This window comes from Mugil cephalus, chromosome 13 (assembly GCF_022458985.1).
Source record: "Mugil cephalus isolate CIBA_MC_2020 chromosome 13, CIBA_Mcephalus_1.1, whole genome shotgun sequence".
NCBI lineage: Eukaryota > Metazoa > Chordata > Actinopteri > Mugiliformes > Mugilidae > Mugil > Mugil cephalus.
In genome coordinates, this window is record NC_061782.1 from 1,424,735 (window position 1) to 1,496,823 (window position 72,089).

The 72,089-nt window shown below is 42.1% G+C and overlaps 2 protein-coding genes and 1 long non-coding RNA gene across 3 annotated transcripts; all 3 read left to right on the plus strand.

The window, feature by feature from the left end:
• Positions 1–6,861: 6,861 nt before the first annotated feature.
• LOC125018629 lies at positions 6,862–16,033 on the plus strand. The gene is made up of 3 exons (XR_007113976.1): positions 6,862–6,946; positions 15,777–15,860; positions 15,944–16,033. It is a non-coding gene; the product is annotated as an uncharacterized LOC125018629 (long non-coding RNA).
• A 239-nt stretch (positions 16,034–16,272) lies between these two features.
• LOC125018618 (asialoglycoprotein receptor 2-like) lies at positions 16,273–19,914 on the plus strand. Its single transcript, XM_047602649.1, has 4 exons — positions 16,273–16,627; positions 16,718–16,881; positions 18,053–18,165; positions 18,246–19,914. Exons 1-4 carry the CDS (start codon positions 16,273–16,275, stop codon positions 18,373–18,375), a joined length of 762 nt encoding a protein of 253 aa, XP_047458605.1. The 3' UTR covers positions 18,376–19,914.
• Positions 19,915–29,291: 9,377 nt separating this feature from the next.
• On the plus strand, positions 29,292–31,314 carry LOC125018592 (D(1)-like dopamine receptor). The gene has a single exon (XM_047602612.1). It carries the CDS (start codon positions 29,443–29,445, stop codon positions 30,955–30,957), a length of 1,515 nt encoding a protein of 504 aa, XP_047458568.1. The 5' UTR covers positions 29,292–29,442; the 3' UTR covers positions 30,958–31,314.
• The last annotated feature ends 40,775 nt before the right edge of the window (positions 31,315–72,089 follow it).

Genomic DNA, 72,089 nt, shown 5'->3' on the forward strand with positions numbered 1-72,089 from the left:
TGTTCTCAAGAGTGAAGTTCCTTCACACGGCAGACATGTTTAGTCGACGTAAAATTTGCTTCTTCTTCTTCTTCTTCTTCTTTTCTGATTTTTTGGCAGCTTTGAGGCTAACCATCAAACCAGAAGAAGAAGATGTTTTTTGACATTACAGGGACATGGGTTATAGCGATCAACTATTGCTGTAAAGACAGAAAAGGCCCAGATCAAACTTCAAGACGAACAAATAAGGTTTACCGCTAAAAACAACCCCTTTCACACTAACCCATGTGAGGGGGTGCCTTAGCCTTGATTTCAGAACAAAGATGTGAATTTAGAAACTTGGACCATGAGACCATCAGTAAAACGTCACATTTAAACCCTACAAGAACAGGAAAAGGTCAAATGTCCGACGGACTGAACCTAACCCTCCATTATGCGTCACGTTAGCTATTAGCTTCTCATCGGGGGTTTATTTTGTCCTGAGAGGGTGCAGAGAGGGCACCTCAGGGTCAGCTGGAGGTCGGAGATGAAGAGGGGGTTCCTGAGATTACAGTGATGAGGCCGTCCTTTCATGTGCCTGCTCAAAAAGATCTCTTCCCTTTGTGAATCTGTGGCGACCTCAAAAGATTTCACTGGCACGACAAATTTAGATGAAGTGAAATTCATTAGCAGAGAGACTCATGCCTGATCTGCTGCATCTCTCTCTGCCCCTCTGGGCTTTGAAAAGCTTTCCACTGCAGCGTTTCAGCCTCCTCGGCCTTCTCCTCCTCTTATTTGTGTGTTTTCTGGTTCAAAGGCAGTTCTTGGGCTCGATAAGCGACACCCATTTGCGAAATGAGGGGGAAAACGGGGTCAGATGGTGACTCGGATAGAGGGACCAATGGCCAACGTCAGCTCCTCAGCGGGACCAGAGTGCCAGTCTTTACCTCCAGCTCGTGTTTTCTTTAGGTTTATTTTAATCTCGCGCTTCTGTCACAAGAAAAAACCGCAACGCTGCAATCTCAGTGGCTTTTCTCTTTTTCCATGCTTGTAATTGAAAGTTTACATTGCTGTTTTTGTGCTGAGTCAGTCTAAGGGACCTTCAGGGACTCCATTGTGTGACTACGGGAATGAAAATGGACTGTAGTTGAACTCTGGCAGCTCCGGTGGAGTATCACCAGGAGTTCATGCACCCGGAGCCAGCGGGGACGTGTTGCCTCATACGTTCCCTGTCTTAGTTATTATGTAAAACTAAAATGCTCCGTCCTAGGTGAAGAATAATGAATATTAGATCGATATCTAAGCAAGCTCTTAAGTAAAACTTAATAAAATCCTGACAGTTTTGCAGAATCTTCAGGAAGAAATAGTTTATATCAACCTGAAAGACTCTGTCAGTTCAGTCCTTTAAATTTAAAGCAGCATTTTCTTTTTTTTTTAACGTTTGTCTATTTTTGTTGCAACGCAGTGACTTTCAGTCTTTAAGAAGAATTTATTTATCTACTTTTACAAAATTTAAATCTGCAACAGGAAACATTCACTTGAGTTAACTTGTTTGTTTTTTTTTGTTTTTTGTCCTACAGTCACGGTACAGAAACAAATTCCAGACAAATCCTCTCATGGTTTGGCTGCGTCTCCACACATCGCCTGTACCTGACCCCCCTCACCTCCCTGGACTCGTGGCGCTGGTGTTCTGCTCGAGAACAAAAGCCACGCATCAATAACGATTTCTCTAAATGGCTGTTTCAGGTCATTGAGAGAACACTTAATTATTATAATGAGGTAAAAGAGCGGTCTTTAGAGAAAAATTAACCAACAGGCCGGGGTCAGCGGCGCGATCTGCCAACCTAGACAAACAAAGTCAGGTCAGGTTTATTTATAACAAGCTTTCGAGAAACGTGCATCGCGAGAGAAAAGCTTTTTACGGAGCAGCGACGATGAGAGAGGGACACCATGCTCAGCTGAAAAAAAACGAGCGCTGATGAGTGTGATGAACACCAAACTAATTGAAAGCGCCTGAAAGAGCTTCTTACAGTAAACACTGTTATAAGGGGACGCTTACAACTATGATATGATTTATTCTGGTTCAGTGGGGAGAGAAAACAAAAGGCAGCAAAGTTCAAAAGTGCAAACTGGGAAAAAGTGGCACAGCACTCTTCATTCACACACACAATTACTGATCACACAAGAAGTTAACACGCTTTAGTTCCATGTCTCTTAGTGAGCTGTGGCCGAGGCTGCAGGCCCCTTTTATAGCAGTTAAAAATATTGGACTTCCTTCATTAAAAACTTTCCACTTCTGCATTCTTTTGAAGATAAAAAAAGAACCTTTCAAGAAAGCTGTTTGCATACGTTTTCACCAACATGAAAAGAAATAAAAGCTGCAGCAGATGCACGGTTCTTGACTCTTAAAAACTCTTGATGGAAAGTGTTGGGATAATCTCCTTTTCCCTCATGTTGAGATGAAAGTTCAGGAGTGAATGTTTGAAGGCGAGGCGAAGTAGCAACGGAGCAGCTGGAGGAAACGTAGATGGTGAACCAGTCTGAGGAGGCGGAGGAGGATGTGGAGTGCGAGGGAGGGAGGGGGAGAAGGAGCGGGTATGGACATACAGCCGTACAGCAGATAATTATTGGCTTTGTCAGACAACATCTGTTATGTCAGCATTCCAGCCGTCAGCCTGGAGGAGGACGAGTACAGAAAAAAAAAAAGAAGAAGAAGAAGAAGAACGCCTGCAGAGCTCAGGGTTTGTTCCGAGGGACAGACACAAAGACAAAGACAAAAGCTCCGTTTGGACAGGACGGGAGTTCAGCTTCATGTTTATGTGAGTCACAGCCTTCAGCCTCAGGGGTCACAAGTTCAAATCCCGTCTGGCCTGACGCAGTGTCCTTGACCAAGACCAGCTCCCCTCAGGCTGACCATGACCTCTGACTTTCCCAGAGACTCCTGGACATTTGTCCTGCAGCGATCAATAAAGGGAACTCCCTTTCCTCACTTACCCCAGACGATCCCCCCATTTATTTTGCAGCTTCTTCTGCTCATTTTTTACAGACACAACAACAGTGCAACAGTGCAACATTGTGTACCATTTGCACCATCACCACTTTGGTCATTTGAAGTTAAACCCGTGGTCCGTGTCTGGGCTCATTCTCCCTGCATGAGCAAATATCAGCAAAACACAAACACAAGCAGCCCCGACTACTTCTGGCTGTGTCTGTAATGTGCTACAGATGTCAAACACCGCAACACTGCATGATGCAGCAGGTGTGTTGCCCTCAAGGGGTTATAAAAAAGAATGAGGGGGAGGGAGGAGGGAGGAGGGAGGAGGGAGGAAGGGAACGAGGGTGAGAGCAGGAGATATATGAATAGAGGAAGGGACAACACACAGAAACCCAGCTGACAGATTTACCGGTTAGCTCCACAAACCAACTAAAGGACAGATGTCAGTCTGTGTTGAAGGATAGACAGAAACCATTTACACGGTTTTTCTAAAATATGTTTGAGGAATCCGGAGAGAGGCTGTGCCTTGGCTTACTTTTACTGAAATGTGTGGTGTGTCATTTATATACCACTGATGAACGTGTGTTTCTAGGGTTCTTCATTGTCTTGATGACATCAACTATTTGCAGATTTCAGATCAGACTGGGATTTAAATGTGTCCTAATGAAATTATATTTTAGCAAAGAACAAGTTGGAATGGTTTATTTCCAGTGCACCGTGAGCTAAAACTATCAATGCATTAAGAGTAAGTTTACGCTTAAAAAAACACCACTTTAAATTATTTCAACCTTTTTCGAAGAAATCCCATTTGGTGAGGCAGACATTTCTGTGCATGTGAAACCCGTCAAAGCCATGAATCAGGGCGGGAATGAGGAATTATAGCACGTTACTGTGAGCTGATCATCACTGAGACCACACACTGAGTTTGCTCCTTTATTCTGAAAAATAAAATTCCTCACCCTGAAGCCACGGTGGCCAATCAGAAGTCTGGAAAACAAATTGGAGATAATTCCTTTTTGGCTACCAACAAAAAGCGCTGTTATGCTAAAGGCAGGTGCCTAATGGTGGTGCATTCACATTAGCCTGGAAGCCTAAACTTTGCACAACATGCAAACATCACACAGCAGAAAGCTGGTCTGGAGTCTCTCTGTCGTAGAACGTACAGATAGTTGTAACTAAATGTTCAGTTAATGACTAATCACTTCTTAAAAACTGCAGCCTGACCTGCAGTCAACCTCAGCCTTACTATATTAGTATGTGGGAAAAGAATCAAATAAAGTCTGACACTAGTTGCCGTTTGGTGGTTTGGTGCAGATAACAAAATAATAATCTTGGCCGATTTTAAGCAGGTTTTCTAATCGTGCTCTGTAATGAAATCCAATTGAAACCACATTACCAGACTTGAGTTACTGCTACAACAAACTAGTTGACCTAGTTGGTCTTTAAACTTTTGCAACGCTACTGGACTGCTTTGATCCCGTTCTCAAAGTACTCCATGGAATTCTGTTGGGTCAAAGGAAAAATGCTTTTTTTTTTCAGGCCTGTGATGAATTCAAAAGTTGCAGTAATGCAATGTGGCCACTATGTCAAATGGCCTGCATAGCTTATTTTAGCAGCTTCTGGATGATGGCCAATCATAAAAACCCAGAGGTGGAAGATAAGGTGAATGAGGAGTTCACCTGCAGAGGCCCAGATTAAAAACCTGGAAATGTGCTCGAGTCTCCTTTAAGAGCGAGCGTTTTGTCTGACTGATTGTCTGCCTGCCACATACCAGAGTACAGTTCAAGAGTTCAGTTAATTCATGAACTCTGTCAGGGCACCACACCCAGCCAGCGGCACAGTAAAGAGTGCGTTTGTGTTTGTGCCGCCGTGTCCTCATGCATTAGCGACTCCACAGTATGCGTGGAAGTAAGTTTAAGTTTGTCTGTACATGACTCTGGGGCTGAAGCTGCCGCATGGCTCACGCACACAGGTGCTTTCACTTATTCTGCTTGATTAGACGTCTATGTGGGCGTGGACGGGTCCTGACTGACAGTTCTGAGGCTCTTCGGTTAATTACGTCGTACTTTTCAAATAAAAGCGTTTCAACGTTTTCACCGACAGCAGCTGTCACGCTAAGGGTTTCCACACGGATCAAACTCACACTGGAAGAATTTAAGAGGAGCATCTTCAGGCTGAATCTTTTTCTGCATGCGTATTGCTTCGGAGTGTCATGCTGTGCAGTTCACTGAAAAATCCCCAGATATTGGTAAACGTTTTGTCTACTACCACTGGTGTACTTCCAGAACGCAACGAGGCGAAGTATAAGGAGATGTTTTTAACAGAGGAACTTTAAGCCGTGGCAGACTTTCACACTTAAGAGCAAACACTGTCAACTCAACACCACATTCATTAACTCTACTTGTGTAGCACGTAGCTATACACCAGCACTGCACAGTTGAATGATACGAAAAACAGAAACTAAGGATAAAATGAGGGCTTGTAGGATGAAGCTGGTACAAAACCTTGTCGCTCTGCTCCAGATGCTTTGAAACCTCTTCCCACTCTCACTGACCTCTCGTCTGAGATTCTGCAGCTGCCAAACCAGGCAGAGGTGCAGTTTGTCAACATGCTATCTATAATACTTGTGTAGAAGGTGGTGAGCATGGAACGAGATCAGACTTTTGATCATCTGCACTCATATGGACCCAAGTTCCCCCCTCTCATATGTTTTTATAACACAAACACAGCAAAAAGAACACATCTCCCCCACCCTGGCCTCCCTTCACAGGCCACCACAGGATTCTCTTGCTCTAAATCAATGAAAGGTCTGGCTCTGACATATCTTTCTGGTCTCTTGTCACTCAGACTGTTCCGGTTGCGTCCCAGGTTAAAGCTCACGGGAGATTGTTCTTTCTCTGTTGCAGCCCCCCCAAACTCTGTGAATAAATGTTCCAAGATGCCTTTAGATGCAGAATAGAAGGGGACCAAGGACTGAACCTTGGGGGACGCCTCAGGAGATGAAGGCTAAGTAGAAAGAGGAGTAAGATAGATGCATAGTTAAAATATTGTGGAAGAAGGATCAAGTGGAAACATGGAGTGGTGCAAAGTACAGTGCCATTAAACGAGAGTTTCCAAAAAAAAAAAAAAAAGCTAAGACAACGGGACAAGTTGGATTTTTTAAAAAAGATTGAAAACTCATGAGACTCAGCCTAGTTTTGTTGACCGAGAAGAGTTTTTCAATTCACTGAAACTAAATTTGAATGCTATAGCCTTTGATAATATTTTAGATGGACTGGAAAGCTCCAAGCATTTTGTCTCATAACCTTTCAATGCGTTTCCTGCTTTCACACCTGCGCCGCCGTTTCTTTTTGAAGTTTTTATTACAGAAATTGGAAAAGGGATTGAATTAGCTGTTACATAAAGATAATATTCACTCTTCTGCACAATTTCTCAATAGTTTATATTATGTCTTCCTGATTTCCATCTTCTTTCTGTTTTAGTCACAAATTATTGATAATTGATGCTGACATATCTGTGATTATACTGTCTCGCCACTATAATATTAGTAGATATATAAAACCAGATATATAGAAGCAAAAATGGAGAATACAGTGAATGCATGGTAGGACATACTCCACTGCCTAAATGACACTTACCAGAGTACATGCATGGATGATATTTCTAATCATGAATAAATGTTTTCTAATAGTTTTCGAGGAAAACACATTTAATCTTCACATAAACGGTTACCGAGTTGTGAAACACAGAGCACAGAACATACTTAATAAACTGCGATGAAACATGCTGTCACATTGCAGAACCTAGAAATTAACCGCTGCAACCTCAAAAGCAGAAGTACAGCTTGAAGATTTCAACTAAAGATTCAGCGTTTTCCTCGTTAGCTGCAGTCCTCATTTAAGACAGCTGGTGGATGGTCTGTTTTGTGCAGGATGAAGAGAGAATCCAGAGAACTTGGGTTTATTCGTAATCCCAATGTATATACATCTCCAGGTAAGATTTGAGGGCACCTAATTACTTGTAAGATTTACAGTCGCCTCCAAAGGTATTGGAACTAGGCAAACTCCCTTGTTTGTGTTGTTCACTGAAGACATTTGGGTTTAAGATCAAAAGATGAGTATGAGGCAAGAGTTCAGAATGTCAGCTTTTATTTCCTGGTATTTACATCTTGATGTGTTAAACAACTTAGGATATGGCACCGTTTGTATTACACCACAGCATTTTTAGGTGAGCAAAAGTAATGGAACAAATAATCTTAAAGTAAATAACATTTAATATTTGGTGGTATAACCCTTGATGCAGTGACGGCCTCCAGCCTGAGACCCATCGACACCAAACTGTTGCATTCTTCATGTGTGAACTATTCCAGGGTTTTTACTGCATCTTCTTTCAGTTCTTGTTTGTTTCGGGATGTTTCTCCCTCCAGTCTCCTCTTCAGGAGGTGAAATGCTGCTCAGTTTGGTTAAGGTAAGGTGACTGACTTGTCCAGTCTAAAACCTTCCACTTTGTTCCCTGATGAAGTCCTTTGTTTTGTTGGCAGTTTGCTTTGGGTCATTGTCCTGCTGCGTGATAAAATTCCTCCCCATTAGTTTGGATGCATTTCTCCATAAACTGACAAAATGATTCTGTTCACTTCAGAATTCATTCTGCTGTTACCATCATCAGTTACATCATCAGTAAATATTAATGAGCCTGTTCCATCACGCCCAGGCCATCACATGACCTCCACCAGGCTTCACAGATGAGCTCGTATGCTTCGGCTCATGAGTAGTTCCTTTCTTTCTCCACACTTTGGCCTTTCCATCACTTTGGTAGAGATTAATCTTGGTCTCATCAGTCCAGGAGATTGTGTTGCAGAACTTTTGCGGCTCATCTCTGGACTTTCAGTCTGTTCTTCTGATTCGTCCTACTTATGTGGTTTGCATCTTTTGGTGTGGCCTCTATGTTTCTGCTCTGAGTTTCCTCTAACAGTGGACTGTGATACCTTCACCCCTGCACTGTGGAGGTTGTTGGTTGTCAGGTTCAACAACCTAAACATTCATAAACATTGCACAAAGAAGAGAAAGACAAGAGTTCCTTTTTACTCGCGAGGAGAACGGACAGAGATACATTCAGTTACAATCTCCTACCGCTCTGAAGCGTACCTTGCCGTACCCTCTCGTTATTTCCTTAGGGAGGTCCCTGGTTGCAGCAGAAGTTGCAGCGCTAAAACTTCTCAAACGATACAAGCACTATCTTCCTGGTACATGTTTACTTGCTTCGACCTTGTCCTCGGGACTGTATGCTCTGTCTTCAGCCGATTTTCTGCGGCGAAGACGCACTTCCTGCATGTCACTGATTGCTCTGGGACGACTCAGCACAAATCGCGGCTCTGGGACGACTCAGCAGAAATCGTGTCCCCCTACTTCTCCTTCCTGCACAGCAACTCTACAGACATATACTGTTGCACATTGGCATACTTGGAGATTAATAGATAGATAAACACTCAGAGTAAATATGTACAATAATTCCAACATTTCCCTCCTGTTTATCACATATTTGCTCAAATTCTCAATTCGCTTCTGAACAGTCACTTCAGTTAGATTTTCAGCTGTAAGGTCATTTTTATGAGCACAAATACATTTACACTCAGAGGTACTTAACAGTCTGAGTCGTATTCAGCAGGCTCGGGGTACAGGTCAGGCAAGGAAAAGGTTGGCTCCTTTTCATTATCACTGTCCCTCTCATCACTCTGAGGATCGCTGCCGAGCAGGGGATGCATTTGCGCCATTTTGTTTTTCATGGGTGAGATAGCTGTGGTGATGAGACGGTCAAGCAAGGCACGCAGACAGCGCACGCAACAACATCCCCAAAAGGTTAGAATTGCAGCAAATACTGCTATGGAAACCAGAACAGAGGACACAAGAGCTCTATACTTCCCAAAGGCATCCATCCAGGAGTCCCACATCCAGAGTGTTCTTTCATCTTTCCGTTGAGTGTTCGGAGCCCCTCTATGGCCTTGGTGAGACTGCCATCAGCGGCAGTGTTATTAGGGATAAATGTGCAACACTGTTCACCAAACATAGCACAAACACCTCCCCTTTCGGCCAATAGCATGTCCAGGGCTATTCGATTCTGGAAAGCCATGAGGGAAGTTGCAGCCAGCTGATCGTGGACTGCCTCGAAACCACTCTGTGTCCAATTTCCCAGTTTTTGTATGTTGTAGTGGACGTAATCCTGCTGCTACCTGATCAGTCAATTTGTATTCGTCTGGAACACCACGTGGAATCCCGATGGCGTCAATGTATGTCGGATTGCCTGCTCCCTGCCAGGCTAGAGACCTTTTCTTATGTTGCCATTGTTGTGGCATAATGCTGGATAAGGTAGATTTGCCTCATCATCCGTTTCCCATTGATTTTTAAATTGAGGTAATCTGTACAGTCTTCCAAACAGCGTTTCATATGGCGTCAGACCTGAGGTGCATGTAATGTTGATATATATTTTCACTAAGTCCAAACATTGTGTCCATGGTCTACCTATCTCTTCAATACATTATTTCAGTCTATTTTTAATTGTTCCATTCATCCTTTCTACTAAACCAGCGCTTTGAGGGTGGTAAGCACAGTGGTTTTTCAGATCAATGTGGAACATTATACCAATCTTCTTCACAATTTGATTTACAAAATGAGTTACATTGTCACTGTATATTTTCTCAGGTATTCCATACCTGGGGATTATATCTTTACAGAGTGCTTTTGCCACGTCAGAGCATCTGGATGTTTAGTCGGTAAGAGCTCAATCCACTTTGAGAATGCATCTATTATGACTAGACAGTACTTTTTCCCTTCACTCTGGTTTAGTTGTATAAAATCCATATGGATGATTTGGAATGGATATTAAGGTGTAGGGAACCGTCCTCTACGAGGTCTCAGGTTTCCTTGTGAGTTGTGTCTAGCACACGTTAAGCATGCTCTACAAAAATGTTTTGAATAAGAGTTAAGTGGTATAACATTGATGTACCTGTCCTACCATCCCTCCTGTTGAGACATGCGTAGAACCATGGCTCAATATAGCCGCCCATTTATACATGTTTTTTGGTAGGATAGGTTTGTTGTCTGGTCATACATATACGTCAGATTGTAATGTTGCCCCATTCTTTATCCAGGTGTCTTTTTCAGACTGCGGGCTTTGTTGTTGCATGTCTTTTAAAGTAGTGTGATCCAGGGTTGTACTTTTTTCTACTGTTAAAATGCTGATCTGGCCTGTTGCTGCTGCCTTTGCTGTTTCATCTGCGAAGGCGTTTCCTAGAAAAACGGTATCTGTGCCAGACATATGCACCGCACACTTACATATAGCTAATGCTTTAGGTTATTGTACTGCTTGCAGTAAATCTGTTAAGAGTTCGGCATGTGTCACTGGCTTCCCCGTTGACGTAATCATGCCTCTGTTTTTCCAGTACTGCACAAAGGTATGAACTGTAGTATACGCATACTGGCTGTCAGTGTAGATTGTTACTTCTTTGTTTTTCATTATTTTACACGCTTCTGTTAATGCTACTACCTCTGCTGCTTGCGCTGAGTATTGTGAGGGCAGCTGTTCTGCTTTTAACATGTTTTTTTGGGTCACGACTGCATATCCTGTTAGGGTTTTTCTTAGTTCATTCTTTTTAGAAGAACCATCTACAAACAGCACCTCTCCTTTTTTCAGTGGCTGATCTCTCAGATCGGTTCTGCTTTTGGCCGTTTGTTCCGCTATCTCTTGACAATCGTGTTGCGTATGATAAATGTCTTGCTGGTGACAAGAATGTCATATTTTTTCGTAAGAGTAGTACAGAAACAGCATGTGGTACTTTCAGAATCAGAGGGTGGAACAACACTATATTGGCACTCATTTCTACTGCCAGAGAGGCTGCCATCACTGCTCTAACACAGTGAGGCAGTGCACATGCCACACTGTCTAACTTAGATGAGAAGTACGCTATAGGTTTCATTTTGTCTCCATGCTGTCGAGGCAATACTGAGGTCATAAAATGACCTTTGCAGCCTATCATTTGAACAAAAGTTTTGCTATAATTTGGCAACGCTAATGCTGTGCTGGACACTAAGACTTGTTTTATGTTGCAGAATGCTTCTTCAGCTTCTGTGGTCCAGCTCAGAGGGGAACTGTCATATTGACGGTTTCTTCATATTAATTTGTATTTGTTTTTTTACCTTCTTTATGTCTATCTGCTTTCTGATATTAGGCACCCAGTTTCATGTTTTGTAGGCTCAGACTGCATATCTGTTATTTTCTTGTTCTTCTTTTGAGGAAAACCATCTACATATAGCAACATCTTTATAGGGGTGTCCTCGACGGGTCTTCTTTTCCGTTTGTACCCATCAAGACACGTGTTATTTATGGAGACCCCAACAATAATGGGGGAGTCCACGTAGACCTCTATTGTGAGCTAGATTTGATCGTGCATAGACATATGCAAATCTTTGGCTCACAAGTGCATATTGTTGTAGGTAACAGAACACATGTGAAGCTCTATGGACTGTTATAACACAGTCAAGGAGTGCACACACTGTACCCTGAAAGAAAGTACCGTGTTCATGTTGTCTCCATGCTGTTCACATTGCATCCCACCAATTGAACCAAGGTTTGTATAATTGGAATGCTAATAGGGCTGGACACCTAATTGTTGCTCGAGAAGCCTCACCTTACCCCAGAACAATTTGAGTTTTTCATACATCTTGTCGTGCCACATTCTACATATTGCAGTTCTCAAATGCAGAGGTTTTGCAGCCATTGATCGTGGCTGTGCCGTTGTGGTCCCCATGTTGTCGACAAATCTGTGCACCATCTCTTACATGGAGGAAGTAGAGATCAGAGCTCTGGACACCTTTGCAGGTTCCACTCCCACCCACTGGTACAGATATGTGGACGACACCTGGGTTAAAATCAAGACAGAGGAGGGAATCCTTCACTAAACACATCAATGCAGTGGACAGCAACATCAAGTTCACTAGGGAGGACATCAGCAGGGACTGTCTGGCCTTTTTCGACTGTTTGGTATGTGTTGAAGAAGACCGAAGCCTCAACATAGAAGACTATAGGAAACCCACACACACAGACCAGCACTTGTTATTTGATTCACACCACCCTCTGGAACACAAACTAGGACTCATCAGAACCCTCCAGCACCGAGAACAGACTGTTCCCACTAGACAGGAGGGCAAGGATAAGGAGGGACAACAGATCAAACAAACCCTCAAAATATGTGGATATCCCAACTGGGCCTTTGTCAAAGGCTCAAAAAGATATCCCAGGAAGGACAGGGAAGAGGACCACAACAAAAGGAAGAACATCACCATCCCCTACATAGCTGGTGTATCAGAGAAACTGAGGAGAATTTTTGGTAAACACCGCATCCCAGTTTATTTAAAACCTGGAAACAGAAAAAGACAGAAACTGGTCCACCCCAAAGACAAAACACCTAGACAAAAACAGAGTAATGTAGTGTATGCTCTTCAGTGTAGTGAGGAATGTACAGACTTGTACATTGGGGACACATGGCCCAACACAGGAGAGCCAGCTCATCAGGGGACGACTCAGCAGTCCACCTCCACCTGAAGGACAAAGGACACTCCTTTGAGGACACCAACGTCAAAGTCCTGGCCAGAGAGGACAGATGGTTTGAGAGAGGAGTAAAGGAAGCCATCTATGTCAAAGTCGAAAACCTTCTCTAAACAGAGGAGGTGGACTGAGATTTAATTTACCAACTATTTATAATTCAGTTTTGACTTCTGTCCCCAAGAAGTTTCAACAACATTCACACATTGAGCCTCCAGACTCCTACTGACAATAGCCTCATTAGAGCTGTATTCATAGGGTAAGTTAGCCTAGGTACCCCCCCCCCCTCTTCCAGCACCACCCCCAGTAGGCCCTTTAGACCATAATTTGTCTGGAACATCTTTTAACAGCTGTTCCTCAGCCTCAGTTAACATGACCTATCATTGAGCTCTTTTGTTTTAATCGAGGTGTAAACCAGCCGGTACTTGGACTGGCCAGAATAAGGCTTTCTTTGTTAGACCTGTGCTACAGCTATACAATGTTTACTGATGTCTCTGCCCAATCAGTCACATTTTATCCCATCTGCACTATCTTGCTCAAATCCTTCCACTGTTGTTTTTTTTGCTTTGTATAGGGATATGTGGGGAGGGGTCCACATCCTATACAGCTTGGTGATTTCGTCAGGCAATGTCACTCCAGCTACTACTGCACTCTCCACATCTCCATACAGATAATTTATAGTAACCTTGGTAGGAGTGACTTTCTTTAGCTTATCTTCGTAATCTTCATCTGGGCCAGGTGTTGATTTGTACCAGAGAGTGATATGTAGGTCGCTCTCCGTCATCTGATCCTGTGGTTTTGGGATTGCATTTCTCCCTTCAGCCATTAAGGCGGATGCTGTATTATAGGGAGGTTTGTTAGGCACGTCGAGGGTGTAGTAGTAATGTGGCTGTCCTGTCCCTTGGAGTACAAAGAAATCTCCTTTCTTCAATTCAGTTTTTCTTTTTACCGCAATCTGTCCCTCAAGTGAAGGTATTAGTGCTAAGCCCAATAACAGCAAACCGTCTCGGCCTAGGAGGTTGACGGGACACTCTGGAAACATTAAGATTGACAATTGGCACGATTGTCCAGCTGGACCTGGGTCCCTAATCCATACTGGTTCTGTTTCTTCCACCTGAGTCAGTTTCCCACTTGCAGACCTTACAGTGACACATGCTCGACTGGGTCTAAAACCTGGTATTCACTCTCTGCAGGTAGTCCTGCATGCACCAGTGTCACACAGAAAGGTGACAGGTTTACCGTTCACATACAGAGTGACTTCTGGTTTGGCACTGTCCATTGAGAGCAAGTCCTGGAAGTTTAACAGGACTAAGTTCATGTCTTTATCTAGTTTGGTCTCTGTTTCTACCTTTTGTGTTAACCCTCGCTTCAACCCTTTCGAGTGGAGAGTTCTTGCCTTTGCATCCACAAGAGGCTCGCTACTCATAATCCTACTGTTTTGGTATGAGATAAAATACCTAGTGGTATTTTAATCTCCAATTGCACACACAATCACTCACCTTTTTAACACATAATTTAAGCGTACGTACTGCAGGACTCCGTCATCCTATCACTCATTCTGCGGAATTTAACTGCGCTAGAGGACTCCGCCGTCCTTTTTCGCGGAATTTCTCGGACTCCGCTGTCCTTCAGTACTTGCTAGTGCCTAGGTTTTCCAGGGTTTTTCTACGTGCAATGACCCTCAGTCATTTGCCACTTTTTAATTGAAATTCCACTCACCACTGTTGTCTCTCCCCTTCATGGACTACCGTCAGGCGTCGGATCCCAGCTGGCAGACTGATCTCCAGTCCCGGAAAGGGTCTGAGAAACTCTCTCTAACAGAGTTCTGCCGTGGCCACGGTCTTTCCTGGATTTCACCGCACCTGCTGAAATTGCACAAAGAAGAGAAAGACAAGAGTTCCTTTTTACTCACAAGGAGAACGGACAGAGATACGTTCAGTTACAATCTCCTACCGCTCTGAAGCGTACCTTGCCGTACCCTCTCTTTATTTCCTTAGGGAGGTCCCTGGTTGCAGCAGAAGTTGCAGTGCTAATGCGGAGGGGGAGCACATAGCTGCAACTTCTAAAATGATACAAGCGCTATCTTCTTGGTACATGTTTACTCGCTTTGACCTTGTCCTCAGGACTGTATGCTCCGTCTTCAGCCGTATTTCTGCGACGAAGACGCATATCACTGATTGCTCTGGGACGACTCAGCAGAAATCGCGGCTCTGGGATGACTCAGCAGAAATTGCGTCCCCCTACTTCTCCTTCCTGCAAAGCAACTCTACAGACATATACTGTTGCACATTGGCATACTAGGAGATTAATAGATACATAAACAGTCAGAGTAAATATGTTGAGATTAATATATACATAAGCACTCAGAGTAAATATGGGATAACTTATGTACAATCATTACAACATTGGTGATGTCACTTACTGATGTTTCGGGGTTTTTCTTCACAACTCTCACAGTATTTCTGTCATCAACTTTTTTCCTTGGCTGACCTGTTTGACGTCTGTTGCTCAGTTCACCAGTTGTTTCATTCTTATTCAGGACGTTCCACATTGTTGTGCTTGCTATACCCAATGTTTGTCCAATGGCTCTGACTGATTTTCCTTCTTTTCTCAGCTTGAAAATGGCTTGTTTTTCTCCCATAGACAGCCCTCTGGTCTTCATGTTAGGTTTCAACCCAGGCCAAAAAGCAGACCAGACATGCAGAGCTATTTAATGTTTGAACAATCAACCTTAAAGGCAACACCTGGTCAACAAGAAACACCTGTCAGTCACATGTTCCAATAGTTTTGCTCACTTGAAAAATGGCTGGGTTAAAAAAAAAAAAGGTGTTATGTCCCGAGTTGTTTAACACATCAAGATGTAAATACCAGGAAATAAAAGCCGACATTCTGAACTCTTGTCTCACACTCATGTTTTGATCTTAAACCCAAATGTCTTCAGTGAACAACAAAAACAAGGGAATTTGCCTTGCTGTTCCAATACTTTAGGAGGGGACTGTATTTTAGACTTATTCCTAAAAACTTATTCTTTGGAGGTGGATGATTTTCTTGTATCATGCTGAAGTTAAAGGAAAGGTTTTGTGTGTCCAACAGGGTTGGGGCTCAAATGTTTGCAAAAGTCAAACATTGCTTTATATTTTCCCCAAACTGTTTAAACCTGTTGGACCAAATAGATGCTCCAATCTATGTAGAACCTTGTTTCTATCTCAATGCATCTCTGCTCTTACAGAGGAAGTCACAGAAGAGGATGAATATGTAAATTATACAGTTCCTGCTGTTGGGACAGATCCTTCAGAGACCCACTGCAAATATGGTAGACAGCAGAGAAATTATTTACACGATTGACCGTTACATATCATCAGCAGCATTTTAAATCAAGTCTCGTTTCCCTCTCAGGTATGAAGGTTCCTGCTGTCGTCCAGCGTTTTTCACCAGTAGCCGTGTGTTGGGTGATACTGGTAATAATCCTGGCCCTCCGCATCCACTGTGAGTAAGACTAAACAGTCATAAAGGATAGTTCAAGAAGACAAATTCCAGCTGTTTTATTGTCAGTTCACATAATTCTGATTCCTTTAAAAGAAAACTAATTCCTACAGATCAACACTGTCCTGTTTCATTTGTTTTACATTCCAGTCACTTCGGTCATTGCTGGCAGGCTGGAGGCTGAGATGAAATTATCAGACATATTCGTGGAACATTGCAGTCAGCTAATCGACAAAAACAGTATGGATCTTCAGGCTAAGAGTGCTGAAATCCAGCAGCTCAAGGCAGAAAATGAGAAGATCAAGGCAGAAAATGAGAAGATCAAGGCAGAAAATGAGAATATAACAGTAGAAAATGAGAAGATCAAGGCTGAAAATGAGAATATAACAGCAGAAAATGAGAAGATCAAGGCAGAAAATGAGAAGATCAAGGCTGAAAATGAGAATATAACAGCAGAAAATGAGATGATCAAGGCTGAAAACCATCAGCTGAAGGGAACCTACCTGAATGCTACTGCAGACCCCAGAACATTCACTTCAGACCCAATGCACAACACATCAAGTTGGACTAGTGGTTACCTGAGTTACCACAGACAAAGTATGCTCTTTCTTCATCTCTAAGCATAATTCACTAATTCTGTGCCAGTACAGTAACCTGGTGCAATGGTTGATGTCTTATCACCTTCAGAGAGACAGAGTGAACCCTGCCAGACAGGGTGGCTCCACTTCCAGTCCAGGTGCTATACGGTCGGAGGCCGTGACTCTTCTGATCAGAGGAGCTGGGGAGGAGCTCGAGATGACTGCTGGGGGAGGGATGCAGACTTGGTTCTTATAGAAAGCTCTGAGGAGCAGGTAAGACCTAAGACCTGGAGCGTGAATGACAATACCTGTTTGGGATGTCTTGGTCAAATTTTTTTGCCCCTGCTATTCGCTACCAATCATTTAGCATCAACAGATCCAAGTTCAGATTTGGTCTTACATGTGATAGAGTTGGTCCCCCGTGGCTACATAAAGTCTTTCCCCATCTTTCTTGTCTTAGAGTCGTCTGGATTCAGTCAGAGTTAATATAGTGTGGAGAGGGGAGCTCATACCTTGAGTTCTCTATTCCAGAAATGTTCTGGTCCTCCAACGCTGCCATAAACTCCCTAACCCTCTCTGGAAGACTAGTCTCCAGGAAACTTTTCTCTTCTTTTAAACTCCCTACGTTCAGTGTTTGTTGTTATTTGGCTGCAGCTCCAAACATGAATTCTGTTTAGTGGTTTTATTGTAACTGTTGAATCAAGGTTTTGAATTTTTGAATGTTTATTGAATGATGATCTCTAACTTTTTTTTTCTTCTTCTGGGATTGTCAATGCTAGCAGAAGAAGTTTTTTATGGCAGGCCTAGAATAAATAACTACACAAGATCGGCTTTGGCTCTAAAGTCCAATCCGATCATTTAAACAAAGGCCTGGATCATCCGAGTGGCACATTCCCTAACACCTGCAAAATACATAACCCTGACAAACCTACTCCACATACACATTTATTCAGATCATCGAAGCCCATTGTTTCACGCTACAGAACGACGTACCTGCAAACATTATATTGCTGCTTGCACTTGGATGTGTAGGAACTGGTGGTTAAATGGTAGGAAGTAGTGCTTTGCAACAATGACATCTATATTTTTGCCCTGAATACACATGCTGAGTAGGATGCTTAAGGTTTCACCTGATTTGACATAGTGCAAATGCTTAAAGAATGAAAACATGCACACTTTGTCCAAAAATGGTGCCTTTTTATTTGTAAGGCATTTTGTGGCGTGCAACAGAATATTATTTTAAATTATATAAATATAAATAAGACTAAAAAATAAATTAACAAATCCACAACAAGCTGTAAAGACAAAGCAACAAATGGAGCAGATTTCAAAAAACGTGCTGCTGGACTCTTGACCTTTCCTACATGCAAGTCACACCAGAACAACAACGTTTTCATTTTTTTGTGTGTGTCTGTCCTCTCTCAACTCTTCCTGTGATTATCAGGACTTCATCTTCAACAGCAGCCTGGTTGGATCAGGAGCCGGTGACCGCTGGATCGGCCTCACATTTGAAGGTGGAGCCTGGAAGTGGCTGAACGGGAGTGATCTGACTGAGAAGTACGAGATACTTTCCTAAACGTTATGAATTTATTCATGAACCCATTTGTCATAACTGAACCGTCCTGTTCTTCTTTCAGCTACTGGACACAACCCCCGGCAGACGGACACCGCTGTGTGGTTTCTGATGGCCAGAGCGGAGGATGGAAAGCTGTCAGCTGTGACGAAAAAAATGAGTGGATCTGCGAGAAGAACGCACTGCCTGGTTAAAAACTGATTCTAGTGGCTGATCGATTCCTTGTAAGATAACAGAAACAGGCTTTCAAATATTGAGTTTAAAGGTCCCATATTATACATTTTTTGAACAACTTCATACAGGTGTCAGAGGTCCAACATCACTGTTTTCAGAGTGTAATTCCCCCAAATTCAGCCTTGGTCCTAAACTTCAAACAGTCAAAGATTTGCTCTAGTGAGCTCCACCGAGAACAGGCTGCTTCTGTGTCTGTACCTTTAAATGTTAATGAGGTGCGTCTGGCCACGCCTACTCCACGCCCTTCTCGGGGAGAGGATACCATGCCCTAGCACTATGAACTAGAATGTGACTCAGAAGAAGAGGTTCCTGAAGAAGATCGGTTTCTGCAGCAGGACGTTTCTGAATGGTTAATTAAAAATATTCGTGTGTTGTGACAGCTACTACCATCTAGCTAACGCTAGCTTCCTTTAACTGTAAGGGTAATTGTTGTGGTAAGAACGAACCATACATTTTCTTAGTTTTTAAATTCACACATGCAAAATATTTGGGAAGTTTTGTTGATACATTTCCAGCAAAAGTAAAATGGACCCACTGGGTCTTCAGAGTAAAAATAGACTTCTGTGCTGGTCAGTGCAGCCAGCAACAGAGCAATGGCCGCGCTTTACTCGTACCGTTGCTACATGTGTTTGCGAGGAGAAAAAATGGCGCTCTCTTGGTAATTTTAAAGGGCGGGCTCATCTATCCAGTGGGCGGGTCAGTGGTGGAGGGAGTGGTTATTGCCCTTAGAGTTTTTCACTTCCGGAAGTTAATACACATTTCTCAGTGCGTTTACATGCAGAGCTTAATCGAGCTATGATCGAAATTTGACTTTCTGAATACAGTCCTTGTCCCAGTTTACATGCAGCAGAAAAAACTGAATAACTGTTCTCTTCTATATGTCTTTCCAGCGGGTTAATACCACGTTAATACGGCTTGCTTTCCGGTTGACCTATTACGTGATATAATAAACAAGAGTTGTTCATGTGCCAGACCAGCGTTTCAAACAACAACCAGACGGATTATGCTAATTTTTTATCTCCTATATAATGTTTGCGGTACTTATGGTGCAGATAAGATGGAGTTATCCCTCAGACGGTTCTTCTACTGGCTCTGTTTATCTTCTTCTTCTTCTGTGATCGATTTTCTTGGATGTTTTTGTCCTTGGTCACACGCCAGCGCAGCGGTTGTGGAGCATGTGCACACGTATTATCCGATTGAAAAGTGCAATTCACTGTATACATGGCGGAGAAAATCCTCTTTTTTTTCACATGCATGTAAATGCACTGTTAGAAAAGCTTTATGAAGTGAATTTTGTATAATATGGGACCTTTAAATACAAACATATATGTGAATGGTCTGTAATACAATTTAAAATGCTACCGTCGCTTGTAACACCTCCCTTTAACACTTTCATACGTGACTGATATTTTCATTAGGCTGTGGATGTTCTATGTGCTGTAGAACTGTCTCTTGTGTTTCCTGGGCTTGTTCAAATAAATATCCACTGCTCGTTGTCATCTCCTTTTAAATATCTGTGGGTGAACGTTTGAGCTGAGTCACGAACAGTGCAGTTGTTATCTTGCGTCGTCTTCGGTTTGGTTTGCGTGTTTGAACTTGGCGCACCCTGTGTTGTGTCGTAGATGAATCCACCGATCAAAGAGGTTTAATGTCGGCCTTCAACCGCATGTTGAAGAGCAACAACAAAGTAGCACGGTCGACTTCTTATCCTTCACTTCAAGCTCATATACAAACAAACAGAACGAGATAATAGACGCTTTAAAGGCATTGTGGAGTTTAAGGGTGGATTGCATGCCTTTATAACGACGTGTGTGCAAATGTGTTAATAAAGGGAATTTATTGTGTTGCAGGATCAGTCGGTGTGTAGCGGAGGCAGTCAGAGTCATGTGTTTCAGAGAAAATCTTTTACAAAACACAGTGCGGGTCACTCTGGGGTCCACGGCCGAGTCAAACGGGCCGCGGCCACATTCCTGTACAGAGGTTTGTGTTGATACATGCATGGCAGCGCTGCGCGGCTGTCTGGACTCCCGGCCTGCGAATCCAAACACGGAGGGGTCAGGACCTCGCCGTATTTGTTTAACGGCGAGATAGGTGTCACCGCGGCGGGGTTTACAGCGAAGCAGCGCCAGGCATAACTGGCTCCGGAATGACAACAAACACAGCCGCCGTGTTGTTGTGGCTAATTTGCTGGTGTTTCCTCAAAGCTGGGGCTTAGCTGACAACACAGGCCGTTTAACTCGATCAGTGTTCCGCTTTTTTTATCCGTTTTATTTTTCACATAACGCGTTGTTGTGGTTGTTGCCTTCGCCGTGCCCTCGGTCCCGAGAACCCAGAAGCCAGACCCCGCCGAGGCCCGGCTTTGCCCCAGTTCTGTTTTAATGATCGGATTTAAATTGTCATGATTGGCTGGAATGTTTCGAACTTACCACCAATTAATTTCAATCAGTTTCTGTTATCTTGTCGGAATCAATATGAACACAAATGAAATAAAACTAGTTCAAGTCAGCCTATTATAACTGAAATGTTAATATTACACCGACCTGCCACAACATTATGACCACTGACAGGAGAAGTCTTGTGACAATCCAGCGTTCTGCTGGGAAACTTCTGGCATGGCCTGGCATTTATTCATGTGGATGTCACTTAGGGGACTTAGGGTGAACACACTCCAGAGGATCTGAGCTGTCTTTATTTCCAGTTGTTGTTCCTACACAAACTCATCTTGACAAAGACAAAAGTTCTGCCGCTGTTCTGGCTAGTGTCTTGAGAGTCGAGCATGTCTCGTATCTAACCACTCCACACTCACAGCTGCTTTAACCTGATTGGTTGAAGGAGTCAAACCAGAGATTCTCTTTTCGTCTGACCTGTTCTTCACCTACATGAATATGAGCTTTTTCTTTTTTTTTTTTTTCCACAGTGTATCCGTCTGTCCCCGCTGTAAAAGCAGAACGGGCTGTCTGTGTGTCTTTGTGCCAGTGTTGTTGCTGAGTGCAGTGACCTGGGGTTACACTCTCTCTGTTCCCGTTAGGGTAAATATCCCTCTATTAGCAACAAGTGGTCTGAAAGCTCTGATCCTCTCAGAGCTGCTGGAAGCTTTTAGAGAGAGAGAGCACCCTCATAGCTCAGAGGTATAGCTAACTCACAGGGTTTTAGATCTAGTTTGGTCCAGAGCAGAAGCACCAAGTTTCTACTCCGCGTCACGTTGATTCCTTCTGCTGAATAAACTACTGTTTTACCTCAAACTGATTTTATTTGACAAGGATCTGGTGAGAAAATGCCAAAAAATACAACCTCAAGACTTTATGATAAGTTTGACCTGATAATCCTGCTGCTGTCCGTTGAAAGCTAATTCAGATCTTCCATTAACGTCCTCCTGGTGGATGGGGACGCACCTGGTCCATCTCTAAGTCCCCGTGTTCACACCTGGGATTAATTAATTAAAATGTGTTTCTACATGTGTCCCCAAGAAAACAGCGCTGATTTCAGAGTTTACTGCACTTTTACCAGATACACACTCACCAGTACAAAGTAAAACTCAACAGGTTACATATCACAACAATGACTCTTATCATTCTTCTGAGCATTAAAAGGGACAATGTTCCTGACCTGTAGTATCCAGATATATCAAACAACCTCACTAACCTTCCTTCGTCCTACTCCGCAGTCCCTTAAAGCTGTGGTTCCTTGGAAAGAGAAAAAGGAGGAGAAAAAATAAGTTTGTTATTTTGGAAGGAGTCATTTCTCAGTTTGACAGCTCAGAGCTCATTTTTTCCCAAGTTGTCTTGAATGCAGCATGAGATGCAGCCCTAACCCTGACCACATTTCCCAAGACCCACCCTACCTCTGATTGGCTGTTAGTTTGGAGGGAAAGCTGTGTTACTCTCATTCCGTTGGTATATGAACTCAACTGACTACTTGAACCTGACAATATCCCACGCATCAACTTTTTTGCTATCAAACGCCACACGCCAAAGATCCTGCACGGTGCCAGAATACTTCAGATCCTGGATATTGTAGATGTAGGGAAACACAGCCGATAGTGGTCAAAAACTGGTGAAACAGGTGAAAACTGATAGTGAGCTCAGATCAGATAAGTTTTGCCCCCCCCAGGGTGGGCGCCATTGACTTAAAGCATTCAAGAGTCTGGGGGGATCCAAATGGACACAGTCAGGCTCCTCTTCATCACATCAGCATCATGTAACGAGCTAATCACTGAGCTAAATGGCCTCTGTCATATGCCAACATTTAGTGACGGTCACGCAGTTTAAATGGATGTCTAAATGCACCACAACATACACCAAATTATTCTTTTATTTGTATTTTTTACACAAGTAACGTAATCACAACAACGAGTAACTGTTAAATCCTGAATTTCTTTCTCATTGGTTCCTGCCAATGTGACGGCGTTGTTATTAACGGTGCAGGGTGAATCTTTTCCATAAATTAGGCCCTTAGTGGGTTTTTAATCTGACTCTGGGGAGAGTTAAAAGGCCCAAGACCGTTAAGACGTTCAAAAACTAATAAAAGAAACTTAAAACCCTGAAACGCACGGGGAGCCAATGCAGTGATTTTAAAAATGGTGTATTGTGCGCCTGCCTCAGAGTTTACAGACTCTACTGACCACATGGTGGCGCTGCTGCTAAGTGACACACACAGACTGAGATCAGATCTCCGGTTCTGGCTGGGGACGCATGTGGAGACGCATTTTAATTCATTAAGACCAGGTGTGAAGCACTGGGACTTCAGCGTGGTCGGTTGTGACTAGACCACCTGGGTCTGTGTTTTCCTTGGTGACCCTGCCGTGTGTTTGCTGTCAAGCAGCAGGATTTACGACCGGAGCTCTCTCTCCATCTGTCTTTTTCTCTCTGTGGGAATGACAGGCGAGACCAAAGTGTCCAAACACCATTACAAGTAAAAGTCAAACTATTCCTTAATAGTCTAAAACGTCAGGAGGGAGACACAAAATCCCCCCGTTGAGCTAAAAATATCCCGACGGTCAACACGACTTTTTGAAGCTCAGAGCCGACGGACCGATAAAAAACTATTAACTCCCAAACGCACGAACCCTGAAAACGAGGATAAGATCTAAAACAAGCAAGACTGCCACGATAAAACGTTCAACAACCTCTCACACACTTGTTCTCCAGGGTCATTATTCATTATTCCTTCACGGTTCAGCAGTCGGCCAGCAGCTCGGCTTTTCTTTTCCTTCTTCTGCCTTCACTTTGCACCAGTTTCATTTACTCAAGGTTTTACAGTTAGTCCTGCACCCTGAAAGCTCTGTGAGTGGACTGAATGTGAAATATAAGAGATGACGTGATTAAAATTCTTCTCGTCATCAAATCTTTGTCTTATGGCCTCACCGTCTTCACCCCTGCACAAAGTACTGAATATTCATATGTTGTTTAATTTGTATGAATCTCTCTCTACTTCAATCTAATCATTAGCAGCTCTTCTGATTTCCATGAAAGTTTTTCCCCATTAGTTCTTCTAATGTTCCACTCATCATCTATTTATCAGAACAAACTTTCATATCGTCTTGTAGTTGTTTGACCAAAGAAATGTGCACATCTAATGACGTCTTAGTTTATCACTTCTTAGTTTATTAGTAGCTGAACCTAGGATGGTGAACATGCATTAAACTCAACCACTTTACCAACACTATGTTACTGGGGGCATGTTAGACAGCTCTGTGTGGTAGCTCAATGACCCTCCTCATCAACATCTGAGCCGAGCCCAGCTGGTTAAAGAGGGTGGGGCAGTGTGAACACATGTTACCCATGGACCAATTCATTCATTCATTCATTATGTATAACCACTTGTCCTCTGGAGAGTCTCAGGTGCACTGGAGCACTCACAGTCACCAATGAACATAAGGAGCCAAATGTCTTTGGAGGGTGGAGGAAGCTGGAGAACCTGGACAGAACCTGGGAGAACCCACACAGACACAGGGAGAACATGCAAACTCACCAAGGAACTTAATCGCAAATGTAGATGTGAAAATACCCTCAGTTAAAGTGGTAGAAAGTGTTGCTCAATACACAGTTTACATGCACGTGAAAATAAATGAATTATTGTCTTAATCTGACTCTAACTGGACAATTTAAGCAGATGTAAACATGTTACTCAGACTAATACTGGATGAGATTGGAAATCGATTTTCTCCTGCATGTGTACGTCTTAACTGGATTTTAACTAGACAACGAATGTGTGCATGCTCCACCACCACTGCTGTGCTGGTGTTTGACCCCGCACCAAAAACCTCCAAGAGAGCCAGTCACAGAAGAAGAAGGTAAACCTGAGGGATAGCGCCATCTACCTGCACCATAAGTAATAGGTCAACCGGAAAGGGGGCCGTATTAACCCACTGAAAAGACACATATCGCCCCCAGTGTAGAGGAGGAGGACATGTTCCCATTAGTTATTGTATGTAAACTGGGACAAGGACCTCATTCAGAAAGTCGAATGTTGAGCATGGCTCAATTAAGCTCTGCATGTAAACCTGGGCCAAGTGTGACAAAAGTTTAAATATATTCACGTCACTTTTCATTTAATTTCACTTGCAGAGGTAAAACATTGGCTCCAACACATTTCAACTTCCAAACCAGCTTTTTTCCCATGAAGGTCAGAGGTCAGCCTAACTGAAATCAGTTTACGGCGTGTTGTTGATGTAAAATCAAAACAGGAGTTGACACATTTCCTTAGTAGTTTACACAGAATCAGTTTCTCTTTTGCTTCTTTTTAATTATCCAGACGAGCTCTCACGTGAGCCGCGCCCTCCGGCCTCAGCGCTGTGTTTATGTTAGACTCCTGCAGACGCTCACCTTCAGAAGAAGCTGCAACCGCCGAGTTCGCTGCACGACCCTGTGGGTTCACGCAAGTTCAGCTGTGCCACATATACAGCAGGCATGCACGCACATCTACGGTGCAGCATGTACAAGCTGGTTGGGAGGAGGCGGCGGAACGTTTCTGAAGAGTTGATGTAGTTAAAATAACAACAGAGCAAATTGGAGAACGGCTGTTTGTTCTTGGATATTAAACCGTCTACGGACAAAAAAGGAAATTCACACGTACACAAAAACAAAGACGACGCATGCAGAGTTACACAAACATCCCACACGCACTCAGTGAGCAGCCGCCTCCGCCTTTCAACGGTCGAACCAAAACAGTGATTAGAGTTTCAACTCTTCACCCCACCAACGAACAGCCGCCAGATCTGCCACCGGGCGTAATTACAGGTGAGGAGGAGACGGGCGTCGGTCCAGCACCGTCAGCCAGCCTGCGTCAGAGATGACTCTGCCTTAACCTCGAAGCCAACGTGCACGCAAACACACACACATGCACACATTCAACGAGCACGTCTAAAAACAAAGTGTACAGTAGCAACCGCAGAGCATTAAAGATGTGAAAACATCTCTGGAGGAGTTCGTGCAGAGATGCATTCAGACAAACACACTGACACACGGCGTAACCTCAACATCAGACACTTAGCCGAGGAATGGGAGGGTCACATGCTTTGCCCCAACCCTCAAGACCTGAGGACAACCTCGACTGTCAGGGGCTAAAAGTCTTTCTTGGCGTACAAACACTTAATGGTGTTTAAGGACGACCCAGCACGACAGCCACAGTGTAAAAAGTGATCAGTGAGTCTCTGCAGCTGAAAGATGGTGCTGGTGTCTTCCGTGGCTTAGGAGTCGTTACTTCAGTCCTCTCCAGCCACCTCCTCAGGTGTGACTGATTAAGACAATTAAACCAGCCACTGGTCAGACTAAACATCTGAAGAAAGACACAATCCAACAAAAAGTTGATTCGATTGCTTGAGATCCGGGTCTGGATCTAATCACCAATCAGGGGCGTCAAATAGGAAAGTTTTGACCTGAAGGTACAAATGCTAGAAAAGGCCTTGTAAAATGGTTTTACAGGGGCAGCAAAATTAACAATAATATAAGGAAAATGGACAGGTTTTGAAGCTCATTGTGGTTTCTTTGGGCCAGTGTTTGTCACATAGGTGCATCACACCTTTAATTCTGCAAAATATAAAGCCTAAATATAATTCTCAGAGGGAAAAGGTTTTTGTAGTAGGCTATTAATGTGTTTATTTCTTCTGTGATTGACTCATGCTTCATTGAAGCATCTAGTGGACAGCGGAGGAACTGCAGTCTTTGGCCTTACTGTTCAAACCTGGAGGCCGGACCAACTTCCCTGTCTCTAAATATTTTGTGGAGCAAAGAGAATGTCTTGATTCCTTAATGTCACCACGCAGGACTATCCAGTGTATGGTGAACTATACTGCAAAAAAAGAATTTCAAGAAATCCTTGTAGCAAAGAAACACATCTTATATTTTGTTCAGAGACAAGAACTTTGTGCTTATTTTAGGTATTTTTGTCAAACAGAAAGAAGCTTAACCCACTGGCAGGTTTTTTTTTTCTTAATACAAGATGATTTGATTGAATATAAGAATATTTTGCTTCTTCTAATGATGCTGTTTTTGCAGTGTAGTCACCCTACAGTCCCTCACAAGTTTTGATCCATTTGCAATGTTTCTTTTCTATATCAGTAAAAACACACTTCATAATAAATCCCAGACTCACATTATGATGAGAACCGAGACCAGAACGACATCCTCCCAGTCGTTTCCATGGATGCAAGGATACAATTACTCTGGTTTGTTCAATATTAACAGGTTCAACATTTGTCTGATTAACTGATCACATGAACTTTGTCAGCTGCAGGTTGTGTTCAGCTGATTTATCAAAGACTGGAAACACTGACATGGAATCTGCAGCATTGGTGAGAACATACAGAAATAGACTATTCGTTTAATCGTAACATTTAACTCCTCTCAGCTCAGCACAAGTTATCAGATTTACTCACAGCTGCTGAACCTCTGACAGTCCTTGACATCTCATGAAGCCTTTATATACAGACCAGGCTGAAACGTGTCTTCTGTGGTGCAACCTGGACACGCCGGTCTATCAAGACACCAGTAGACAGCTGGCGCCATCTTGTGGTTATTGCATCATTCCTGTCCCTTCACCCAGTTTCACCCTTGAGCTGCACTTATTCCGTATTCTGAACACTGAATCTGCACTGGAGTCAAAATAACTGTTTAGTTCACTTCATTAAATCTCTCATCACAGACGATCAGACAAAGAGGAAAACTTCTCCCACCTTTATATTCAGCAGACGTGAACTAGGGTGATACGTTGGTGCTTTCAGAGTTCTACTAGAACAGAAATGAATCCAGGGTCAGAATCTGATGTGTGAACCTGACAGAAGCTGAGAGAGTTCAACACGCTACAGCTCAGTAACACACAATCAAATGCACCAAACACAAAGGAAGGAAACGCGTCGCAATAAGCGATGAACCTGCAGATTCTTCATCATGTCATCCATATATAGCAGGTGCAGTGCATGGTGAGGTGACTGATGCAGGATCATGGAGCCACATGAAGACCATGTAGAATACAACGGAGTGTGCATAAAGTTTGTGTGCAAACGTATGCAGATGATAAAAAACAATGCAAACAATACGAACTGATGAAAAGCTGTATAAAAAAACATTAAACAGAACAGAGAGAAGCACCGACGAATAATCAAGGTGGTTGGAATTGTGGCGAGAGGTCAATCCAACAACGCCACCGTGGGAATTTCACCCAGGGATTATTAATTATAAACCAGTTGTTATGAGGCAAATAGGACGAAGACAAGGTTCCATCCATAAAACAAGGTGTTATTGATACAAAATATTCAGAACTGTCACACACATCCATTAAAAGCTGGTTCAGAGCTGAGTTTACTGGTGGAGAGGAGGGCTAGGAAGAGGACGCATCCCACAGAAGGGTCACCCACACATGGGTACATGAAGCAAACATGTGACCATCAGCCATGGATGTTAAAATAAATACACCGATCAGACGAAACATTATGACCACTTCCCTTGTGGTGGCTCATCAGAGGTTGGACATGAGCCTCCTGAGGGGGTTGAATGTTGTCAGTTGGGGGGGGTCTTTGAGGGGAGGGGCCTCTGATACTTGATCAGTTTGGGATCATGTAGCATTTGCTAATATTCACACCAATGAAGGCCATGGTTTCCCAGCAGAACACTGGATAATGATATTCACTTCTCCTGTAAGTGGTCATAATGTTGTGGCTGATCGGTATATATACCTGTAGATGTACCGGGGTTCATTAAACAGTTTTTTTTTTTAAATAAAGTATGTATCTATTAAAAGATTGTGGATGCAAAGAGAAAACGGAGATGGTTAATGAGAAAGTAAATGTGTCTTTCTTTGTAATCATCTTTGCTATTTTTGTTCATTTATCTTAACATTCGTTGCTAAATGAGACAATACTGCGCTGCTGCACTGACTAAAGAAGTATCTGAGGAGGATATTAGGAGCTTATTATTTATCTCTCCCTTTGGTTTGTCGCTTATTTCTCACCAAAGAAACATTTTTACACACATAACAACCACATAAGTTGTTAAACCGCTTTTCCTCCGACATAAATCAACGTGATGCTGAGAACTGAGACGGGAACGGATGCCAGTAATCTATTACCTGGGTTGAAGAGGTGACGAGCTCCGCGGCGGTTTCCACCTGACTGAGTCTGAGTGTGAGCGCACCGCGCTGGAAGCGGGGGAGTCCTCCGAGTCACACCGGGACAAAAGACCGGGACAGACACCTTCACCCCCCTCCGTGGAGACACCGAGCCTCGGAAGGATTTATTTACGGGCTGCTGTTGATGTTGTATTATTTTTCCTTCTATCGTTTCAGTTTTTGGTGATTTTTACGCGGAAACCCTTTTTTTTTTTCTGTTTTGCGCATCGGGATAAGGATCCCGGGGGGAAAAAACACGCACCCTAGAGGATGAAACTGAATTTTTTTCTCATTTCCCTTTTGTAATTTTACTCTTGACTGAGAGATCGGAGGACGGTTTGTGTGTCGGGATGAGCTGAAAAGGTGAGAAGCGGTTTTACGTGTGGATATTAACGCTCTTAGTCGCCGTGGATCCGTGGGAAGTGATGGAAAACTACACGTGGAGTAATTTCACCCAGGTTCTGTCGGAGCTGGACGGGACGGGAGGCGAGGAGGGAGAGGACGACGAGAGGGAGGAAGGGGGCGCGGGTGGTGGAGGGAGAGGAGGAGGACTGCGCGTCCTCCTGGCCTGCGTCCTCTTCCTGCTCATCGTGTCCACGCTGCTCGGGAACACGCTGGTGTGCGCCGCCGTCATCAAGTTCCGGCACCTGCGCTCCAAAGTCACCAACTTCTTTGTCATCTCCCTGGCCGTGTCTGACCTGTTCGTGGCGGTGCTGGTGATGCCCTGGGAGGCCATCACAGAGGTCACAGACACGTGGCTGTTTGGAGGCTTTTGCGATGTGTGGATCGCCTTTGACATCATGTGCTCCACGGCCTCCATCCTCAACCTGTGCATCATCAGCGTGGACCGCTACTGGGCCATCGCCAGCCCCTTCAAGTATGAGCGGAAGATGACCCACAGGGTGGCGTTTGTCATGATCGGAGTGGCCTGGACGCTGTCCATTCTCATCTCCTTCATCCCAATGCAGCTGAACTGGCACCGGGCCGGGGAGGAAGAGGAGGAGGAGGAGGAGCAGGAGGTGGTGATGGAGGAGCTGGTGGCAGCGATGGCCGCCGGTGGCAGGAACTTCACCAACTCCAGCGAAGTCGTCGCCAAAAGCTGCGTCGCCAACCTGAACAAGACCTACGCCATCTCCTCCTCCTTCATCAGCTTCTACATCCCGGTGGTGATCATGATCGCAACCTACACCCGCATCTACCGGATTGCCCAGACCCAAATCCGTCGGATCATGTCTCTGGAACGGGCAGCGGAGCAGGCCCAGAACCAGGGCCACGGCCTGAACAGGAACCAGCAGCAGCAGCAGCAGCAGCATCACAGGCCCAACGACGAGGCCTCTCTGAAGTCATCGTTCAAGAAGGAAACCAAAGTCCTGAAGACACTTTCCATCATCATGGGGGTGTTTGTCTTTTGCTGGCTGCCATTTTTCATCCTCAACTGCACCGTCCCGTTCTGCGACCCTCCATGCGTCAGCGACACCACCTTCACTGTCTTCGTCTGGTTCGGTTGGGCCAACTCCTCCCTCAACCCAGTCATTTACGCGTTCAACGCAGACTTCCGTCGGGCATTTGCCACCATCTTGGGCTGCAACCGGATCTGCTCCAACAACGCGGTGGAAGCCGTGAACATCAGCAACGAGCTCGTTTCTTACCACCACGACACGACGCTCCACAAGGAGGCGCTGGTCCCGGCTCAGCCACAGCAGCACCCCGGCGCCATTCACGGCAGGTCCGACCACCTGGAGGACGTGAGCGCGCAGTTTGACGAGGAGTCCATCGTCTCCAACGGTTCCCACAGCCACAGCCGGCTGCTGCTGCTTCCTGCCGCCGCCCGGTTCGAGGACAACCGCGAGATTTCTTTGGAGACAATCACACCTTTCACATCAGCAGCTGCACTGGAGACTGATACTCTCATACCAGGACAAGTCCACCAGGAAGAATAAGACCAAACTCAGAGCCGGCGACAGCCATGATGATAGAGGAAGTTAGGCTGGGGTTCTTTCAAAATAACAGCTCATTAAATTCATAATTTTTACCACTGATGAAGGACTTTACTGAGGGAATTTACAATAAGCCGACAGGTCTTAAGTTCTGGACGAAGACAAAATACAAAAGAGGAACTGAACTGTACAGCTTCACATGACATCCCATCTCAAGTTCTTTTATTTGTGTGACTGTCGGATTGTTTACTTTGAATTGTGTCTGAATTAATTCACCTAACTGTCACAGCCACTTATTTATTTCAGTTTCTGCACAGTATGTAAATGTAAAATCTGCTCTTTTCATAAAAAGCTGAGCACAGTAAACCAGGGTGAAGTGTAATATTTGAACGAGACACATCGCATGTTTCCGGCTCTGCTTCCTCTGAAGGACGAGTCGAGCTGTTTGAGTTACCCAGCTCTTCAGCTGTGTTAAATAAAACCAAGGGTTTCTTTGGACTGAGCAGAATCAAAAATGTCCAACAGGTGAATTCAGACAAAGATCAGATCAGGAATTTTTTATGGATTTCATAATGTGAACAATAGAAGAATTTGATGATGTAAATCTGCAGGACTGGTATGTCTCTGGAATGGCACTCCTCACTCTCAAAATATCAAATCATTCATAAGATTAGTTCAGTTTCTTGCAGTTAAACTTTAATATGACAGATGTTCATTTGGTCCATATCTATGAAACTGACTGAACTGATTCACGCTTTGCAGCTTCTTTCAGTCTTTGACATATAAATTACTGACTTTTTAAATGCTACATGGCTTTTTGTCAAAGTACACTGTCACACTCATGGTGTGTTTCATTCATCTTAAAGAAATTAAAGCGTGGAATTAGGGCAAAAGCAGATTAGTACAAGCATCGATTCACTGGTCAACACGTGCTTCAACAGAACAAGAAACCAGAAGCATCCAAGATTAAAATAGTTGCAGCACTGCTACAACAGAACGAAGGAAACATGATTAAAATCTCATGGATATTCTGAGCAATTTAATCTTTAGTGAATAACATGAGGAGGTCAAATGTCAAAACCTTGAACACAGGGTTAAATGCTCCTGTATTAAATCTCTGGATCGTGAGTGAAAGTAAAAGCGGAATGATGATACTTATCTGAAATAAAAGTATGAGATTATATTGATGATTAAAAAGGAATAAACAGAAAGGGAATCTTTTTATTTTATCTTGTAGTTATAAGGGCGAGGGTTTTATTTTATGTTAAAATCCATCCGATGAACAGGTACAGAGCCCTGCAACATGTTATGTAACCCACAGCAAGTAGGTCAAACAAAGGGTTCTTTGCTAATCTCTTTAAAAGATTAGAACATATTAAAATCAACTGTCCAAGTGTATTTTTTTCTAAAGTGCCTGTTGCTAATGTCATATTTATGTTCAAAAACAAATAAATAAATAAATAAATAAATAAATATGCGCCCTGTAAATATGAGGTACAGTCAGAATGAAATGCAACGGTTCAAACAATCCCCTCCGCTCCATCCTGCCACGCTGGTCGTCATTTCAAATTAGAGAAGTTCTTATTTCCATTGATAGAAACCATCACCTAGCTAGAGCTAACCCGCTAGCCTCAGCTATCAGATAAAACAGATCTGAGCCTAATTCAGCGTCCTTTGTCTCCCTGTGGAATTACATGCAAGTGACATCTTCAGAGAAACATTGTTTTTATGAATTTTACAATGTGCACAATGTTAGAATTTGATGATGCACAGGCTGAATAAAACATGTTTTTATCTTGGCTGCAGGAGTGGCTGCAGAGATGCACTCTCAAGTCTTAGTTTTGGATCCTCGAGATCTCGGCTCCTTTTTAAGAGCTCAAAAAATGAAAGCATTCTTAATGTTAGTTAAGAATCCGAACCCAAATATAAGTGTTTCTTTGTCTGTAAGTGGCCTTCTGGCAAACGTGCATGTAAAAGATCTATTAGATTAGAGTTCATATAAGGATCTTCCAATAATTTACAGTTAGTTCACCAAGAAAACGCACAATTCTCTCATTTTTCTAACAAGAAACCTGCAGCGAGGAGGTGGAGAGCGACACAATAGACGACTGTCAGAGAGGCTGCAGGCGGATTCTAGACTTTATTCCTGTTGTGTTTGTATTCGGTTGATTCTCCCCCTTTTTTGCGATACACCTCTGGTGGCTCCTTTCATCTCCCGTCAGGAGTGGAGTTGAAACAGAGCGGAGGCTCCCAGGGGCCACGGAGGGGATGTCACTCTGAACCTCGCAGCTGTTCAGGCGTACAGTGCATCATCACAGGGTTCCTGACTGAAGGGGAGGGAGGGGGGATGCGTACGTTTAGGCTGCAGCTCCAAACTGGGATAGTACAGGTTAGGCTAATTCACAATAGAGTAGAGGGGTTTTCATTACAGGAGATGAACATTTCGTTTAAATAATCTCAGAATCAGTCAGTAGTGGTTGAACAGATGCACGGAAGAGGAAGAGGTAGAAAATCATTTAAAATCTATACACAATGATGACGGTGATGACACAGCAGGAACCAGATGTCGTTGCATGTTGACGTAGAATTTAATGAGGCTTTTATACGTATAAATATTTGAGTCTAATTTTCATTTTTACATGAGCTGATTCCTGGTGTCTTGTTTTTTTTTTGTTTGTTTTTTACATGTATTTTATGCTTGTAATTAGTTTTTAATGCACCATAAAAGTTGATTTCTTTGCATGAAATTAGGCCGACCCAGTCGTCTCCAAATGAATTTACGAGACTTTCACTGGGAGCTTAACTACACTCTTTGGTTTCTGCCCACAGTCTGGAGATAAATGGATAAACTGCAGCTTAAAATTGCCCGACGCCCCCTGAATGATTTAGCATAAAAATCAATGTTTAACTACATTATAGATTAAAAATACAACTAAACTAGTGAAGGTATAAGAAATCATTTGAGTCTGAGACCTGTATCTTTCTATCAGCTACATGTTTATCTGTCAGGCCGAGACTCAAAGCAGGACTCAGAATGCAGAAATGACAAAAGGCTTTTATTGGATTCTCCAGAGATCCCTCACAGGGGGACAAACAAATGGCTACAAAAAAACCTAGACGCTAATCTGACCACTGAGAACGAAAAACTCTCCAGAAGGAGGGAAACTCAAATCAAAGAAACAAATCAAAAAAAAAAAAAAAAACACAAAACACTCCGAATGGAGGAAAACCTCAGGACTAAGTATCTAAACTAAGGAAAGAATTAACAAACAAAAACTCTCTCTTCGAGAGGAATAACTGGCTTACTTGAAAACTTCTATGGTTGAAGACATGAAACAAGGCACGGGTGCAGGTTGAAGACGATAACACTCTGGCACAAGACAAGGGGAACACAGACTACTTAAACACATGGAGGGAAATAGGGGACAGGTGGAAACACTTAGGACAATCAGACTGGTGACACATGAGGAAGGGCAAGTGACCTGAAACGAAAGGAGAATTACTTTTCAAAATAAAACAGGAAATGACAGGACAAAACAAACCCAAGACAAGACACCCTCACCACGGTGTGACATTATCACTGAGGGTCCAGAGACAACACGCAACCTGAGGCAACATACACCGATCAGCCACAACATAATGACCACTGTCAGGAGAAGAGAATAACATTTAAAGCATCTTCTGACAGTTCAGTGTTCTGATGGGAAACTTTTAGACCTGGTATTCATTCAGACCAGACTGATCAAGTATCTGTGGGATGGTCCACAGAGGCCCGGCCCTCCCCCTAAACCACAGCTCTGATATTTTTTTCTAAAACTTCTTGCCCTCTAACCGTTTTCAGGGACGGCCTTCCTCATGGTTCTTTGCAGGAAACCATCTGGTGGTTAAGTTTCCTCCCGTTAGTTTGACACCACGCGTTAATTAATCTCTCTCTCTCTCCGAAAACTAAATTAAATTCCTACGTGGATGGAAAGCAAACGTATAAGACACACACACACGTGAACCTCACAGCTCCTCATCTAGACAGGATCTGATGCTGAATGCATTTCAGCACTGCAGTCATATCCTGAGGGGTGTAAACACGTTTTAGAAGCACCGTTTATAAATCTATAAATCTATAAATCCATAAACTCAGCAACTAGATTCATTTATTGTTTATTTGTTCTTGGTTTCAGTTATGTTGGTTTTGATTAATTAAATTAAAAGATATTACAGGTTGATTCTTCCTTCTCTGCCGGTTGCAACAATAATAGGCAGTATTTCTGTTCATCTTAAATACAAGCTACACCAATCAGCCGTAACATTATGACCACCTTCCTAACTTCCTAACCTAACCTGTTTGTGTGTGTGTGTGTGTGTGCATCCTGTCGATGTTAATGTTATTTACTTCTCCTGTCAGTGATCATAATGTTGTGGCTGATCGTTGTATACTATATATAATTTAAGTGGAAATCACAGACAGAAAACGAGTGCAGATAAACTCATTTCAGGCGTATTGTCCTTTACTCATTAGCAGTTTAAACACACAGGTTTTCAATGACACGTCTGTGGTCTCATCGCATACTCTTCCTTCTATTGCCTTTTATCTTACAGGAAAAAAGAATGAAAATAGAATAAAAAAAACCCACACACATACACAAACACTGAGGTTCATGGTTTAGTGTCACAATCAGGCAGTAATCACCATGAGGAGGTGGAGGTGGCGCTGGAGCTCTGATTGCAGCCGCCTCTCGATGACTATTCAGAACCGGAGAGTGGACGCTGTGTTTGCCGTCAAGGACTCTGAGTCCATCAGCAGCTCATCTCACACTCGGACACACACATGAGTAGTTTAAAGAGCATGAGAGAAAGCCGCAGACGCATGTCGAGTCTTCAGTATGACATTTTAGGCTGCGTTCATTCATCGTTTATGTGTCATGTATCCCTCCTTTGGATATTTACTTCTGTTTCTATCACTTGTAAATTTGTACAAGTGCAAATTTGTTTTATATTTATCTATCTTACATCCATTTTTCTTTTTACTAGTGCTTCTCAAGATTGTTTGAATGTGCAACTGAGTCTTGTGAAGACCTGAAGCTATTTCCCTTGTGAATCAATAAAGTCCAACAAAGAGAAGATTCAAACTGGGAGCAGGTGACTAAATTTAGTCTCTTAAATCTGAATTCCCACACAAAATACTGTCCGGTAGTGTTGCAATATAAGCATGAAACTTTTAAAAGCTGATTAGAAATATCTCATTTCTGTTTTTAATTGTTTATTTGTGATTTGAAACCACCAGTAGGGGGCAGCAGAGTCCAGGCTGCTCAGCTGGTCTCCAACAAGGAATAAATGGAGGATACACTTGTAAATGTGCACACACAGGATCAGGTCACTGGTCTTCTGATTACTCTTCTTTGGACTTTTCGCTCTTCGTATCTAAATCGAGCATTAACTGACATATTCAGAAGAGTTTCAGCTCCCTCCTTGTTTTTTTTACTGTCTGGCCTGAAACGTGGTCTTATTTCCAGCTGGTTGTGCACAAGCTGCCCAGCAAACAGGTGCAGTCTGAACTGAGGGGAGAACCACATTCTGCACGGGAGATTGTGCTGAGCAAAATTACAAAAGGCAGTAAATACTGGTCAGCTGATTGTTTGACATGTATTTCCCAAGTGGGGAAACAAACTGTAATCCACAACATGGAATTTACATTTCACAAGTATTTTATTGCTTTGTTAATTACAAAACTGGAAGAAGAAGAAGCTAAATAGACACACGGAGACACACACACAATAGACACACATAAAAACAGGATGTGACATCATAGATTGTGAACCTCACCCCATCCATGAAACGTGGGTGGTAAATATTCTCTCATATCTTTTCTGTCTCTATGGATAGTTCCTCCATATGAGCTCAAGGTTCCAGGCTTCTGGAGGTTTCAGATCGGGTTTAATTGAATTTTGTATTCTTACTGATGCTCGATAAATGATATTAAATTTAATTAATGTCCTGATTTGGGCCTGGATCATGGAGGAAGACAAGGAGCCCAAGAACACCAGTGGTTCTCCAACAGAACGGTTAAAGAACGCTGCCTTTGATTGGCTGAGAGGGAGAAATGCTGCCTTTGTTAGCTTGAGAGAATTGCATGCCTTTATTAGACTGACAGAGAGTGAGTGTCTATGATAGGTTGAGAGAGAAATGAGAGTCTTTGATTGGCTTAAAGGGAGAATTTCATTTGATTTTTATTGGTCTCAAACAAGCACAAAAACAAACAGTATATGAAATATTTAATTAGAAGACAATTACATTGTCACATCATTTCAAGATCCAGAAGAACACACATAATCCATGAATTCATACAATCTTAGAAGATTAAGAGATTTAACATTAATATGAAATAAAATCCTGATTATAAACTTACTCATACATGAGTAAGTTTATAAAAAAACATACTTTAAAAATAAGGTCTAAAATGAGCTTATATTTGTTTTCTAAATGTTAGACACTTTCCATATATCATTAATACATAAGATAAATAGTTTGACCACATCCATCAACACTGTCACTGACAATCTGACTAATCCAATCAACAATCAGTGACAGATAAAGCAGACTGCTGCTCACTCCAGCTCCTGCTCCAATCAAACAAATATGTGGATGATACAGGAGGAAAAACATGTGGAATCTCCTGTTTCTACAGAGACAAGAAAAGACAGACATTAGAATGTAGTTGGAAGAAACATCTCCACAACAACAGGAAGGACTGTTGATGCTGGCAGGTTGATATGTTGTTGATGGATGTGTCTGAATCATTGATGAGGGACTGGACTTGATTTGTTGGAGCTCTGTAAAGAGTTGAAGTGCAGCTCTGTTGATTGTCTTAAATGGAGACCATGTGGATGAAGCTCTGCTCTCCACCTCCCAGTAACATGGTCCAGTCAGAGTCTGCTTCAACCTCTGGATCATCAGGACACAGCTCATCCTCTCACAACACACACCCTCCTGGTTAATCTAACCTCCACCTGTAGAGAGGAGGAGAAAGAAGAGAGGAGGTGAAGGAGTGTTTCCAGAGACTCCCTTCATCATCACATCCAGTAGAAAGAGCAGCAGGGACTTGAGTCCTGTTCAGAGCAGCAGTGGAGCAGCTGTGGAGCTCAGCCAGCTTCCTTTCAGCTTCATGTTAACGTGTTGGAGTGAACACACACAGACCTGCAGAGACTTTTAGCATCAAGTCTGTTTCCTCTGCAGATTTTACTAAGAAACTGCTGAGAGTCCTGAATGCTTCATTACTGCACCAACACTTTAGTGATGGATTTACTGCTGCTCCATGGAAACAAAGATCAGCTGACTAAGAAACTCATGGTTACTAAATGTAATGCTGCTTCTGTGATGTGCAGGCTTCAGTCAGACTGATCTCAGAGCTGTGATCAATTGTTGATCAGATGTGATGAATGACCACCACTGTCTCTATACATCTTGGAAGGCTGCCAGCTGGAATCCAGCTTTATTTCCTGGACACATCAACACAACAACAACAGTCGTCTTCACATCAACTCAAACACATGATCACAACAAGCTTCTGGCTCATCTGATTGGCTGACTGTTGTCTCTCTCTCTGTCTTTCTGTCCAATCCTGAAGCCTGTCTCCATTCTCCTCTCACAGCTTCACTGAGAAGCTGCAGGTTTACAGGAAACACTGGATCTTTGATACTAACTGTGTTTAGGACGATACTGATGAAAGCAGCATGGACTGACTGGAACCTCTACTCACCTCAGAGTCTCCAGTTTATAGTCTGGACCCTCCACAAGATCAAGAAGCTGCTTCACTCCTGAATCCTTCAGGTTGTTTCCACTCAGGTCCAGAAGTTTTAGATGGGAGGGGTTGGACTTCAGAGCTGGTCCCAGAGAATCACAGCTGATCTCTGACAAACTGCAGCTCATCAACCTGAATAAAGAATAAAAGATGTAGATTAAATCCTGAATAATTGAATCAGATGTTCAGGTTTTAAATGTTCAGCTCAAAATTACAGTGTCCTAACAGCCTTTAAGCTTCATTGACTTTAACATTTTCTACATTTTCTGCTGCAAACACTAGTCTTGATCTAAATGACATTTAGAGATTCATGGAGGAAAGTTCTGGATGAACATGAATTAGATTCAGTTGGTGATTAAACATATCAGATCTACAACAGTAACAGACAGTGAACTGACCTCAGAGTCTCCAGTCTACAGTCTGGACTCTCCAGAAAACCACACAGCTGCTTCACTCCTGAATCCTTCAGGTTGTTTTCACTCAGGTCCAGATGTTTCAGATGGGAGGGGTTGGACTTCAGAGCTGGTCCCAGAGAATCACAGCTGATCTTTGACAAACTGCATCTGTCTAACCTGAATCAAGAATAAAAGATGAAATAATTGATGATCAGTCAGATGTGTGAGGTGTGAAATGTGTCCTGATCAATGAGCTGTTCTCTAAAATGAGTAGAGTGTATGAGTGATGATTTCTATATGATCACAGCTATCATATAGATTTCATGTCAGCAGAGTGCTGTTGCTGATGTCGGCCTAACCATTCTTTAAACGTCAACGCTCCGCTGCTCCAGTAATGTGGCCTCCTGCCGTGCAGTGCGCACTGCGCATCCAAAGAGCTGATTGACACTGATCGAAAGACACTGATTGATTACTTTATTCATCCCCGAAGGGAAATAAGGTTGTCACAACAGTCCAGTATTTGGGTACAATAAAATACAGTAGAATAAAAACCTGAGGTATAAAAATAAAGGCAAGGTAAAAACACAGAATAGGACAAGGACACTTAGAAAACACAAGATACATAGGTGGATAAGGTGCAGTGGCAGGATGAGGGCAGTAGTCCTGATGATATGATGGTAGTGTTAATGTAAATAAACAGTATATAGTAGCAGTGTAGTATGTAATATAATAGTAGTATATAATATAATATAGCTATAATATAGCAAATTAGCTGACTAAAAGCTAGAGAAATGTATTACAACTGGTCGGTTAAACAGCTTAATATTCATGCTAACATGTTTGTATTTGTGTGATTCTGAGATTTAACTGTGACTGAGTTGATTGTCGGGGTTAGCCGTATATTTTAAAAAGTAAAGTCTTTGCTAACGTTTGATAGCGAACATTAAACGTCACCTTGTGCTAGCAAGCGTGATGAGGTTTGCTAGTTTGCTGACATGACTTGTGTGTACTGTTACACCCTTAAGTTTAAGATGTGTTGTTTGCACAAATTATTTGCTGCAGAGCATGGTCATTTTTCCATGTAAAATAAAGATGTACTTTCTACATCAACTCATGTGAAAGTTGCCCAGGACATTGTTAAAGTACTTTGGAGGCTCAGAATCAGTCCAGTACCAGTCCATCCTCAGGCTCAAATGTGTACTGGATGGTGACAGTCTGTCCCTCACCCGATGCATTACCCACAGTTCACTTGTACCTAGAAGAAGAATTCCACCCAAAGGCAAAGTGATTCATTGAAAGACCCTCATTAATATGTGTTTATATGCATGTATGTTTTTCATCTTAGGTCCATCTCCATCCTCTACAGAGCTTTCTCTCTTCCCCCCATCCTCTGTGCCCACTGTCCCTTGTACTGTCCACTGATGGGTAGCTCTATGGATAGCCTGAACTCTCCCTGTGACTGTTGCATCTGCAGAGTGGAGCTTTTCAACGCTCGAACGAATGAAGAACTAATTGAGATCTTCAATGGCACAAGGAAGGATGAGTGGACTGGCAGTGATTAGTATTGACAACAAAGTTGGCCATCAGAGTTCTTACAGTGACGTCATAAATGACGTCGCCTCCCCTTTTTATGAGTGGGTGGAGTGTTGAGGGAGAACAGAGTCACATTAAAAAAAGGGAAATGTGTGGATTAAGATAGTTCATTTGGATTATTTTTATATAAAAGCTTTTGCTCATAATTACATATATTTGCATAGTTTTAAGACCTAATTACTCAACTTTATGTTTTTAAACCATTCTTGTTTCCTTCTTTCAGAGAACTCATGTCATTATTTAAGTGTTTGTTGATATTTTATTGTTTATTTTGTCTTTTATTTCTTGTTGCACTATAAATTATTTTTTGAAACCAAACCTAATGAATCAAAAGTTGTAATGTTTGTATATTTGAACTGAGTCAGAGTAGTTTTGACTGTGCTTGTTGCAACAAAAACAGCATAGATGTGTAAAAACATGTCAGACTGACAATAGGATAATCAGAGCTGCAATGAGTTTATAGTAGGTGTGTGCATATCAACCATCAATATTATTGGCAGAAACAGAGGGCCCCAAAATCTACTTTAGCTCCGGGCCCCATGGAGGCTTGGGCCGGCTCTGGAGGCATGAGGAAGTCTGATGAATTGTGAATCCCTTATTTTGTATGGTATGTATTTGGGTTATTTTTTTGGTTCTGATATGTTGTTATCTTTCAATCATGGTGGTTAGGTCACATCAGTGTGGGCAGAGATAATTAGTTATTATTATCACCTGTTCACTTACACAGCAGCTGGGTTTAAAACAAGGAAAGTGGGTGAGGGCACGGGGACGCCGTACTTTTTGTTGACCACGTTTTGCTTCATTGATCACTTTTGTGTTTTTTTTTGTATAGATTTTGTGCACATTAGTCTTCTGTTACTTTAATAAATGAATTCAAAGTATTTGGGGGGTTCTTGGCGTATCTTTGAACAGCGTGTCCAACTAATACAGACACCCCTTGTCTCTGCCACTTTATTTTGGTCGAGTCGTCTCTACAACTTCAGTGAACTCGTCTTGAACTAAAGGACATTTACAGATTCATGGAGGAAAGTTCTGGATGAAGTTGACTTAGTTTCTTTTGGTGAATAACCATATCAGATCTACAACAGTAACAGACAGTGAACTCACCCCAGAGTCTCCAGTCTACAGTCTGGACTCTCCAGAAAACCACACAGCTGCTTTACTCCTGAATCCTTCAGGTTGTTGAAGCTCAGGTTCAGATGTTTCAGATGGGAGGGGTTGGACTTCAGAGCTGAGACCAGAGAATCACAGCTGATCTCTGACAACCTGCAGCTCAACAACCTGAATAAAGAATAAAAGATGTAGATTAAATCCTGAATAATTCAATCAGATGTGTTCAGGTTTAAATGTTCAGCTCAAAATTACTGTGTCCTAACAGCCTTTAAGCTTCATTGTCTTCAACAACTAACAGAGGACGTTTTCTACAGTTTCTCTGAGTCAAATACTTATGAACTTCTGTGTAACAAACTCACACAATGAAAATAAAATTAATAAAAATGAACTGTTGAATGGTTAGTAATTTATTTTGGTGTGTCCAGCTCAAACATTCACTTAAGTTACATTTAGAGATTTTATCAAGTTATGTGTTATTGTGATATTTACTAAGACATTGATTAATTACTTTCAGTGAACTCGTCTTGAACTAAAGGACATTTACAGATTCATGGAGGAAAGTTCTGGATGAACATGAATTAGATTCAGTTGGTGATTAAACACATCAGATCTACAACAGTAACAGACAGTGAACTGACCTCAGAGTCTCCAGTCTACAGTCTGGACTCTCCAGAAAACCACACAGCTGCTTCACTCCTGAATCCTTCAGGTTGTTTTCACTCAGGTGCAGATGTTTCAGATGGGAGGGGTTGGACTTCAGAGCTGGTCCCAGAGAATCACAGCTGATCTCTGACAACCTGCAGTTAATCAACCTGAATAAAGAATAAAAGATGAAATGATTGATGATCAGTCAGATGTGTTGAGGTGTGAAATGTGTCCTGATCAATGAGCTGTTCTCTAAAATGAGTAGAGTGTATGAGTGATGATTTCTATATGATCACAGCTATCATATAGATTTCATGTCAGCAGAGTGCTGTTGCTGATGTCGGCCTAACCATTCTTTAAACGTCAACGCTCCGCTGCTCCAGTAATGTGGCCTCCTGCCGTGCAGTGCGCACTGCGCATCCAAAGAGCAGGAAGTTGGAGGCAAAACAAAGTGGGAAAGAAAGGACATAGGGACAAAGATGTGAGAGAGAGAGAGATAGAGATAGAGAGAGAGAGATAGAGAGAGAGAGAGAGAGAGAGAGAGAGATAGAGAGAGATAGAGATAGATAGAGAGATAGACAGAGATAGATAGATAGATAGATAGATAGATAGATAGATAGATAGATAGATAGATAGATAGATAGATAGATAGATAGATAGATAGATAGATAGATAGATAGATAGATAGATAGATAGATAGATAGATAGATAGATTGGTTAATTGATTGGTTGATTGATTACTTTATTCATCCCCGAAGGGAAATAAGGTTGTCACAGCAGTCCAGTATTTGGGTACAATAAAATACAGTAGAATAAAAACCTGAGGTATAAAAATAAAGGCAAGGTAAAAACACAGAATAGGACAAGGACACTTAGAAAACACAAGTTACATAGGTGGATAAGGTGCAGTGGCAGGATGAGGGCAGTAGTCCTGATGATATGATGGTAGTGTTATTGTAAATAAACAGTATATAGTAGCAGTGTAGTATGTAATATAATAGTAGTATATAATATAATATAGCTATAATATAGCAAATAAGCTGACTAAAAGCTAGAGAAATGTATTACAACTGGCCGGTTAAACAGTTTAATATTCATGCTAACATGTTTGTATTTGTGTGATACTGAGATTTAACTGGGACTGAGTTGATTGTCGGGGTTAGCCGTATATTTTAAAAAGTAAAGTTTTTGCTAACGTTTGATAGCGAACATTAAACGTCACCTTGTGCTAGCAAGCGTGATGAGGTTTGCTAGTTTGCTGACATGACTTGTGTGTACTGTTACATCCTTAAGTTTGAGATATGTTGTTTGCACAAATTGTTTGCTGCAGAGCATGGTCATTTTTCCATGTAAAATAAAGATGTACTTTCTACATCAACTCATGTGAAAGTTGCCCAGGACACTGTTAAAGTACTTTGGAGGCTCAGAATCAGTCCAGTACCAGTCCATCCTCAGGCTCAAATGTGTACTGGATGGTGACAGTCTGTCCCACACCTGATGCATTACCCACAGTTCATTTGTACCTAGAAGAAGAATTCCACCCAAAGGCAAAGTGATTCATTGAAAGAACCTCATTAATATGTGTTTATATGCATGTATGTTTTTCATCTTAGGTCCATCTCCATCCTCTACAGAGCTTTCTCTCTTCCCCCCATCCTCTGTGCCCACTGTCCCTTGTACTGTCCACTGATGGGTAGCTCTATGGATAGCCTGAACTCTCCCTGTGACTGTTGCATCTGCAGAGTGGAGCTTTTCAACGCTCGAACGAATGAAGAACTAATTGAGATCTTCAATGGCACAAGGAAGGATGAGTGGACTGGCAGTGATTAGTATTGACAACAAAGTTGGCCATCAGAGTTCTTACAGTGACGTCATAAATGACGTTGCCTCCTCTTTTTATGAGTGGGTGGAGTGTTGAGGAAGAACAGAGTCACATTAGAAAAAGTCAATGTGTGGATTAAGATAGTTCATTTGGATTATTTTTTATATATATAAGCTTTTGCTCATAATTACATATATTTGCATAGTTTTAAGACCTAATTACTCAACTTTATGTTTTTAAACCGTTCTTGTTTCCTTCTTTCAGAGAACTCATGTCATTATTTAAGTGTTTGTTGATATTTTATTGTTTATTTTGTGTTTTATTTCTTGTTGCACTATAAATTATTTTTTGAAACCAAACCTAATGAATCAAAAGTTGTAATGTTTGTATATTTGAACTGAGTCAGAGTAGTTTTGACTGTGCTTGTTGCAACAAAAACAGCATAGATGTGTAAAAACATGTCATACTGACAATAGGATGATCAGAGCTGCAATGAGTTTATAGTAGGTGTGTGCATATCAACCATCAATATTATTGGCAGAAACAGAGGGCCCCAAAATCTAATTTAGCTCCGGGCCCCATGGAGGCTTGGGCCGGCTCTGGAGGCATGAGGAAGTCTGATGAATTGTGAATCCCTTATTTTGTATGGTATGTATTTGGGTTATTGTTTGGTTCTGATATGTTGTTATCTTTCAATCATGGTGGTTAGGTCACATCAGTGTGGGCAGAGATAATTTGTTATTATTATCACCTGTTCACTTTCACAGCAGCTGGGTTTAAAACAAGGAAAGTGTGTGAGGGCACGGGGACGCCGTACTTTTTGTTGACCATGTTTTGCTTCATTGATCACTTTTGTGTATTTTTTTTGTATAGATTTTGTGCACATTAGTCTTCTGTTACTTTAATAAATGAATTCAAAGTATTTGGGGGATTCTTGGCGTATCTTTGAACAGCGTGTCCAACTAATACAGACACCCCTTGTCTCTGCCACTTTATTTCGGTCGAGTCGTCACTACAACTTCAGTGAACTCGTCTTGAACTAAAGGACATTTACAGATTCATGGAGGAAAGTTCTGGATGAAGTTGACTTAGTTTCTTTTGGTGAATAACCATATCAGATCTACAACAGTAACAGACAGTGAACTGACCTCAGAGTCTCCAGTCTACAGTCTGGACTCTCCAGAAAACTACACAGCTGCTTCACTCCTGAATCCTTCAGGTTGTTTTCATTCAGGTCCAGATGTTTCAGATGGGAGGGGTTGGACTTCAGAGCTGGTCCCAGAGAATCACAGCTGATGTCTGACAAACTGCAGCTAATCAACCTGAATAAAGAATAAAATATGTAGATTAAATCTCCTCTCCATGTCTGAGTGACTTTGTCCTTGTGTTATTGTGGATCTCCATCATGTCTTCTACAGACAGTAATATGTGACAGTGTGAGGTGTGTGAGCTCCTTCCAGCAGCTGTGGTTCAGAGAGAATGGACTGATACATGGATCACAGCAGGTTTGACTCCAAATGAAATGTGACTGAATGATGATGAAACAGCAGGAAGCTCAGACGCTAAACACACTTCAAACACCTGCATCTGAACACATGATCTCATCTGTGTGTGTTGACCAGGAATGAAGCATCAACATTATTGAAATAGATTTGCTTTAGATTTAGTTGCTTTGGATTTGTCTTCAGTTATTTATCTTGAATCACCAGTGCCCCCAAACTAAAAAAGGTCTGAAAAGTGACAGAGGACGCTTTAACAACTCAGCTCATTTTCTCCTGTTTATTCGTGACCAAAATAAATTCTTGGGGTTATTGCAGGTTGATAGCAAAAGCAAAAGCATGATGGCATGGCAGATAAAACTGGATCTGAAACACACATTATTTTCAAACTGCTCATTTAGAACAAAACTCCTAAAATTCAAAGATATGGTGGATATGGTTTCAGACTGCCCTCATCCTGTTCAAAGCAAAAAACCATCTCCTACCACAAAACATTCAACAATTACTGGAAGGGAAGGGGTTCATTGTTTAATGCCATTTGAAATTAAACTACAGAACACAACAAGGAGGACTGTTTGTGTTTCACTTTGTGTTGTTAAACCATGGAACAGTTTGGAGGAGACGCTCAAGGAATGTTCAAACATAAAACAGTTTAAAATATATAAAGAGAGGATTCTTACAAGGTACAGAAATGAAGAGGGAGTCTGACTCATACGGAGTGATGGGTGTTATTGTCATTTAATATTTTCATTTTTCTTATTTTTGTTCTTATATATATTTTGTGTTGTCTTTGGTAATGTGTGCATGTTATATCTCTGTGTGTGTATGTATGTATGTACATATATTATAAAGACTATTATTATTATCATACTGACAGGAATCAGAGAAAACGACACCAACAAATAACTCAGATTATAACCCTTTCATCAACTTTACATGAGCTCAACAATGTCAAGATAAACAATTCAAAGATAAATTCAAAAACTGACAATTGTTGTCTCTGACTTAGATTCAGTTGGTGATTAAACATATCAGATCTACAACAGTAACAGACAGTGAACTGACCTCAGATTCTCCAGTCTACAGTCTGGACTCTCCAGAAAACCACACAGCTGCTTCACTCCTGAATCCTTCAGGTTGTTGTAACTCAGGTCCAGATGTTTCAGATGGGAGGGGTTGGACTTCAGAGCTGGTCCCAGAGAATCACAGCTGATCTCTGACAAACTGCATCTCTCCAACCTGAATAAAGAATAAAAGATGAAATGATTGATGATCAGTCAGATGTGTTGAGGTGTGAAATGTGTCCTGATCAATGAGCTGTTCTCTAAAATGAGTAGAGTGACTTTGTCCTTGTGTTATTGTGGATCTTCATCATGTCAGCCTTCTACAGACATCATCCAAACGTCAGCACAACATTCAGGCAACTATTGATGCCAACACAGATCAATAAGATGCTGCTGACCTCATTACAGGATCAATATCTCCTCACACATGTTGGACTACAAACTGTTGATTAGCTCTTTGATTCCAGGACCTTCTTCTTCCTGGATTTGGTGTCTCAGGAGGTTTGTGTCATTCAAATGTTAAAGGACAAGTTGACATGTTCAAGTGTGTCTTCCAACAACAGTCACATGTCATATGGACTGATTCCAGAGTTGTTGAGATTCCTGCTGTCCACACTGACTGTAAAGTGGTCTCTTCCTAACACAACTCCACTGTTGAGCTGACACTAATACGAAGTTTCAGCAGTCTGACTGACACTAATCAAAGTTCCTCTTTGAGTTCCTGTCCCTCCACTGCAGCTCAGCAGGAAACACTGTGGAAACACAAACTGATACTGACTGGATGTGCTGAAGAACAAGATGACTTGAAGATCAACACAACACAACAACACTGTGGATGTTGTCCTCCATCTGGTCTGATTGGAGTCAGACTATAAGGGGATTTGTCCACAGACAGTATGGACAGAAAGAATGATTAGTGACACCAAGAACTCTGTTAATGTCAACACATGTAAAGACTGGACTTGATGTGGTTTGTGATCAGACCCACCACCGATGACTGAGGAGATACCTGCTGATGTTCAGGAAAATGATGCTCCTTCATTTCAACTCTTTCAGCTTCTTTTCTATCTGACAGTCCTGACAATAGAACTCATCTAAACTGGATTTCCATTCTTCAGAAGCCTGAGAAGAAAAGAAATGAAAACTGACCTCAGAGTCTCCAGTTTACAGTTTGGACTCTCCAGTCCAGCAGACAGATGCTTCACTCCTGAATCCTCCAGGTTGTTTCTGTTCAGGTCCAGATATTTCAGATGGGAGGGGTTGGACTTCAGAGCTGAGGCCACGACTTCACAGTGACTCTCTGAGAGTCCACAGGCAACAAGTCTGTCATGAGACAAATAAATAAAATGTGTTATAATGGAAAAAGACATTTCTATGAAGGTGATGTGTTGATGAGTGGAGAGTTGGACACGTCCTGTTGGACATTTTGTCTCCACATCAGTGGTTGAGCTCATCTTCTCTGACTATGTTTGACAGGAAACAATCATTGTCATCATCTCTCTCAGACCTTTGTTTAGATGAATGGAGACAAGACTGAGTTACATTGAGGCTTCCAGACTGTCCACAGTCTGTCAGTGGATCTGATCCATCATGAGGACATCTGGATGAGACAAACATCTGGACTGTCTTCACTGGTTAATGGACTCTGGATGTTTTGAGTTGAGTTCAGTGAACATGTGAATATTTCCAGTGAACATAATTAAATAGAAATAAAAGAGTCAAATGTAATAAGGATTACAAATAAAGAGAAGAACAGCTTTAATCAGCTGGAGAACATCTGGGACTAAATACAACTGACTGTAATGTTTGCTGAGAACAGTGGAACACTGAAGAAGAAGGAGAAGAGTTACCCAATGCCTTCAAAATAAAAGCACTAACAAGTAATCAGAATCAAGAGAAATGTTAATGTATTTATGAACCTACTGGTTTAAGCTTGAAAAACAAATACAAGAAATGACTAAGTGTTACGGCCCAAGTGCCATTGTAGTAGTTGTTGTGTTTGTGTGTCTCTCTCCACTCTCCTTCCTCCAGGTGATGGCCCCTCCTCTGACCTGCAGCTGGTTCGACTCGGGTAATCAGCTGATCCTGGTTAAAGAGTGGAGGAGAGGTGGGGCCCGGAGAGAGAGAGATGGTGGACCACAGTGGTGGAAGCGTGAGGCTGCTTTGTTCAACAGTTGGTTGCTACTTTTCTTGTGGGTGACGTACTGGGTACTGTTTTCAGTGGAAAAGAGGCTGATTGATCTGTCTTGTTTTTTCACCCAGGTGTGGTGGCGTCTTTAGTTCAGTTATTCCATCAGAGATTCACATGGTTTATTTCCCCCCAGAGTGGTACTGCTTTGAGTTTGTTTGTGGTTGTTGGTCCTGGTCTAGAACATTTTTAAAACGGATCAAATTTGGTCATTTTAGGGGCAAGGCCACTTGGCCTTTTATGTTGTCAGTTTTTTGAGGGCACGAAGGCCATAAAATAAAAGGATGATTTTAAGTTGACGTCTATAATGAATTTAATTTAAGGACTAATGAGTGTGGAAGATTGGAGTCTCAGTAGAAACTATCAAGCAGGTAAAGAAACATCTCCTACACTATTATGTCTGAAGATAAGAAAATATTGAACGACACCACTACAGCTAAACACCAGTCGGTTAACACATAATATACAGACACACTGAAAGAGTCCATCAGCCAAATAATAGCAGCATGTTTAACATGGCCTCAGCATGCTAACTTAGCCCCGTGATTAGCTCTTCTCTCCACTCTCCACCGTACAGTCACCACCACGGCAAGTTAGCCGCGATAGTCTCCCTTTATTCTGACAGACAATGTCATTAAATGTACACTTTCCCATGTTGCATGAGGTCCAACTGCTACATGAACGACGTGCATCTGCGGAGTCACGGCCGCAAACACATCACTGTGTTGTTGGTTCCGCTCCAGTGACGTCACTGCTATTCACAAATTAGTTTGAAGAAATAAATGTTGCCTATTATTTTTAGATTTGAGACTAATTACAATCATAACATCCTACTTAGTTAGTTGTTGTTGTTGAAACATTCAAGACATTTTAATGCCAATTAAGGCCTTATTTTTCCATGAATGAATTCAATGCCTTTTAAGACTTTTCAAGGATCCGTGGGAACCCTGTTAAAGCTCCACAAAGGAAAAACTTGACAGCAAGCTAATTAGCGTTTGTTCCAGGCTACAGTCGGCACTCGGCACGTTAAAAGTGGGTCAACGTTGAAACGACATAACGTTACGGTACAAGCAATGCTTATCTAACGGTAACAAACTCAGGCTTATTCTTCCATTAATTCATCACACAGTCTGACCTCAGTCAACTTTTTCTCTCTCTTCAGTGAAAATTCAACATAACAGTGCGTTTGATTAAGTCTCCTGTTTGGCTGCTGATAGATTGGTGTCAAACTGTTATTATAGCCCTTACAGCGGTTCATGCCAGGCTCCATTTAGATCCACCACTTATGAGTTGTGGGTGTATTGTATGTGTCATATGCTAGATTATTAGTTTTTGTTCTGACTTTGTTGTCTTTATGGAATTGTTTGATATTGTTGCTGGAAAATGATGCAACTTGTACTTGCTTTTATGTGTTGATGGTTCAAGAAAAATCAAACTGATTCTGTTAATGATCACATCAGGACTCACTGAGCCTTTCTGCAGTTCCTCACAGCTGGGATCAGTCTCCGTCGTCCCTCCATTGAAGTTTTGTACTGATACAGGTTCAACTCATCCAGAACCTCCTCTGACATCTGCAGCATGTAGGCCAGAGCTGAGCAGTGGATCACAGAGAGTTCCTTCTCTGATCTGTTCTCTGACTTCAGGAACTCTTGGATCTCCTGATGAACTGACAGGTCGTTCATCTCCATCAGACAGTGGAAGATGTTGATGCTTCTGTCAGGAGACATTTTATCAGTGTTCATCTTCTTCAGCTTGTTGATGGTTCTCTGGATGATCCTTGGACTGTTCTCTGTCCGACCCAGCAGACCTCCTAAGAGTTTCTGGTTGGACTCTAGAGAGAGGCCATGAAGGAAACGAACTAACAGGTCCAGGTGACCATTTTTACTCTCCAGAGATTTAATCATGACTCTGTTCAGAAACTCATCCAGAGGTGAGTTATTGTAGTTTCCTCCCAGGAAGTCCTGCAGCTTCTTTGTCTTCCTGTTGGTGTAACAGTGGATCATGTAGATTGCAGCCAGAAACTCCTGAACGCTCAGATGGACGAAGCAGAACACCTTGTCCTGGTACAGGCCTCTCTCCTCTTTAAAGATCTGTGTGAACACTCCTGAGTACACTGAGGCTGCTCTGATATCGTTGCCACACTCTGTCAGGTCTGATTCATAGAAGATCAGGTTTCCTTTCAGCAGCTGATCAAAAGCCAGTTTTCCCAGAGACTCAATCATCTTCCGGCTCTTTTCATCCAGTGTGGATCTGTCTCAGCTCCTCCATCATACTTGACCTTCTTGACTTTGGCCTGAACCACCAGGAAGTGGATGTACATCTCAGTCAGGGTCTTGGGCAGCTCTCCTCCCTCTCTGGTTTCCAACACATCCTCCAGAACTGTAGCAGTGATCCAGCAGAAGACTGGGATGTGACACATGATGTGGAGGCTTCGTGATGTCTTGATGTGGGAGATGATGCTGCTGGCCTGCTCCTCATCTCTGAACCTCTTCCTGAAGTACTCCTCCTTCTGGGGGTCAGTGAACCCTCTGATCTCTGTCACCATGTCAACACACTCAGGAGGGATCTGATTGGCTGCTGCAGGTCGTGTGGTTATCCAGAGGCGAGCAGAGGGAAGCAGTTTCCCCCTGATGAGGTTTGTCAGCAGCACATCCACTGAGGTGGACTCTGTAACATCAGTCAGGATCTCAGTCTTGTGGAAGTCCAGAGGAAGTCGACACTCATCCAGACCGTCAAAGATGAACACAACCTGAAACTCTTCAAAGCTGCAGATTCCTGCTTCTTTGGTTTCAGTGAAGAAGTGATGAACAAGTTCCACTAAGCTGAACTTTCTCTCTTTCACCACATTCAGCTCTCTGAAAGTCAATGGAAATATGAAGAGGATGTCCTGGTTGGCTTTGTCTTCAGCCCAGTCCAGAGTGAACTTCTGTGTTAAGACTGTTTTCCCAATGCCAGCCACTCCCTTTGTCATCACTCTTCTGATTGGTCCATGTCTTCCAGGTGAGGCTTTAAAGAGGTCTTCTTGTCTGATGCTTGTTTCTGCTCTGTGTGGTTTCCTAGATGCTGTTTCAATCTGTCTGACCTCACGTTCATCATTGACCTCTGCAGTCCCTCCCTCTGTGACGTAGAGCTCTGTGTAGATCTCATTCAGAAGGGTTGAGTTTCCAGCTTTAGCAATCCCCTCAAACACACACTGGAACTTCTCCTTCAGACCAGATTTAACTTTACGTCTACAAACTGCAGCTTTAAATCCTGAATGAAGAAACAAGAAATAAGATGAATGAAAAAAACTCTCCAGTAAATATTCCAACATGTCATTGCTCTAAAGAATGAGTGTGTGAATATATCTTGGTTCATCTCTTGAGACATTAGTAAATGTCTCATTTCTCCAGCAGCTTCAGTGTTTAGAGAAATCCTCTTACTGCTCTGCAGACAGTCAGCCAGCTCCTCCTGCTTCATTCTCCTCAGGAAGTTCACTGTCATCTTCATTAATAAATCTCTGCTGCTCCTCCTCTGTTCTTCATCCTCACCCTCCAACACCTCCTCATCTTCCCTCTGACTCTCTGAGCATTCTGGGTAATCTGGACTCACAACCTTCTGCATCTTCTTCAGCTCCTTCTTCACAAAAGTGATGATGTTGTCCTCCAGCAGCTGGAACAGAAGACCATATGAATGACACAAGCAGACTGAAACCATGGAGACAAACATCAAATCCATGTTGGACACACTGACAATCCACTGGTCTACAAAGAGCAGCATGGACATGATGGAAAGTAGTTGTTGTACATGTACAGACCAGAAAGATGGAGTCCAGCTGTGTCTGATGCTGCTGGGTAGACTGACCACTGAGAACCTCTGAGCTCTGCTGGTGGACTCTGTGGACCAATCATCAACAATTAGCTCTCACCCATTACAAGATTGAAGACACTACTCTGCTTCAAATATCCACTTATTGATCACCTCTTCTAAGGCTGTGTTTTCCCAACTACTGCTATGAACACAAGAAAGAAATATTCATGTTTTTCTAAGGTTCAACAGCTTCCAGAGACACAACGCTGATTACTCTTCAACAGACAAGTTCATTTAGTTTATAGCTTCAAAACATTCAAACAATGTCCTCTTCCTCTGCATCTCTGTTTGCTCCCGCCCTGTTTTAAGAAGTGTAAACCGAGGAAAAGCCCTGGAGCTGATCATATTAGTGGTTATGATGAGCAGCTTGGTCCTATTTTTAACTTTATTTTTAAAATGTCTCTTGTGTAGAAGGTGCCATCTTTATGGAAGCAGTCTGTCCTGGTGCCCATTACCAAAACAAATAATCTCACCAAACTCAATGATTTCCAGCCAGTGGCATTAACCTCCATGGCTATGAAACAATTTGAAAACTGGTTAAAGCTGAAATAGTCATGAAACCTGAGCATCTACTGGACACCCTCCAATTCACATATAGAGTTACCAGAGGCGTACAGACGCCACAGCTACCTTTATCTTCTATATAAGAACCATGCTAGACTGCTTTTTGTGGACTTTTCGTCAGCTTTCAACATGATCCAGCCTCATGTTTTAGCCGATAAACTTGTCAGTTCCTTGGGTCTGGATGCGTGTCTTGTGGGCTGGATGTTTGATTCCTCACAAATAGATCACAACAAGTATGAGTGAAGGGAACATCATCCAGCCTACTAACATCCTCCACCAGCTCATCTCCAGCCTGTGTGTTGTCTGCCTCTTATATATTTTACATACAGATGACTGTCGTAGCCACCACACAGACAGATTCAAGTATGTGGATGATCCCGTCATCGTCAGCCTGCTTGGTGATGATGAAGTTGGTCACAGTCAGGTTCTGGATGATTTTATATCTTGGTGCACAGAAGCCTTCCAAATCAACTCATTTCCAAATCATCTCCTCTCATCTTCTACTACCTCTTATCCTCACTAGGGTCGTGGGGGTTGCTGGAGTCTAACCCAGCTGTCTTTGGACGAGAGGCGGGGTCAACCCTGGACAGGTCTCCAGTCTATCTCAGGGCTAACACAGAGACAAACAACCATTCACACTCACACCTAGGCTCAATTTAGAGTCACCAATCAGCCTAACGAGCATGTCTTTGGAGGGTGGGAGGAAACCGGAGTACCTGGAGAAAACCCACATAGACACAAGGAGAACATGCAAACTCCAACTCTCTAAAACAAAGGAGGTTTGTATTGATTTTAGACGCCCGTCCCCAGTTCCTCAGTGTAGTGTTATTCATAACCAGCCACTTGAACTGGTTTGAATTTGATGTGAAATGTGGGGTGCTTTATAAAAAAAGGCCAGCAACGCCTCTTCTATTTGAGAAAGCTCACCAACATCCAGGTAGACAGGAGCCTGAAGACAATGTTTTACAATGTCTTCATCCTTCTCAGTCATCTGTTGCTATGGTAACCTATGGTTACAAGAACAAAACTCCCTAGAGACAATGGTTTGTATAACTTGTAAAGTAGCTGGGATGAAATTTAACAGTCTGGATGAGATCTTTAAAATTCAGGTACTTAAGAAAACAAAGTCCATTCGTTTGGATGATTCTCATCCTCTAAACAAGTTCTCCTTTGTGCTGCTCTCCATCCGGGATATAAACACCACAGAGAAGAGGACGTAACTGTGTTGCTGCCACTTTTATTTCATTATTTATCATATATCTTTAAAGAGTTTTAAACTGACCAGTGGTCTGTCTTTACCCTTTAGTGCCTTGTTGACTGTGGACTTTTGTATCCACTGTAATTTGCTGCTCACACCCAGTATGTTTGTCTGTTCTTTTATTGTCATGTTGAATGTTTGTCTGCTGCAAAGCAAATTCTTCCAAGAGAAGAATTTGGAAAGTGGTGAAGGGGGAAGTGGTGAAGCTTCACTGACACTTTACCTTTTTGGACCAGAACCTACTCCTCCTTTAAAATCAATCCAAAACTCCTTGGAATGGTCGCTCTTCAAGGACACACAGCTGGGTTCAGGTCCAGCTTCATTCCTGCGAACAATGATGAGAGTCATGGACAGTTTAGACTCAGACATTTACTCCTCTGTGTTAATGTGATGCCACTTTAACGTGTTTCTGTCCTGTATGAATGAACATCCTGGTCAATTGTGAACAAAGGCTGTCTTCCTACATGATACAGGAGTGACAGTCACTTCATACAATATTAGCTTTAGCCCTTGTAGCATGTAGAAACAGTGACCTAGGTTTTCAACAACACTTCAGGTCTTTATCCTCCTCGTAGATCTTTTGACTGAATTGTCAGATAATCTGTAAGATATTGATATTTCCTCCCCAAGGAAACAAATCACCAAGACACCAAGACATGTTACTTTACATGTTACAGCTTCACTTTACCTCTTTGGACCAGAACCACGTCCTCCTTTAAAATCAATCCAAAACTCCTTGGAATGGTCGCTCTTCAAGGACACACAGCTGGGTTCAGGTCCAGGTCCAGGTCCAGGTTCCTCCAGTCTGTCTTTACTCTGGTCCATGCTGTAGGGATGTGGTATCGATCCAGAAATATCGATACTTCTGATCTAGACGTGTGTCTTTTAGAATCGATCTCCACATCAAAATCTCGATTCCAAGTCTGTTTTCACAAGAAATATTATTATTATTATTATCATTATTATTATTATTATTATCTGTAATCAGTTCTAAAAAAGTAAAAAGTGTGAGAGAGAGGGAGTTCAGGGAAATGCCCCAACACCTGAGACAGAGCTATTATCAGCTGGGAGGATAAAAGTACTTAGTTACTTTCAGCTCTTTACGTTACAAAAGCAGATCAAACCTCTACAGACAGTTTGAAAATAAAAGCTCGGCTGTGTCCTCGATGAAAAGATGACGGAAAGAAAATCACCTTCAATCATATTCATGCACCGAGTGACACAAACGGACCAGAGACACAAAATGGAGGATGAGTTTGATCCAGACTCTTTCCTTTCAGCTGTGACTGAGTTTAACGTGAACTATGGAGCGGCAGATTTCTGCTGGAACTGAGCTGATGAAGAAAACACCACAAACTGCTTCATTACCTTCAGATGGAGAAAAAGATCTGCGACACGACCCTGGAGGAAGAGAAAGTAAAGTCAAACCAGAAAACCCGTCGTGTTGCCAGATACAGCTGATGGTTTCCAGCCCAGTGAGTGCTGTTCAACAACCACCAGAATATTAGTTTGGTTTCAAATCAGCATCACGTGTTATTAGAAAACCAGACGAAATCATCCTGAACCAGAATAGAGTTTGTTCACAACTGTATTTTTAGCCGCAAAATAACTCAGATTTTATCTGTAAACGCCCGATCTGGCAACACAAATTCGGAGTTACACCTGTACAAAGTCAAAGCGAGTGACGCAATGACGCGATTCACGTCCGTTCATTTATCTCTATAAACAGCTCTGAGATGAAGTCTCAACAATATCTACGGAGGAGGACATTATTTTATTGTGAGTCGTCTTGATTTATTTAAAGCTTTACTTAGTTTTCGTCTTTAACCCTTTGATGCACAACGTCAAAAGTGACCTGAGGTTTTTCCTCCTATATCTTTGCAATAATTTCATTTCATCATTCAGTATTCCAGGTATTCCTCAATTAACTTGTTTTTGATCCAAAAACATGCTTATTCTCCTTTTTACCTTTTCACTTTTTGAATAAACCCCCTTTGAGTCACTGCCCTTCTAATGCACAACATGGTTCAATTATAACCCGTATTCATTTTCAGTGTTATTTTATGTATGGCTGAGTGTTTCTATGATATATCTTAGAAATGAACTTATCTTATCATTTACTTTCCCAGTTATACAGTAAATATCTTTTTTTTGTTTACCACAAATCTCTTTATTTTCCCTTCTTGCTTCATGAACAAACAAAACCTTTTGTATTTCTACATCAAGTTTCCAAGGCCACACATTTACTGCTCTATTTGGCCTGAAACTGAGACACAGTTCAGACATTTCACAGCTCAGCATAGCTCCCTTTGCACATCTACTGTAAGTTGTTTTTCCATTATTCTAATGTTAAATTGATTGGATTCAAAGACAACATGGCCATGGTGAGTTCTATCCAGAGGAAGGGGAAGGCTATTGTCCTCCTGAGCACGATGCATGATGACAAAGCAGTGGATGACAAGATGGAGATGCATGGAGTGCATGCCCAAACTCTAAAAGCACGTCACTGAGGCAATGGGAAGATCACAGCAACCACCTCGCCACCAGAAGACACCAGACAGAAGGGCCAAAGGAAGAAGAAGAGGTGTGAAGAGGTCTGCCCAGTTTCCACAGTCAGAAAAGTCAGCAGGTGGTTCCCTGTGCACCAGGCCTTTGTTCAGAGAGTACACTTAGCACATTTAGTGATCAACTGAGAAAAATCAGGATGGCAATTTGTGCACTAGTGACGTGTTCAGTTTAATTTTATTTTATTTATACAGCGCCAATAACAATACAAACTGTCTGAAGACACTTTACACAAACTGTCCTGAAACCTCCAGAGCAGCATGAAGGAAAAACCCTTTAACAGGAAAAACCTCGAGCAGAACCAGCCCATATGGAGGAACCATCTGTCTAAGGCCAGAAACAGAGAAGATAGAGAGACAAGAAGAGCAGGAGCAACAAGACAAACTAACTGCTGTCATCTTCAGGTGATTCTTACTATGTTTGGTCATATTTCACCAGTGTACAGTTGTTAAACTACTGATTCAGTTCAGATCAACAGCCACATTTAAGACAAAAGTATTACATAGAAAGTATTTGGTCTCAGTATTGACTTGTACTGAAACTAATTATCATAGAATTAATTTTAATTCGTTTTAAATCACAGTTTCATGAATCGGTCATTTTTGACCCATGTGTGTAAACTTGATGTAGTAACATTGCAACGATTTGTTCATAAAGTATGAAAGGAAAAATGGAAATAATGATCTGTAGTAGTCAAAAACAAGATATTTAAATAGTACGTGAAATATTCAGTGATAAAATAAATTACTTTCAAAAGTAAGAACAAAGAAAACCTCAGCATCAAATATGCTAAGAAATGAATGCGGGTCATTTTTGAGCCATGTTGTGCTTTAGAAGCGGTGAGCATATGTTGTGTATCAGACGGTTAATTCTAAAGAAGTGAGAAAGGGAAAGAGATAAGTTTTACCTTCACCTGCTCATTATCAGACACTAGACTTTGGTTTTCTTTCAGCTTTTAAATTTATTTCTCTTGTGTTTGAAATAAATAAATCCCATTCAGTTCAATTAAGTTTGGGTTCAATCAGGAAAAACACAGGAATATTTTTTCTTGGCCAATAAGACGCAGTAGAGACGGTGGGACACCACCTTGTTGTTTATGTGTCCTACTGAGTTTGTCCCTCACATTTATTTCCAGTCTTTTCTGACACTTTCTTGGCTCTTTCCCATCGCGACAGTAATTTCTATCCACACATTCTCTGTGTCAGTCTTGTATGAGAGTAGGGATGTGAAGTGGGTGCACCCATAGTCAGAATAAAGAGGAGACGCCGCCATCTTGGACCGGTCTAAACTCAGCCTCCAGCTGCAGCTACTACGGTACTGAAGCACTGGACCGGAGCACTGTGCAGCTTCTCCTGGAAAATCAGCGGAGCCAACAAAACAGGACACGAGGAATTACTCTTCACAAGTAAGACTGAACATCTCTACTGGTTGTTGATTCAATAGTTACTGTCCTGTAATAATCTGTTCAATCAGGGACTAATTAGGGCCAACTCATGTTCAGTGCTAGTTATAAAGGTTAAATGTATGAAACTGTAGAAATCATGTGTCTATAACACAGATGTAGATTACAGCTGACATCATGAATGGCCTTGTAGAAATAAGCCTAATGTGACTGGTATAACACTGAGCAGAGTATTTTCCACAGGGAGGCACAGACAGTATCCATCTCTAACTATGATACAGGTGCAGCCAGGATCACTTGGATGTGAAGTGTTGGCGCAGTCACAAAGAGCTGGAATAGCGGCTACACAGCACATCAAGAGAGACGACACAACTGAGTTTAAATTAGAAAAACCTTTCCTGTCATTCCCCTTTTCTGTGCATGGTTGAAGGAGATTGGTTCGCATCCACACTCCACTCAGTCCTGCACTGAAACGTCCCCTTAAGTCACATAAACCAGCACGGGTGTGAACAACCACCGCATCAAGTCGCCACCTGCATCTATTTAAACTCCGTCACTTTGCTTCGTCTCCATTGGCTCGGCGAGAGAAGCTGTGCTTCCTGTATTACAACCTGCCCCTCACTGACTTCAAGTATTAGACACTGACTGACTGACAGCATGTTCTTTATTTAGATTGGTTTATTTATTTTTATTTATTTATTGAAAGTTCTGCTACATTATTTCATTTTTGTTTATTTGCCAATCTGCGCTTTTTTCTAAGTCTCTGAGTTGAAATGTTAATTGTCATTTTAAAAAAGTCTGTTCAATGTTAAAAGTCTTAAATAAAGACTGGTTTCAGGAAGCATCTGTCTGTGCTACTGTCACTGTGACTGTACTATTACATCATCATATCGCTGCAAAATCTATGCACAATCGGCCTGTTTTCATTCCAGCTCAAAAACTCACTATATCGGTTGCACATCGGCTGTCGGTGATTGCACCTCCTCTAATATCGGCTATCGTTATCGGGCCAGAAAATCCCTATCGCTCGGACACTAGTATTAATGAATATGTTATTGTAGCATAGACAGACTTAGGGACAGGTTCAGGTGCCGTTGAGGCAGGTACAACCAGGAAACAGGGAACTATAAAAAACATAGAAATCTTTATTAATTCTTCACAACTAAAATACCACTGAGCACATATAGGCACCAACTGGCGTCTCAGTAACTGCAACTTAAAACAAAACAAAATGACCCCATATACAACACATCACATATAATTCAACTTAAGCCTACAACACAAATCAAACATAAACATCCAAAACTCACCAGTTAATCTGCAGATCCATAGTCCGGCCATGGTTAACTGCCTTCCCATTACCTCAGCGCTCCCAAATCCATCCCCTTGTCTGGCTCTCTCCTCTAACAGAAAACCCTGCCTTCTAAATCCTGGCACCACAACCTCCAGGAGAGAGTCCTCCGAATCAGCCGTCCCCAGGGGGGATAGAGGATCCACCACAGCTGGCAACCCCCATTTCTGGCCCTGCAGCTAACACAAACTCAGAATTCATCCAACGTAGATTACGTTGTGCTTTGAGTTGTCAACCGTACTGACACTCAAACTCTGGAGAACACTGGCTGCAAAACATCCACCTTGAGTGTAACTCAACAAGAACTCCATACAGCTGAATCCAGGGCCTTAGCAACTGTTACTCCCCTCTGACCTCGGGTCAACACTGCAACTGTAAATTTGGAGAACACATTGGAAAAACCCCAAACATTCTCCTGCCCATCTGACGCCGGCTCCAGCTCCGTGAAATCCATTGCCAGCACTTCCAGCAGCCTAAAAGCCAACAAACATCCCCGGCCAATAACATCGGCCTCGAACTTCGAATGGTTTGTATGCATGTAAGTAAGCATCTCTCTGTGCAGTGCTGCAGGGTTAATCAGCCCTTCCTTCTGACCCACAGCTTACGATACAGCACTCCCTCCTGTTTTTGAACAGGGGAACCCCCCCGCAAACGGGGACCTGTGTAGTTGCAATTGCGCCATCAGCGTCTCGTTCTGGGCCTTTAAGGCTGCCATTGCCTCATCCTCTTCCACCCTCTCCTTAAGGGCCTGTACTTCAGCCTGCAGATCCTCCATTTCCAGTACAGTACCAGTACAAAACAGGGCTTGGTTCAAACTGTCTAACGCAGCTAGCCATCACGGGTCGTCTGGTCTTCATGAGCCCCACTGCCTTGGTCTAGGCCCTACTGCCCCCCCTAAGTCTTTGCCCCAAGCACTGAGTCCAACTAATCTATTCCTACACCATTTTCTTTAATAAAATCTTTAATACTCGGCTACATTCTAATTATAAGTATAATTATTGATATTTGTGTCACTGAATCTGTAGTAAATTGCATAAAAGTAAAAACCATGTGAGAGAGCGAGTGCAGGGAAATGTCCCCACAACTGAGACAGAGCTATTATCAGCTGAGAGTTTTTTTAAATTTATGTTTTCAATAGTGTTGATCAATCTTATCAGTTGTTGGACTTCACCCATTTTCTCTCTCTCTCTCTCATATACTTTATTGTAGGAGGTGACACATCATTGGAGAATCCAGGAAATGATTGGGGGGACGACCTAAACCGAGTCTGAACCGTGGCAAAATGATCATATTCATTTTGTGGTTTACTTTGGGAATCTTATTTTACATCACCTTTTTTGGGAGCCTCACAAACAAAGAGGTCCATGTACATGATTTATTTTCTTTATCTCAATAAATGTTTTCTAAATAGCAAAATGTACTTAGTCTTCGCCCTTTGAAGAATAAACGACCACGAATTCTAACAGGGGTTAAAAGTCCTTTAAAAGTACAACCGCTTCACGTTACAAAAGCAGATCAAACTTCTACAGACACTTTTAAAATAAAAGCCCGACTGTGTCCTCGATGAAAAGATGAAGGAAAGAAAATGACCTTCAATCATATTCATGCACCGAGTGACACAAACGGACCAGAGACACAGAATGATCCAGACTCTTACCTTTCAGCCGTGACTGAGTTTAACGTGAACTATGGAGCGGCAGATTTCTGCTGGAACTGAGCTGATGATGAAAAAACACCACAAACTGCTTCATTACCTTCAGATGGAGAAAAAGATCTGCGACACGACCCTGGAGAAAGAGAAGGTACAAAGTACGTTTTATCTTTATAACTGAGTTCGGTAATAAACTTGGTAATAAACTTGGTAATAAACTTGTGCAAATAAAGTGCAATGAAACCATGAACACACAGACGGCTCTGGAAAAGGGGACAGAATGTCCTCACAGCCACCTCACTCTGGGCTCCTGCATGTGTCCCGGGACCAGGCTAAAAGCTGGTGGCATAAATGGACAGATTGTAAAAGTGAAGGCAGGGTCACAAGATCTGGCTTTGTTTAAGGGTCCTCAATGAAAACTTCAAACCAATACACAAGCAAACAAGAGCTTTTATGGCCGTTCCATTCACACCCTTCTCATGCTTTTCATCTGTGTCCTGTAAAGAAGTGAACAGGGTCAGGGAGAACGGTTAGATAAGACAGCAGGTAGCGCTTAATCTGTACTTGATATAACACATTCCCAGCATCATATCAGTGGGTGGAGATAGACTGCTAGATAAACAGACAGACAAATGACCCCCCACCACCCCCCTGATGGACATTAGTGCTTAGAGACAAGCCTGTGATCTTTGATATTGCCAGGGGCCAGTCAGTCCAGGGCCGGCGTTCAAGCGGCCACTTTAACAGGGACAGGAACCAGTCAGTCAGGGGCCACTCATCCAGGAACCAGTGTACCAGTCAGTCAGGGGCCACTCATCCAGGAACCAGTCAGTCAGGGGCCACTCATCCAGGAACCAGTGTACCAGTCAGCCAGGGGCCACTCATCCAGGAACCAGTCTACCAGGGGCCAGTCATGACAGGGCCAGTGTGGAGGACCTGCTGAGGGGATTATAAAAGGAAAGAAATATGAGGATAAAAGCAGAGAGGGCTCTAGCACGACACAAAAGAATCAATTTGGCACTTAGGAGGAGAAACAACAACCTTCAACAAAAGTTTACTTCAGTTTTCAATCAGGACCAGATTCATGCACTCAGCCAAAAGAACAAAGGGGTGATTCGGTGGCGCAATGAGACCATCAGAAAGGCAATTCAAATTGGATTTACAGCAGGCACAACAGGATACAGAACCTTATTATAGGTGATTATTATTGTAGTAGTAGTTATAGCAGCAGCAGAAGTAAAACCGCTAGCATTTAAGTAATAGTAGCACTAATAGCAGTAGCATTTTAGCATTAGCAGTAGTGGTAGTATTTTGGTAATGTTTTTAAACCTAACGATCAAAACAACTTTACATAATGTCTCCTGACAACAACACGTTAACGGACGTTAATTACCTCACGTTAGCCTCCGTTACCTTTCAGTTAGCTTTCTTTCTTTCTTTCTTTTTCTTTTGTGTGTTTGTGCAGGGAGACATTGCAGGATTCTAAATTCACATACATTCTATCAAGTTCTTCACTGAGACTTTTTAATGATATTAATTCATCCTCAGATAAATCTTGCTTGGAGCTTAGAGGCTGCAGCTGATTTAATAGGGCATTCATTTTTTCAGTTTTTATTTCTTTGCTGCGTTTAATTGCAACTTCTCTACTTTTAAACTTAAAGAATTCACATTTTTGAACTGAATCCATTTCTTTTTATTAAATATATCTTTAGCAAGTAAATGTACACCCTCTTTAACTTTTTTTATCATCTAATATGTCATTGTTCATTTTCCAATAACCTCTAATGTTTGATTTTTCTTTAGAACCCCTCAGTTTTGGACTTATCAGTTTCTGATCAGACAAAGGAGCATGAGAATGTGAGAAATCTGAAACAAACTGTAAACTCTGTGATGACATTAAGCAAAAGTGGATCCTTGACCGTAAACTCCTGCTGGAGTTAGACCATGTATAGTCTGTGGCAGTGGGCTCATAAATCTCCACACATCTGTCAGTAGAAAATGATGGCTTATGAATGAGGTAGGTTTAAAGCTCGATAACGCTGTAGATCTTGGAGGATGCCGGTCCATGTAATCGTCTGGAGCGTCATTAAAATCACCTCCTAAGATAATAGTAGATTCTTTGTACTTCCCCTTAAGATGTCCAGCTTTAAAGAAAGTTCAAGAACATGTCCTTTGCTTGAGTAGCTCTGTTTGGTCCATAAACATTGCAGATAATAAACAGGAAGTTGTCTACTTTCAAAACTAAAATAATCCACCGGCCTTCATTTGAAACAATGGACTCCAGAATATCACCATTAAATCTCTTTAACAATATTGCAACTCCAGCTGAGTGATTTGAGCCATGAGAAAAATAGATTGCATCCCCCCATTGTGATTTCCACATTTTTTCATCTTCAATATCTGAATGAATTTCTTGTAAGAAAACAATATCAGTGTTGGAACTTGTGCAAAATAAAAATAGTGCCTTTGTTTTCGTGTTATCGCGTAAGCCCCTCACATTATGAGGACACAAATTCAGTGCCTTAAAAGCAAAACATTTAACAAAAAGATATCTGATGTCTGAAAAACAAATGAACTTTACACTATATCAGAGAACAAACAATAAAGCAGATACTTCCGAACCTCAACTAGAAGTAGCGTTTCTCTTAATAGTGGATCTTAAAGCATTTAACATTAACTGTTGGGCCTGTTTGTACCGCTGTGTCACACTTGATAAGAGCTTTTGGAGTGAGTGATTTTAACGAGTCACCTTTTTTCCTTCGATGTAAGCGTCGGGATCCACGGAAACCAGCACGTTCCCCTTGCTTTCTGGCTGCTTCCACAGCCGGCTTCTTTCCATCCTGTCAGCGTGTGTTAATCCTCCTTGAGCATCAGCTTCTTTTCTTTCAAGATCAGATTTTCACGGGAGACTTTCCAGATTTTATTCCTGAAGTTTCTCATCGTGAATTGGGATGATGGGGCGATTTGTGTTGTCACGGGGCGCTCCTACCCTGTGCACCGTGTCGACAAGAAAGCCGATTTTCTCCTTTTCCTCTGGTGCGAGCGCTGCAAAAAGCTTCATGATGTCGACCCTGATGTCTCTGCAGGTTGTCTCCTTCATCCCGTACAGCCGTAGGTTCCAGCGCCATCATCACTTCTCTGCTGCAGTCTGGAGACTTGATCCGATAACTCTTTCACTTGCTTCTCGTTCTTTTGAACCTGGATTTCCACACCTTTCAGCTGGTCACACACTGCGGTAATAGCATCGGTGTTGCTGGACAGCTTTTGCTCAAGAGCGATGAAGCGGTTTGTTAATTCCACCACCGCTTTCAGGATGTCTTCGTTTCAAGTGCCTCCAGTAACTTTTTCCAAGGATCGTTGTTTTTTTTGGCTCCGGACTCTTTGTTGGTGTTACCGGTAAAGTTGTGAACAAACTATCGAAGTTGTGAATATCTGGATCAATTAAAGAAGCTTTGTCCTTATCTCTAGCTCCTCTTTTTGACGCCATGCTGATTTAAGCTAACTCAAATAAGCTAGAGGTTAGCAGTCACGTTCTTCTTCTTCTTCTTTTTTCATCTCGGACGCATTACAGGGTTTTTGGACAAGGCAACAGCCCCCTGATTGTCCTCAAAAATGGTCACAATCACTGTCCATCCCATTTTACAACTGTACTAGATACATGCTTTCCTGAGTTATCGCTGCCAGGGCCATGTACTCTGCCTCACATGTGGATAAAGCAACTGTGGGCCGTTTCCTTGACTTCCAGGAAGTGACAGGCCCTGTCTCAGACAAACTAAAACAGTACCCAGTTGTACTTCCTGTCGCTCTGGTCTTCTGCCCAGTCTGCATCACTATATGCCACAAGTTTGAGATCTGCATCACTTCTTTTGTAACACAATTCCTGATTGACAGTTCCCTTCAAATGTCTCCACATGCTTTGCTGCTACCCAGTGTTGTTCTTTTGGTTCAGACAGATATTGTGACAATTTGCCGACAATCCAACTCAGATCTGGTCTCGTACAAATCGCGACATAAGACGAGCTGCCAACAACTTCACGATGCTTCTTTTGACCAACAGGTCGACCCTCATTGTCAAACTTCAGTTTGTTTTCACACGGAGTAAATCTGGGTTCACAGCTGATCATTTCAAATCTCTCCAAAATCTTTGTAATGCACCTTTTTTGACTCATTTTTATTTCTCCTCCTCTTTGCACAAAATCAACACCCAAGAAATGTTTGAGTTCACCAAGGTCTTTCATCTTAAATGTAGCTCCCAACATCTCTTTCACATTGTTCACAGTTTGATTGTCATTAGCAGCAATGATAGGATCATCAACCCAGGTGATCAATATCACCCTCTTATTTATAGTCTGTCTACTATAAACACAATGGTCAGGGTCCGGGTTTTCAATGTAACCATTTTCACTTCATCAATCATGAAGCATTCTGTTCCGATTTCGTCCCGACTGCTTCAGACCATTCAATGATCTGTTAAGTTTGCAGACTAGTTTCTCAGCCTTCTTTGATTTACTTCAAAACCCTCAGGCTGCTCCATGTCCACTTCCCAATCAATAGGAGCATGCAGGTATGCAGTTTTCACATCCATCTGGTGCAGTTCTAAGCCATGCTGCACTGCAAGCTGCATCAGACTGTGCACAGATGTCACACCAGCAGCTGGAGAAAAGGTTTGGTTACAATCGATCCCTGCAACTTGACTATAACCCTTTGCTACATACCTGGCTTTGTATGTTTTTGTCTCATCCACATTTTCTTTTACAATATAAACCCATCTTCCCCCCACTGCATGTTTACCTTCTGGCAAAGTGGTCAGGGTAAATGTCTCACTTTCTTTCAGAGAATCCATTTCTTCTTTCATAGCTTTAACCCACAAATGTGATTGTGATGAGTTCATGGCCTCCTTCAGAGTTGGAGGTGAATCTGACATAACCCGGTAACAGTAGTCCCATACTAGTTAACTCTTGGCCACCATCACCACATTTTATCTTGCACTCATAATCATTCTAGTACTTAGGTGGTCTCCTCTCCCTCTTTGGATATCGGGCATTTTTAACACTCTGACCCTCACCTGTAGTGATGTCTGTGTCACAAATCTCAGCTTTAAGTTCCTGTGTGATTGGTTTGACTGCATCAATTTTTGGAAAAGTGCTTTCAGCCCTCTCCCTATACAGGATGTATTCACTCCTATCCTGGTCTGTCTGAGTCTGACACTCATTCACACATTTGCTGATGAACTTTCCAACTGTTTTTGAGTACTCTCCCTGTTTCTGGGTTTGAAGATTAGATATGCAGGACTATTCTTGTGGTAACCAACAAAGACCCCCCTTTCAGACTGTGAGTCCAGCTTCTTTTCTTATATTTGTGTGCATAACATACTGACCCGGGGAACATTTCATCCTTGACAGACCAGGCACTTTCCCTGTCAGCATGTAGTATGGAGTCTGTCCTGTCCGCTTGCTGTAACACCTGTTGCAGACAGCTGCAGCAGTCTGAACTGCATATGTCCAGAGTTCTTTTGGAAGCTTACTCTCAATCAACATACATCTGGCCATTTCAAACAGTCTTCTCCACTTTCTCTCAGCTGTCCCATTTTGATGGGGAGAATAAGGGGCTGAGGTCTCATGTCTAATGGCATTTTCACTGATTAGTGACTGAAACTCGGTGCCATTATCACATCTAATACATTTGATTTACCCATAAGGTTCAACATCAGCAATAAACTTTTCTGTAGCTCTGACTGTGTCACTCTTGGCTTTCAAAAAACACACAAAGTTTGCACCTGAATAGTCGTCAGTGAATGCCAATGAGCACCTGAACCCATCTGTCGCTGCTGGTTCTATAGGGCCAGCAAAATCTGTACGTACAAGTGCAAGTGCTGCAGTTGCTCTCTCATCCGGTTCTCTGTTCCTGCTCTCAGCAGATTTCCCTTGCATACAGACCTCACATTTCAGGTTGGACTCATCAGTTTTCCCTTTAATTTTCAATCCCTCTGTGACACTTTCCAACTCCAACGCATCATCATAATTACAAACCTTCTAAAGAGTTGTTTTTCCACACAGGGCCATGTAGGTTTGTTTTTCCCCCTTAATAATACAACAATTCATTTAAAAAGTGTCACTTGTATTATCTCTGTTTCATATTTACATTTGTGAGAAACATACAAAAAAATAAATTAGAACCAGGAAGGGCCAGGTGCCTTTTCACACTGTAGGTAAATGAGCTGCTGTTTATGCTTTTACAGAGTTCACCAGGAAAAGATGTGATGCATGAACACTGATCACACTGTGTCTCTATAATTTATTATTTGTCTCTTTAATTTATTAATTCACACAAACAAAAGGTGCAACATAAAACTAAAGATGATGAAACAAACCCTCAAACTGGATATTGGTAGAAAGTCTGTTTTAACGGTTCTTGGAGGATGTTTTGTTGAAATAATATTGGTTGGTATCATTTTAATTATATCTGACCTCATGTCTCATTTCCTCATATGAACAGATTTGAATATGTGAAACTTCCTACATGTCACATTCTGCTGTAGACTGTTTAGATGCAGAGGACAGAACCAACACCAGTGAGAGGAACTCATTCAGATTCAAAGACTGTCTATGTGTGTCTGTCTTTCATTACAGGTATTTGCTCATCGTCTGGCCACTGTGGTACAGATTCAGAAGAACCATCAAGACCTCTGTGGTGCTCCGTGTCCTAGTCTGGATCCTTCCTTTTATTTGTGTCATCCCGTTGTTTTGTGTGGATTACTCAAAAAAGTTTGAATCCTACCTCCTCCTCCCTCTGTTCATCTTCTTCCTGGGTGGGACTCTTAAAGCCCTGTCTGGTTCCATCAGTGTCTCCTCTGATGAAAAACAAAGAATTGTGGCAGTTTTGGTCGTAGTGCTGCTTATTTACATCCTGCTGTTCCTGCCCACTGTCATTTGGTTACTGGCAGAAAAAATACAGTCTTGAACTCAGGGTTGCGTCTCAGATTCTTCCTGAGCTGAGTCCTCTTGCCGACTTGATTTTGTACATTTTCATGAGGAAAGGAACCGCAGACAAGATTTTCTCCTCCACAGAAGACGAATAGGACGATGTTTAGTGGACAGATGAAAGCAAAAGTAGAATCATTTGGTTGAAATGAGAGGCATTATCATGTTTGGAAATGAACCAACACTGCATTCCAGCATTAATATGATATAAAACCTGTCATAAAATACTATAGAATAAAAATCTGGTACAATATGTTTATAGCATAGTATGTCATAAAAATTTAATAAATTACATCATACAACATCATGAGATGTTACAAAAAGTCATAGTGCAGCAGGTCTCATACGATGAATATTATAGAATAGTATATAATGCAGCATCATAATAATGTATGTTTAACTTCCATAGGAATAAATGTCAGGTCCAAACGTTTCCCAGCAGAACACCAAATTGTCACATGGTGGTCGATGTTATTTACTTCTCCTGTCAGTGGTCATAATGTTGTGGCTGATTGTTGTATGTTATAATACATGCTACTATATGTTATAAATGCCTTAGACTAGTATGATGTATAAACTGTCAAGGTATAGTATAATGCATCATAGTACATGATATTAAAAATGCAATGTATGTAACCACTGTCATAATATAGCATGTCTTTATAAAAGTCATACTATAGTAGTCTACGTTACAGTAGAAGACTATAACGATGTAGTCATAAAAGGTCACAAAAATCATCTTTATTTCAACAGCACTTTTTAAAATGACTGTTTTACAAATGTCACTGCACAGTGTGTCATAAATAACACCAGTTCTCAAAGGAGAACTCTCCATCACCTCCAGAACATGAGTCCTCCTCTTCCTCTGTGGTGGCCATGTCTACAGTCTGACTACGACAGAGGAGAGGACACATAACCACAGATCTTTAGTTAGGAGAATTAACTGGATGTAGTGTTTTAAATGGTTCAGAAGTTGAGTCAAACCTCGAAACCTCAAAGGTCAAACATTTTACATTTTCATCACACAAAAAGTTCCTGATTGTTTAAAGCTCTTAAACGTCTCTTAAGCTCTTAAGAGTCTATTTTCAGTTCTAAAATACACAGACGTCTAGTGTGATTCATATTATTCAACACCAGAATCCAATATCTACTATTGCCACACACATTTATATTAAAATGTGGCCTTTTACTGTGGTTCTCTGAAGGATAATAAGTTCTTACATCTGGTTTTCAGGATGTAAAGTTCCTGTAACCAACCAGTGAAGAATAAAGCAGACCAAAGCCAAACATCCATCAACACTGTCACTGACAATCTGACTAATCCAATCAATAATCAGTGACAGATAAAGCAGACTGCTGCTCACTCCAGCTCCTGCTCCAATCAAACAAATATGTGGATGAAACAGGAGGAAACACATGTGGAATCTCCTGTTTCTACAGAGACAAGAGAAGACAGACATTAGAATGTTGTTGGAAGAAACATCTCCACAACAACAGGAAGGACTGTTGATGCTGGCAGGTTGACATGTTGTTGATGGATGTGTCTGAATCATTGATGAGGGACTGGACTTGATTTGTTGGAGCTCTGTGAAGAGTTGAAGTGCAACTCTGTTGATTGTCTTAAATGGAGACCATGTGGATGAAGCTCACCTCTCCACCTCCCAGTAACATGGTCCAGTCAGAGTCTGCTTCAACCTCTGGATCATCAGGACACAGCTCATCCTCTCACAACACACACCCTCCTGGTTATTGATAATGCATCCACCTGTAGAGAGGAGGAGAAAGGAGAGGAGGTGAAGGAGTGTTTCCCTTCATCATCACATCCAGTAGAAAGAGCAGCAGGGACTTGAGTCCTGTTCAGAGCAGCAGCGGAGCAGCTGTGGAGCTCAGCCAGCTTCCTTTCAGCTTCATGTTAACGTGTTGGAGTGAACACACACAGACCTGCAGAAACTTTTGTCAAGTCTGTTTCCTCTGCAGATTTTACTAAGAAACTGCTGAGAGTCCTGAATGCTTCATTACTGCACCAACACTTTAGTGATGGATTTACTGCTGCTCCATGGAAACGAAGATCAACTGACTAAGAAACTCATGGTTACTAAATGTAACGCTGCTTCTGTGATGTGCAGGCTTCAGTCAGACTGATCTCAGAGCTGTGATCAGTTGTTGATCAGATGTGATGAATGACCACCACTGTCTCTATACATCTTGGAAGGCTGTCAGCTAAAATCCAGCTTTATTTCCTGGACACATCAACACAACAACAACAGTTGTCTTCACATCAACTCAAACACATGATCACAACAAGCTTCTGGCTCATCTGATTGGCTGACTGTTATCTCTCTCTCTGTTTTTCTGTCCAATCCTGAAGCCTGTCTCCATTCTCCTCTCACAGCTTCACTGAGAAGCTGCAGGTTTACAGGAAACACTGGATCTTTGATACTAACTGTGTTTAGGACGATACTGATGAAAGCAGCATGGACTGACTGGAACCCTCTACTCACTCCAGAGTCTCCAGTTTATAGTCTGGACTCTTCACAAGATCAAGAAGCTGCTTCACATCTGAATCCTTCAGGTTGTTGAAGCTCAGGTCCAGATGTTTCAGATGGGAGGGGTTGGACTTCAGAGCTGAGACCAGACAATCACAGCTGATCTCTGACAAACTGCAGCTCAACAACCTGAATAAAGAACAAATGTAGATTAAATCCTGAATAATTCAATCAGATGTGTTCAGGTTTTAAATGTTCAGCTCAACATTACTGTGTCCTAACAGCCTTTAAGCTTCATTGACTTTAACAACTAACAGAGGACATTTTCTACAGTTTGTCTGAGTCAAATACTTATGAACTTCTGTGAAACAAACTCACACAATGAAAATAAAGTTAATAAAATGACCTGTTGAATTGTTAGTTATTTATTTTGGTGTGTCCAGCTCAAACATTCACTTAAGTTACATTTAGAGATTTTATCAAGTTATTTGTTATTGTGATATTTACTAAAACATTGATTAATTACTTTCAGTGAACTCGGATTGAACTAAAGGACATTTACAGATTCATGGAGTAAAGTTCTGGATGAACATGATACAGACAGTGAACTGACCCCAGAGTCTCCAGTCTACAGTCTGGACTCTCCAGAAAACCACACAGCTGCTTCACTCCTGAATCCTTCAGGTTGTTTTCACTCAGGTCCAGATGTTTCAGATGGGAGGGGTTGGACTTCAGAGCTGGTCCCAGAGAATCACAGCTGATCTCTGACAAACTGCAGCTCCACAACCTGAATAAAGAATAAAAGATGAAATGATTGATGATCAGTCAGATGTGTTGAGGTGTGAAATGTGTCCTGATCAATGAGCTGTTCTCTAAAATGAATAGAGTGACTCTTTCCTTGTGTTATTGTGGATCTTC

Bases quoted from the DNA above. Each gene is read 5' to 3' on its own strand.
- LOC125018592 (XM_047602612.1), top strand. From the start codon at position 29,443: ATGGAAAACTACACGTGGAGTAATTTCACCCAGGTTCTGTCGGAGCTG.
- LOC125018618 (XM_047602649.1), top strand. From the start codon at position 16,273: ATGGATCTTCAGGCTAAGAGTGCTGAAATCCAGCAGCTCAAGGCAGAA. The intron at 16,628-16,717 runs GTATGCTCTTTC...TATCACCTTCAG, and splicing joins CCTGAGTTACCACAGACAAA to AGAGACAGAGTGAACCCTGC. The intron at 18,166-18,245 runs GTACGAGATACT...TTCTTCTTTCAG, and splicing joins GGGAGTGATCTGACTGAGAA to CTACTGGACACAACCCCCGG.